The sequence below is a fragment of the Diceros bicornis genome, chromosome 16, assembly GCF_020826845.1.
Source record: "Diceros bicornis minor isolate mBicDic1 chromosome 16, mDicBic1.mat.cur, whole genome shotgun sequence".
Lineage (NCBI taxonomy): Eukaryota > Metazoa > Chordata > Mammalia > Perissodactyla > Rhinocerotidae > Diceros > Diceros bicornis.
The window spans coordinates 53,953,893-54,025,981 of NC_080755.1; the positions used below are offsets into that span (position 1 = coordinate 53,953,893).

Genomic DNA, 72,089 nt, shown 5'->3' on the forward strand with positions numbered 1-72,089 from the left:
CCAGAGGAGTGATCCCCAAAACTCAGAACACTCGAAGAGCTATATGAAAAAGATCATCTTTTCTGAGGGTGAGGCTCAAAGGACTTTCTTCTCAACCAAATTTAGGAAGCATTGGTTACACCCACCCCCTTCTGGGTCTTGAATTTCACTATATATTCTAATTATCTGGGGAAGTTGTTAAAAATGGAGATCTGGGGGCTCCTCCTAGAAATTCTGACTCAGTAGGCAGAGGGTGGGGCCCTGCCCTGGAATTCTCATTTTACAGCCAACCCTGGTGATTCTGTTGAAACTGATTCCTAGATCACAATTGAGAATGGCTCCTACCCAGTGATTCGCTGGCCTGGTTACTGTTACTATTACCCTGGAGCTCTTTAACAATATTGATTGCCTGGGCCACACCCCAGATCTATTACATCAGAATCTCTGAGGGGAGAGCTTGGGAATGGTTTTTGTTAGATGGTCCCAGGTAATTCTATCAAGTAGGTTGAGCGAGGAGGATCCTTGCTAGACAACCCAATGTCTAGGGGAAAGTTAGCATTTGATTGCATACATGGAGGGAATGGCGTTTCTTACAATTTAAGGTGTTTATTTAAACCTAACAACAATTCTGTGAGTTTGGAATAATTAACCGCATTTTGTAGATGAAAAAAACCGAGGCTCAGAAAAGTTATACAATTAATCTGAGGACATATATCTTATGAGTGCTGGAACAAGCATTGGATTCTGGGGCCAAAGAGCTCCTCTAATCTATCTTGCTGCCTCCTTCCACGGAGAGATGCCATGGAAAAATGACAACAAGTTTGTTTGATTCAATTTTAGAATTTTGAAATTCAATTTGGATGATCAAAATGCCTTTATAGAAGGCGTATATAATGTTTTATAAGCTTAGGAAGGTCATGTTCATGTAATGTGATGAATGATTAACCAATTGGACACAATCGTGTCAGTTGCTGATTTACCGGAACCTTGGTCATGTGAAAGAGGGCGAGGTCTAGTCTCCCCCATATCCACCAGTGATTCCCCTCACTGCCGCTGGAGATCTCTTCCACGAGAGCCGATCAGTTCCTCCTAGGCTGGGGCTGCCTAGAACAATTGCTTCTTGTCTCTCTCAGTTCAATACTTGTTTTGAATTTCAGTGGAACATTAACTCATGTATAAAAATGGAAAGAGCATACTTAATCCCTCATCCCCTGGTTTGCAGTGTTTCACATCTGATGTGACACCACTTCTATGGAGGGGTGTGACCACGGCAGTCACCCTTCCTCTGCCTGACCTGTGACGTCACTGGCAGGCAGACTGATGGGCTTGGCCTTGACTCTGGGTGGACTCATGCTTACTCACCAAGAGCTCCCAGTAGCCTGGGGCTGTTTGGACACTACCATTAACTGCCCCACGGCTCCATTAACTCACATATTAAGGAAAGGGTTCTCTGAATAGTGCTCCTTTCAATTAAATATAGAACTCATATATATTCTGCATTCAATGAGGTTTGATTAGGTGAATTTTTCTCAGATGATCACAACACAAAAACTTTGATTTTGAAGGTAGACTTTGAGTTTGAAAGAGGGACTAGGGTTATTGCTGGAGACTAAGAATATTCCAGATTTTAGATTTTTCAATAGTGCTCTGGAACAATAACTAGAGTGCTACTGCAAAGTTGTACTTTTGTATGATGTGTAATTGCGAAACAAGCCACTCCCTAATGTATCTATGCCCAGCACAAGTTTCTCTTTCCTCCTTCTCATGGTCTGAAATGACAGCTTCAACCTGAAGGCTGAATGGCTGCTCCTGCTGCTCACCCGCTCCATCTACTCCATCCTGTAGTGATTGTCTCAGCATCATCTTGTCTCATTTTTTATCTTCTCTCCAGAGCTTCTAAAACAGTCCCCGATTCTATCAAAGAGTGTCCAGCAAAGCATGATTTTCCTCTAACCTGCAACTGGCTTACTACTAGTATTTATGTGTCACTCTGACTTTCTCTATAGAATTCTTCTTTAAATAATAGCTTTATTGAGCTATGATTCACATACCAGAAAATTCACTCTTTTAAAGTGTACAATTCAGTGTTTTTTTGTTTTTAGTATATTCACAGAGTTGTGCAACCATCACCACTCCCTAATTTCAGACATTTTTATCACCCCTAAAAGAAACCTATACCCATTAACAGTCACTCCCCATTTCCCTCCAACTCCCCATCTCCTAGCCCTAGGCAACTACTAATCTACTTTCTGCCTCTATAGATTTGCTTATTCTGAGCATCTCACATAAACAGAATCATACAATATATGGTCTTTTGTGATTGACTTCTTTCACTTAGCATAACGTATTCAAGGTTCATCCATGTTGTGGCACAAATCAGTACTTCATTTCTTTTTATGGCTGAATAATATTCCACTATATGAATATACCATTTCTTAGTCATCCATTCATCCATTAATGGACATTTGAGTTGTTTTCATTTTTGGCTATTATGAATAATGATGCTGTGGACATTCATTTGCAAGTTTTTGTGCTCATATGTTTTCCTTTTGGTGGGGTATGTACCGAGGGATAGAATTGTTGGGTCATGTGTTTGGCATTTTGAGGAAATGCTAGACTCTTTTCCAAAGCAGCTGTACCATTTCACATTCCAACCAGAAATGTTTGAGGTTTCCAATTTCTCTACAACTTCAACATTTGTGATTTTCTGTCTTTTTGATTATAGCCATCTTAGTGGGTGTGAGGTAGTATCTCATGGTTTTTATTTGCATTTCCCTAATCACTAATAAGGTTGAGCATCTTTTCATGTGCTTATTGGCCATTAGTATATCTTTCTTGGAGAAATATCTTTTCAAACCTTTAGCCTATTTTAAAAAATTGGGTAGTTTGTCTTTTTGTTGTTGAGAGATAAGAATTCTTTATATATCCTGGATACAATTCCGTTATCTTATTTGCAAATGTTTACTCCCGTTCTTTGGAATAAATTTTTTTTGTCTTTTCACTTTCTTGATGGTGTCCTTTGCAGCACAAAAGTTCTAATTGTGATGAAGTCCAATTTATTTTTTTTCTTTTGTTGCTTGTGCTTTTGATGTCATATCTAAGAAACCATTGTTTAATCCAAGGTCACAAAGATTTATTCTTATGTTTTCTTCTAAGAGCTTAATATTTAGGTCAATGAGCCACCTTGAGTTAATTTTTGTATATGGTGTGAGGTAGGGGTCCATCTTTATTCTTTTGCATGTGGATATCCATCTCTCTCAGAACTATTTGTTGAAAAGACTATTCTTTCCCCCACTGAATTGTCTTAGTAGCTGTATTAGTCAGCTTGGGCTGCCATAACAAAACATCACAGACAGGGTGATTTAAACAACAGAAATGTATATTTCACAGTTCTGGAGGCTGGGAAGTCCAACATCAAGGTGCTGCTTGATTCAGTGAATTTGTGAAACAAGACAAGTTATGCACTTCTAAAATATAATGGTGGAACAAGCATAGGATAGACATTCCCGTTCCAAAAGAGAGAAATAGGAAAGAAGAAAAGGTGATGGATCCCAAGTAAGTCCAAAACCTAGTAAGGAGAATTACATCAGATTTTAAGGCTTATAAACAATAGAAATTTATTTTTCATAGTTCTGGAGGCTGGAAGTCCAAGATCAAGGGATCTGCAGATTCGGTGTCTAGTGAGAGGGACTGCTTTCTGGTTCATAGATGGCTGTCTTTTCACTGTGTCCTCACATGGTGGATGCAGCTAGGGAGCTCTGTGGGATCTCTTTTATAAGAGCACTAATCCCTTTCATGAAAGTTCCACACCTATAACCTAAGCACCTCCCAAAGGCCCTACTTCCTAATACCATGGCATTGGGCATTAGGTTAGGTTTCAATATATGAATTTTGGGAGCACATAACTATTCAGTTCATAGCAACTAATTAACTCAAGTGCTTCCCTGTGTGATAGACAATTCTGATACACACACACACAAACATATATATATATATATATTTACATCAGATATATATAATCACATCACATCACATCAGATATATGTGTATATCACATGTATATAATGTTTCTCTTCATCATTCTAGAATTTTCTTTCACACTTAAACATTTTCTAGTACTATGAATTGCTATACATTTTGGCTATAGGTAAGATTATCCAAAGGCATGACACACCTTATGTGAAAATCACAGCTTACACAAATGGGATTTTAGGTGTTGACAGAAGTATTGTAGGTCAGCAGAGATACTGAGAATCATGAGTAATCACGGTGGCTGCCTACTCCTTTCCTTACACATGCTTAGAATACCACTGACTTATGACATCCATAGCTCTTTCATAACTGTTAAGAATTCTAACTAAAGCACTGTAAAAGATGAGACCTAGCTTTTGTCTCCCTTATGTGTTCAACCGAATATGTAATCATTTGTATTTGTCTCAGAGAATTCTGAAAAAACTTATTTTCATATGCATAAAGGATTCCTGTATGTGTTCTAGCTTTGCATGATTTTTTTCATTTTTATAACACATCTAGGCATTATTTTGACTAAAATCATAATTGGTAATTATAATACATATGTTTTTATCTAAAATATCTTGTTGAAAGGCAAAAGTGTTGGTTTCTCTTATTGTCACTGTGCTGTGGGGTCTTAAAAAATTACAAAACTGTATATGTTAATTGAAGTGCATTTGGAATACTATAGGAAAAGGAAGAGAAAAAGAGAAATATTCTATAAAGAGTGGATACTCTTGACCTTCCTAAAATTACATTTCTTTGGTTACTGCCATCTTTATCATCACAGCCAGGTTCCTGAGCTTCTGTGGGTAAGGAAAAGAGGGATGGGGAATGAGAAGTTGGAGAAGAGGGCTTGATTTTCTCAGAGCTGGACTTTGGATGGAAACGACTGGCCCCTGAATTTGCGTCACCCCACTCTTTTTCGTTGGAGGGAACAGTTCTTCAGACCCTGAACAATGGACCGCCTTGCTTTCTTCTTGACTAGGTGGGACCTCTAATTCTTTCCATGACAGTTCTGGGGCTCTGCTTATTTGAATGTTCTATCTCAGGTTCAAAATATTTGATATGATGTTCCCAATTCAATTGCATTACTGCATAAGTGAAATAAAGTCATGACTAAAGTTTTAAAATTCCACATGCTCTAAAGTTGCTCAAATTGTTTTTTAACTTTTCAGACTTGTGGAAAAATTGCAATAATACAGAGAATTCTCTTATATTCTTCACCCCAATTCTCCAAATGTTACCATTTTACCTGATTGCTTTATTATTCTCTCTCTTTCTCTCCCACTTGAGAATAATTGCAGACGTGTTGCCCCATTACCTCTAAATATTTCAATGGATATTTCCTCAAAACAAGAACATTTTCTTATATATCCATAGTAAGAGTATCAAAATCAAGGAATTGCCACTGATATAGATTGTTATCTAATCCACAGACCTCATTCAAATTTTTCCAGTTGCCCCAATGTCTCAATAATGTCCTAGAGAGCTAAAGAAGAAAATATATTTCCTCCCTCTCTTCTTTCTTCCTTCCTTCCTTTTTTTCTTTACTATATTCCTTCCTTCTTTTTTTCTGGTTCAGGATCCAATACAGAATCACACATTCATTTAGTTAGCTAATTGGATTTGTATAAATCAATTTTATTGAGGTATAACATACATATAATAAAATGTACTCACTTCAAGTGTATCGTTCAATAAGTTTTGAATGCTTGCTTCCATGTATCCACCACTACAGTAAAGATATAAATATTTCTGTCACCCCAAAAGATTCTCTTTGCCCCTTCTCAGTAAATCCTCCCTCCTGGTCCCAGGCAACCATTGATCTCTTTCTGTCATTATAGATTAGATTTATCTTTTCTATCATTTTGTGCAAATGAAATTATACAGTAGGTACTCTTTTGTGTCCACTTCTTTGGCTTAATATGTTTTGAGATTAATCCATGTTGCTGCATGTTTTCAATGTTGATTTGAAAAAATTACTTAGTAGGATTCCATTGTATGGATATTCTAAAATTTGTTTATTTATCTGTTGATGGACATTTGGGTTGTTTCTGCTATTACAAATAAAGCTGTTATGAATATTTTTGTACAATTCTTTGTGTGGACGTATGTTTTAATTTCTCTTGGGCAGAATTTCTGGATCCTATGCTAAGTATATATTTTTCTGGATAAGAAATAGCCAAATTGCTTTCCAAAGTAATTACACCATTTTGCCTTGCCATCAGCAGTGTATGAGAGGTCCAGTTCCTCCACATCCTTGTCAACATTGAAGCCCCGGTTGTTTTAAGTTTAGCCATTCTAAGAGTGTACAGTGGTATCTCATGGTGGTTTAAATTTATATGTCCCTGATAATCAATGATGTTGAGCATCTGCTGATAAGATTTCAAAACCTATAAATAATAATAACTTTTATCATTTAGGTAAAATATGCTAGGCTATGTTTGAGCACATTACTTGGCATTAATTCGTTTCACCCTCATAACCACACTATGAGGTAGGTACTACTATCATTCTGTCTTATAGAGGAAACTGAGGCACAGAGAGATTAAGCAATTGGCCCAAGCTCACGCATCTTAGTAAGCGAGAAGCCAGTATTTAAACCTGAGACCAGACCTGGGCTCTCAACTGCTGTATAATACTTGATCCAAGAGTGTTGTCTACTTGGAGTCTGATGCTCTCAATTAACTGCTTCTCTTGAATTTGGGTTCTCTTTGTCCTCCTTTCCCTCTGCTTAGTTCTGATCACTGACGCTGCTTGCCCCTGAAATCCTTCTTGAACTGGTAAAATGGTCTGTCTTCAAAATTAACTCATTATATCTAACAGACTCCCCTGTTTCTTGTATCCAGAAGCTGTATACTTCATTCTCTTTTTAATTTTTAAATTCTCTCTCTCTCCTTTTCAACTTTTGTAACGGAAAATTTTAAATGTATTCAAAAGTAGAGAAAACACTATAATGAGCTCTCATTTCTTTTTTTGTTTTTTGCTGAGGAAGATTTGCCCTGAGATAACATCTGTTGTCAATCTTCCTCTTTTTGCTTGAGGAAGATTCACTCTGAGCTAACATCTGTTGCCAATCTTCCTCTATTTTGTATGTAGGTCACCGCCACAGCATGGCCACTGATGAGTGGTGTAGGTCCACATCCAGGAACCAGACCCAGGCTGCTGAAGTGGAGCAGGCTGAACTTAACAAGTAGGCCACCAGGGCTGGCCCAAAGAATCTTAATTTTTATCTGTAAAAATATTAGTAGGTATCTCTAATTGAGGAGAATTTAAAAAATTATAACCCTGATATCAGAATCACACCTGAAAAAAATGACATCTGTTTCCTAATATCATCAATATCCATTTAGTGTTCAAATCTCCTCAGTTTTCTAATCATTATTATTATTTTTTACAGTTTGTGTGAAGCATGATCCAAATACTTGTGATTATTTGATATCTCATAAATTTCTTTGAATTTATAGGTTTCTCTTCTAACTCTTTTTGGCCTTGTAGTTTAACTACTGAAAAAAACTGGCTATATGCTTGTAGAGTTTCCTGTAGTCTGGATTTTGCTGATGGAGTCTCTACAGAATAGTTAAGTTCTCCTCTATTCCTTATATTTCCTGAAATTTATAGTTAAATCTGGAAGCTTGATCATATTCAGGTCCAATTTGTTTTGGTTAGACTACTTCAAAGGTGATGCTGTGAACTTCCATCAAGAAGTACACAATGTCTGATTGTGTCTCTTTTTGTGATGATATCAGCCGTTGATGATCCTAGCCTAGGTGTGTTAACTCATTAGAGGTTATAAAAATGATTTTCTAATCCTATCATTTCTTCTTAATCATTAGCTGCAATACATCTATAAAGAGAAAACCTGTTTAACTATTTGGTTATCTTAGATTTGCATAGGACAGGCAAAACAAATGTTTTTTTTTCTCTTTTATGTTCATTTTCAAAACAGTAAGTTGGTTAGGAGAGTGCACTCTTTAAGACAGTAGAAAAATGCAACAATAGACTATGTTAATTTGCCGAGAATTAACCATACGGACTCTTTTAGTACAGTCTCATCTTTGGTTTTCCTAAAGAGCAAGCCAATACAAATGGAAAATGCAGCGTCTTATGCCAGACGATGAGCACAAAGAGTAATGTGGCACTTTGCATCTTCAAAGCTTTTCGGGGCTAATTATTTCTCCCATCTCCCCAAGAAGTAGGTGTTATTAACCTCACTTTAAAGAGAAGAAAGTGGAGACTTGAAGAAGATGTGAAAGCAACTTGCCCCAAGCTTACAGGGTGTTACCATGAAAGATGAGAATATAATTTGTGTATGGCTTAGTTTTAAATTTCATGCTGAGGAAAAGAGATAGAGGGAGAGGCAGAGACAAGGGGAGCTGGAGACCACTGCCTCAGTTCTGACACCAGAAATTGTGCAGTGTGCAGAAATTTGAGGGCACCCTGGGCTATGGGGATTATCAACGAAGCCTTTGACATTGTGATGCCTGACACAGGCAAATGTTTGTCAGATGACTAAAAACAAATAATTTGCCACATTTTGCCACTGTGGATATCCCTATAGTGTGACAAGGATGGAAAACTCTGCTAGATTCAGACTCCTCAATAATTGTACACCAGGCAGTTGGAAGATGACAGTTGTTTTTTCTCTAAGTTAGAACTATTTATTGTATGCTGATTAATTCTTGTATAAAGCAAAGATAGTATTTGTACTAGACTTTGAACATGCTTAGTTTATGCTGACAGATCACATGGAATTGTGAGCCTGGATCAAACAAGAGATGATGTAATTTTGGGGAATTTTCTTCTCAATACCAGGGTTGGCACTCGGATTTTTCATTGTAGAGATGCTGAAGTTAAAATAATCCCAAACTTTGGAGCTGGAACATACAAAACTTGTGTTCGTCACTCAAACTAATGTTCCCAATAGGCTATAATTGCTTAGACCTGGGGTAAGCTCGCCTCATCAGCACAAACGCCCCTGTCAGTGGTACAGAGTGAGGGGAAAAGCAAGTCAACATGAGGCGGTTTTCAAAAGGGAGAAGCCCACAAGTCTTTCTCTGACATTAGATTTGTCTTCTTAGTCACCTGACAACACCTCCCAACCTAAAACCTGTCTGGTGACGTTTATGATGACTTGGTAATTTATCTCCTTGAAAGGAACTGCTAATACCTTCCATGTACTGCAGACGTCTAATTCAGGAATCAAATGCTACATGTCTGACTTATTGGGTGGGAAATCTCTGTTTAATTTGCACTTCATGTTTCTACTATTTAATTCTCAATGCATGTGCCAATAAATCTATGTATTGATTTTCTTTTTTTAGGGACTGCATTCCTTCTCAGCTCTTCTTCTCTCACTTAAAGCCAGCTTTGATGTTATGGCAGCTCAGCTACGTGTAATCTCTCGGACAGAGGAGGAAGGAGGAGGGACCCTGCTCCTCTCACAAGGCCGCCTCCTCCTCCTCCTCCAGATCTACTCAAGGAGCTGCTCTGCTTTCCTCAGGCTCCTCCGTCTCTGGCTGCTGATAGCTTCCTGTGAAGTCATGACTGGTAACAGTAGGGAAACGCGAGTTTGCGCATCCACTCCTGGAACACCAAGAGCTTGAAGAAAGGAGGTTGAAGATTAATATCAAGGACACATTCTTTTACACAAGGGGAGTGAATACATCATCTTTGTAATACTAACAAGTGGGAGAGCCAACAACGTAATTCAGTTTGGGGGTGTGCAAAAATCATGGCTTCATAACAGAGGGACGTAGGGGAGACACCTATCATGGAGAGCAGCCATGACTCCGGCCAAGAATGGCGCATGGCACAGGGGGCAGGGCGGAGCTTGATTCTACCCAAGTGGGTCAGGATGGTGGCTGGGCTTTGTGGTGAGTCTTTGGGCTGCCCCTTCAAAATCTCCTTTGGAAAGAAAATTTATAATAAATGTATAGGGAATTATCTTTGATGCATTTATTTTCTTCCACTCCTGAGCTATATTTAGGACTCCATATTATTTTTTAAAGCAGTGGAGGGGGGTGTGGGATGTGTACAGCCTCAGGGTTAGGAGTCTGAGTTCTGGGTGTGAACTTGACTCCCTCTCTTCCCAACAATTACTTAAATTTCTAATATCACTTTCCTCATTTATAAAATTGGAATCATAATACATAACTGACTTTGAAAGAGGTAAAAATATACCTAGAATTTCTTTGGGGAAAAGAATGGCTATGCAATAAAAACTTATAAACTACAAAGCATCATAATATAAATTGTCATGGTGATAGTAGTGATAAATATCTGTTATTTAATACAAAATATTAAAGATAGACTCCTCTCTTCAAAGTCTTAATCCTCCTCACTTACTACTAGTAAATTCCACTTTTATTTTCGTTTTGTATATTTAGTCTTTTGCTGTTGCTCTTTGCTGTTTATAAGATATCCAGACCTAAAAGTAGAAAGTGGAAATTTCACATAAATTGTGTCTATATGTATGTGTGCAAATGTGTGTGTGTGTGCATGCATGTGATATAGACAACGAATCTTATTTCCTCTCAAACTTTAAAGAATATCAATTAAAAAAAAATCTACTCTTTATTTCTCTGTATCTACTATATGAGCAAAAATAATCTCTCTGAGATTTGTAGCTTCACTACAGTATTTAGAGAGTAAAAATCATGATAGTTAAGACTTATGAGACAGTTATTGGTGGCAGGCACTATACTAAGGACTTTATGTATGTTAAACCATTTAGTCCTCATTCCAACCCTATGAGGACATGCCAAAATGTCACCCCCATTTTACAGATGAGCTGACTGAGGCTGAGTGAGATTTAGTGATTTGTTAAAGGCCATGGAGTCAGTAAATGGCAGAGCTGGGAACCAGCTAGTCACATGTCAGCGCTAACCATTGGATGGCCTGTGTCCAGTGTGGAACCTGCCAGAAGCCTGTGATTTTGAAAGTGGGATCAATGGACAACCAGTTCTGAACCACTAGAAGGATTTCTGATTCCAGGGCCCAGATCTATTGCATCACAATCCCTGCGGATTTGGGTCTGGGAACATGCCATTTGATTGTACTTCCTCTCTTGCTCCCCCGGCCCCAGCCCTGGCATGATTCTGATGTACAATGGTGTTGAAGAACCAGTAACATAAACATTTTGATCTAATTGGATAAAAAAAGACAATTTTGATTTACTCACTATAATTTTTAATTCTTTATGTTCCAAAATATTAAAATAGCAACTCTCTTTCTTGGAAGTGGACACCATTTCCTTTCATAACAATCATTGTGTGCACCACGTCATTGTTACAAATAAGTCACTGCTTTCTACTGCTAGGTATCAATTCACGTGTCCTTTCACAAATTCAAGATATGTTTAATGTTTAGTGTGCAAAGCACTGTGTAGGGATATACAGATGAATGAAATGTGGTCCTGCTCTCCATGTGGCTTAGGGTCTAGGGAGGGACCATAATATGTGCGTGTGAATGAAGGGGTACAAGCACAGAATGGAGCTCAGTGAAGAAATGTCTGGTCTCACGGGCCGTCCCCGTGGCTTAGGGGTTAAGTGCGTGCGCTCCGCTGCTGGCCGCCTGGGTTCGGATCCCGGGCGCGCACCAACGCACTGCTTGTCTGGCCATGCTGAGGCCGAGTCCCACATACGGCAACTAGAAGGATGTGCAGCTATGACATACAACTATCTACTGGGGCTTTGGGGGAAAAAAATAAATAAATAAAATTCAAAAAAGAAATGTCTGGTCTCAAGTTTCTACATTGGAAGGACTTGGAGCTACAACCAGCAAATCTCAGAGTCCTTCAGATCTGGGGCAAATGAGGACACTGGGTAGAAGGAATCACACTTAAATCCCATCTTAGGAGGCAGAGACCAGGACTTTAGAGCTCTCATCTGAAGAGTCTACCACGGTGCCTTACATACATAGTGTAAATTGCTTCATACATTTCTCCCTCTTCCTCTAAATTCCTTGGAAGCCTCCTTGAAAATTTCCTCCCTTTCCAAGTGAAGCCAGTTGACTTCATGTTCCTGAGATGTGCAAATTCGTACATCGTCTCTCTCATTTAATTGGTCCCATCATCACGTAGAACTAGTGCTTATTAGAGGAAGGAGTAGTTCTTATATTCCATACAATATATTCCATATTCCACATGAAATGAGTACATTTAATCTCAGATTAAACACAAGAGTGTGATGTTTAACACAAGCATATAGTGTATTTGTTAAGAGCACCACTTGGATTTAAATCTGGTTCCACCACTTACTAATGTTGTGACCTAGAGGAAGTGACTCACTAGCCCTGTGCCTCTGTAGCTTTTTCCTTTTCATTTATAAAATAGAATAAAAATAGTGCTTAAGTAAAATGCTATGTTAAAATGTTTGAAGGTGTGTAGTAAAAAGTCTTACTCACATCACTTAAAATGCACACACAACGCATCGTGGGCTTAAGTTTCACATTTGGAAACAAGGGGTTTGGACTTGGTGAGGGCCAAGTTTCCTTTAGAGCTAAGCGTCGGCTTCTCCTCGCCGTGCTTTATTGTATCATGCAGCAAGGCAGAGATCACGGTCTGCGGCTGAGTCAGCAGTTGACGGATGCTGCAGAGGAGGAGCATGGAGGAGAGAGACAGAGGGTCAGGCGTGTTCCCACTTGCACTCCCCTCCCAGAGCGGGGATCCTCCTGGAGGTGCTCCTGCAACAGCTTCTCCCTGGCTCCTGTCCTCCTCGGCCTGGCTCATCTTGGGAGGAGTTGGGGTTGGTTACTGGTCTTGGGTGAGACACCAGCTTCTGCTGGGCTGCTGAGCGGTTCTAGGCCTCACCTAAGGGAAACTCAGGAATTTCTACTTCTTGAGAAACATAACTTTTGTTTTTGAGTTGTGTAACCTTTTATTAGCAACTAAAATAGAAGATATTTGTTGAACAACACAGTAGTAATTGACTATAACTGGAGATTTATTATGCAAAGGCCCAGTGTGGCAGACAGCTTTGTGAAAGTAACTTGTCAAGAAACATCACTTTTTATTTTTCTTATTTTTTTTGAGGAAGATCGGCCTTGAGCTAACATCTGCCAATCCTCCTCTTTTTGCTGAGGAAGACTGGCCCTGGGCTAACATCTGTGCCCATCTTCCTCTATTTTATATGGGACGCCACCACAGCATGGCTTGACAAGCGGTGCGTCAGTGCGCGCCCGGGATCTGAACCGGCAAACCCCGGGCCACCACAGCAGAGCACGTGCACTTAACCGCTTGCGCCACGGGGCCGGCCCTGAAACATCACTTTTTAATCCCGGCCCTGAAACATCACTTTTTTTTTTTTTTTTTTTTTTTTTGTGAGGAGATCAGCCCTGAGCTAACATCCGCCAATCCTCCTCTTTTTTTTTTTTTTTGCTGAGGAAGACAGCCCTGGGCTAACATCGGTGCCCATCTTCCTCCACTTTATATGGGACGCCGCCACAGCATGGCTTACCAAGCAGTGCGTCGGTGCGCGCCCGGGATCCGAACCAGCGAACCCCGGGCCGCCGCAGCGGAGCGCGCGCACTTAACCGCTTGCGCCACCGGGCCGGCCCCAGAAACATCACTTTTTAATCGTAAGAAGTGATATATGATGACTGCAGAAAATTTGGAAGATACAGGCAACTATAAAAAGAAAATAAAAATCACCTTTAATTTCACCAGCCAGAAATAACTACTGTTAAAATTATTTTATGTATTTTCTTTGCCTTCTAAGTACATACGCACACACACTTAATTTCTTAATCAAGCAACCTTTAAGTACATTACAGCAAGAAACAAAGGTCTCCATATATATATATTTTTAACGTACTATTATGAAACTTAATCTCGTGAGCATTACTCTTTGCAAATATACATTTAATTATTTCCGTATTGGTGGACATTCAGCTGGTAATTTTTCTATTATAAATAATATTACCATGGACATTTCTGTACGTTAATCATTGACTTGATCTGTAATTATTTCCTTAAGAAAGATTTCTAAAAGCTGTATTATTGGGTCAAAGGCGATGCATATTAAAAAGATAACATAGGGGCTGACCCGTGGCCTAGTGGTTAAGTTTGACGTGCTCTGCTTTGGCGGCCCAGGTTCATGGGTTTGGATCCTGGGTGAGGACCTACACCACTCATCAGCCATGCTGGGCCAGGGACCAACATACAAAATAGAGGAACACTGGCATGGATGTTAGCTCATGGCGAATCTTCCTCTGCAAAAAAATGAAAAATAAAAAAATAAAAAAATAAAAAGTAATATAGTGCCAAATTATTTCCCAGAAGAGTTGACTAATTTACATTCCTACCAGCTGTATTGAAATTCTTATTTCCACTGGATATTTTGGAAAGATTGTATTTTCATTCTTGTATTTGTTCCTTTTGTCCTGTAAGAATTACATATGAAAAGAAAATTATAAAGTCTTCTCCGTATACAAATATTTGAACAAATGAATATGAAGACACCGAATCCCATAGCTCTATTATACAAAGAATTAAAATCCAGCCATTGATGAACTAATATGTTTAATTTTTATTTCATTTTTATGTCACATCCAAATGCATTCCATACTATTTCTTTTCAAGACTAATTGAGCTCTTTTTGGATAGGTAAAGGCAGGCTTTCATTCTTTGACCTTTACATTAAAAGGAATATAAGGACAATGGGTCCAATCCCCCTCCTTTATTACTTTGCACGATTCCAAGGCCCAGAGAAGTTATGTTTCTTGCTGATGATTAATACCTACTGAGCAGCAGAGTATGGCTCAGAATCGACTCCAACGTGAATTGTTTTGTTCCACACTGTCACCTCCCTTCTCTCTACATCCATCAACCAAATCTAAGTGATTTCATATTGAATTTTCTGCTCGGATATGCCTTTACACACAGTATTAACAATTTGAAGGCAAATCATGCCACTTATCTGGTTGTCTGTGGTTTAACTCGAGTCATGCTTTTACTCTTTATTTTTTTCACTGTCTTAGTTGGGAATTTTTTTTTTGGTTGTCAATTTTTTTTTTCACTTAAGTTTGCTTCTTAGTAGGAAATTTAATGTAAATTGTTTTCCATAACAGGTCATCATTTGAGATAAAATTTCTTCTAGACAGAATTTTAAGCTTCTCAAACAGAAGTTGATAAGACAAAAAGCATGAAAGCATGTTAGCTATTGGATTTTTGAAGTGGACATAGGGTAAAGGATTATAAATCTGACGTTTTGAAAATATATATTTTTTTGTCTCAGTCAGAATCTCTAAGGCGAAGTTGCCTTATCTTTCCTGACTCAGTTTCTCCACATGTGAAAAGGAGATAATAGTCCTTGGCGACTAGGTGGAAGCCTTTATTGTACAATTTCTGTGAATTGCTGGAAATGTGCAGGGTTCTCATTATTCCTCTGTTCTGTGGGAAACCTGTCACACACATCAGTGGGAATCATACTTATCAGTGGGAAAAAAGACACTTGATTATTTGTAGGTATCTGGAGAGAGTGTTTAAGAATTTGTGGCTGAAATTTATCCTCTTGGAAAAGAAGAGAGAAAGAGAGAGAGAGAGAATGATTCTAAACATGCTGTAACAAAGCTCCTTTGAGTGGTTCCTGGGAGTGGCTGGGTGTGCCAAGCCATCCCTCAGCCAGAACGCTGAGTAATCAAGTCATGATGTTTGCAATGTTTCAGCCTATAGGTAAGAAAGAGCACCACCAAACAGTCTCCTAGGTTATAAAATATTTGAGCTGATGATTACTTTTGTTGAACTAGAGGAAATTATTGTTTGATAAAACTGTATGATGAATGAATGAATAATTCATTCTTTAAGATGTATTTCTTCCCTCCAAAATAAATCTACTCTTTTTAATATATGGTCAATAACATGGTTTTTGTGGCAAATAAAAGAGAGAGACGAAAATTATAGATTATTTTTGGGATTATAGAGAAAATGCTTCTTCCTACAAACAGGTGTATCATTTCGCACTAAATACTTTTAAAGAAACATTTATTTCAAACAGTCAGAATTATGTTCCAGCTTCCTTGGGTGTTGCTGAATTCCTGTTGTTGGAAGTGTTTCTGTCCAGGTTAGATAAGCACTGAACAGGAGTGTTGTAGAGGGAATTTGAACAGCAAAAGAGAGAATGGACCATGTTCTCTGATTTAAGTGCAAGTCTCTTAAAATCTTTGGGTCACAGTAACAAGCATGCAGCAGGTGTTCAATAAGTGACTGTAGTAAATTAGATGTGAACATTCTGCACCAGCCTTTTGACCATCATGATAATTCCCTAAGCTTGTGCCTGCCTGAGAAATAGGCAAAGTGGTAATAACCACCACCATTCGGGAGAAATGTTGTGTGCCAGACACTTTATATGTATAGTCTCTTCATGTATCTATGTGTCTCATTTTACAGATGAGGAAACTGAGACTGGAGAGATTAAGTACTTTGTCTAGGACATCTCAAGCAATGAGTGGGAGAGTCAGTTTCCAAATCTATGACTCTGCCCCTAAACCCACATTCCCCACTGCAGCTGGAGAGTGTAATTTTTGAGAGGTATCCTGTCCACATCACCGTCTTATGACCTTCTTGCCTCCACTTGCTCCACTGATGCCTGAAATTCTACTTTCGGAGTTCCACTCATTTAGTTTATGACTTTGATCCTGGTTAATAATAAAACACCCAGGGCGTGGGGAAGGGAAGCTATCAGTCAACCTTAGTTTAGCAAAATGAGTTGTTCTCATTCATTTAGTTGACAAGCATTTATTGACTGTGTACCGTCTGTCAAGTCCATACTAAGTGTTGGCGTTACAGAAATGAATGAGGCTTGGTCCTTACCTTTAAGCTTCTCATAGTCAGATAGAGACTGTAAAGTAAATAGGTCATAAAGAAACAATGCGGTAAATGAACAATAGGGGATATTGGGTGGACACAGCAGATAAGCATTTGGCTCAGTTTCAGGTCTTTTCCTGAGAACGGATTCCATGGGAAGGGAGTAGGTCTCACCAAATGAAGGAGCTGCAGGAAGGCAGGAAAACTGGCACATGTAAAGGGGTTTTAGAACAAAGCTATATAAGCCTAATCACTGAATGTTGGGAACTCCATCAAACAATTTCTTCTGTTAATTTGTTATTACATATTTTGCTAAGTATAAATTATTTAATTTGTACATCCTCTTCTTTGTTTTGTGATTGACTTTCTGTTTAATCCATAGCTACCTCTGGTATCTAGCAGAATGAGCTACTGCAGTTTATCTAGAAAGGATGGAGGTTAGAATGCTTTTTGTTGCACCACCATATTTGAGAAGTATGAATTATTACAACCATCACATATTCCTTCTATTTCATATAATATTTCTCCTTCTGGTCCCACGTGGGCTACTAGGGTTGCCCTTATTTATGTATGTATGGATGGATTTAGCCCAAGGCAGGATCCACCAACAAGCCCTTCCTGCCTGAGCTTGTCGGAGGCCTTTAGAAGCTGTGCAGACGACAGCAACTTCAGCCTGAATCATTTTTTTTCAATCATGGACAAGCCGCCAAGAGGTGTGAGTAAGAGTGGAGAGTGCAGAAGTGGGAGGGACAGAGAGAGTGCAGATTGGGAGCGGTCACAGCGGGAGGGGCCCGGTGTTCAGGTGAGCCAGCAGGCTGCGTCTGCCCCACAGAGCTCCTTCCACTCAAGGTCCTTCTGTGCCTCGTTTTCCTTTTCCCTTGCTGTGCGTTTTCCAGGAGAACCATAACTCCAGGTAAGCAAAGTGGGGGTGGCAGGGCTGGTGGTTTCCCTCTTTTCGGCAATTCTTAAAACAAAGTAGTTGTTTGAGCTGATTGGAGGTGGTGAACAAAGTCGACATGATGAGTCGTTTTCAAGGATAGGCTGTTGGTTTCGGGACTGTCACCCATCACCCCCCACGTGGGCAGCATCTCCAGCTCTCAGCCCTTTGGGAACCGGGAATGCCATGTAGGGAGTGAAATCATTTAACCATACGAGGTAAGAATATGAAGAAATAACGTGGCTAGGAGGTGTTGTTGTTGTTGTTGGTGGGGTGGGGGCACAACAGTGATTCGTGGAGGAGAAAGTATTTCTGGGGACACTTTTGGCCAGCCCTTGGATTTCAGAGTGAATTTGCAGTGTTAGTTTCAGGAAGGGTGTGGTGCTCAAACCTGGAGAAGGTGGAAAAGTCTTTGAGCGACTGGCTCGCCTTCTGCTTGGCAGTGTGGGGTTGAGATCCAGACTTCGGAACTGTTCTTCTTTTTTTGGCATTTTTAACCATCCAGTCAGTGTTCAGTTATTTGCAACTACATTCTTTGAGGCAGAAAGTATTCTCCCTCCCTATTTCTGGGTTTCAGGATACTTGAAACAAGTTACAGATTTCAAATGCGTATTCTTGGGCAACCTTCCAAATCAGTTGCCTCATAGTTTTCTTCCTCATAGACACTACTGTTTTTATGGCTTTATTTAAGCGTGTCATACTAGAGATCAACTTAGCATGTCAGGCTGTTCCATAGACTTGTAATCGGGTTAGGCTCAGATTCGCAGAGCTGAGGGGCCTTAGACATATTGCGGCTCAGTCCCTCATTTTGTAGATGAGGAGTGGGGGTTCACAGAGGCAAAGGTCTTACAGCTTACAATTACATGGCAAGATGCAGTAGAATCCAAGCCTTCGAACTCACAGCTCACGGACTTTTCCATGAGACCTTGGGGACTCTTAACAGCTTTTTCACCCACTACATCACTCAAGAGGTTTTGGATAGAATCAGTTGAATCCCAAACCTCAGTCCCCACCAGTACCGGCAAGTGTTTGATGGGTTCCTTGGTGGGTGGAGAGATGGAAGCCTGTCTGAAGAAAAGATTCTCCATGTGACTCAGCAGGTTTATATCTTTGCTTCCTAACGCCTTGAATTCTGCCACTTCAGTCCCTTTGGGCTGTGGGTTGACTTTGAAGGTATGCAGTCTCAGCAATTTTGGTCATTCTGGGGTGGCCAGTCTGGTTCTAGTTTACTGTTAGGCAGCAGTGGGATGGCTCAGTGGTCAAGATCAGGCTTCTAAACAAATGGGAGCAGATATGACCTCAGAATATATGAGCAAGGCAGAGGATCCCCTGCCATCGGAAATTAAGCAATTGACCTTATTGCTAATAGTTACGTTGTCCTTTCCTGCTAACAAAGCACTTTTCATATACATTTACTCATTTCATCACTTCATAATTCTCATGGTATTTTTTCACACTGCAGAAGCTGCAAGATCTCCTATTTTCTTAATCTAGCTCTGACTTTTCTCCATATGAGGTTAGAATGTGGACAGTAGAGGCTGGGTTTTTAGGCATTTCATTATAGCTATTATAGTAGGCAAGGTTCCTCAAGGCCTTGCCTAAGGACCCTCTACATGAAATACTTTTTTAACCACATTTCTCATTTAAAAAATTTTTTTTTTTGTGAGGAAGATCAGCCCTGAGCGAACATCCATTCTAATCCTCCTCTTTTTGCTGAGGAAGACCAGCTCTGAGCTAACATCTATTGCCAATTCTCCTCCTTTTTTTTCCCCCAAAGCCCCAGTAGACAGTTGTATGTCATAGTTGCACATCCTTTTTGTTGCTGTATGTGGGACGCGGCCTCAGCAGGGCTTGAGAAGCGGTGCGTCGGTGCGCACCCGGGATCCGAACCCAGGCCACCAGTAGTGGAGCGCGTGCACTTAACCACTAAGCCATGGGGCTAGCCCCTTAACCACATTTCTCTTAATCTGTAAAATGAGGCCGGCTAGACTAAATAATATCCAAAATAACCTGACACAGTGAAAAATTAGTTTTTAAGGAAAGAAAAAACTATGCACATAGCTGTATGTGTATGTGTGTGCACGAGCACATGTACATAGAAGACTTGATAGGGGTGATCTATAGGTAGGGTGAACATACCTTGTTCAAAACACTGCATGTTTGAGGGTGAAAGGGGTACTGCTGATAATGCCAAGATGACAGGCATAAACCAGGACTGTCCCAGACAAAGGGAGACATGCGGTCAACCTATCCATAGGGGCTTTATCTCACCCAAATGGTCTACAGATGAAAAGTTTGAGGACCATTGTCTTAGATGTGTTAAAAACTTTAGAAGTCTTTATGCAGGGCCGGTGAGAAGCTGCAAGTCTAGAGAAGTGAGCCCTTCTGGCCTCCTCCCATCCTCGTGCGTGCGTCTCCATTCCCTTGGGACTACCTGCAGTCTCTGAGTTGTGTTAGTTCCCTCTGGCACTCATTTGCATGGCTCACTCCTACTTGTCCTTTAGGACTCACCTTTAGTGTGACTGACTTAGATGTCACTGTCTCTGGGGAGACCTCACCGAGATTTCTACTCCGAGTGAGCTGTCTCCCCTAAGTGATCCCATGGACACTTGTGCCCTCCCTCAAAGCACTCATCACACCTGTCACACATACCATGACACTAGGCTGACAGCCCCCTATGTTGTGTTCACCTTTGATTTCTTAATGTCTAGCTCAGTGCCTGATATGCATTAGGTACTAAGTTAATACTCACTAAGTAGTAGCAATATAAGATTAAGAGTTTGCAACATAAATGGTAGAAAGAAAGAAGGAGATTCTTTAAGTGGGAAAATCAGAAAAAATAGTATTGTGTTGATTAAAAAACATGCAAGGTATCTTGGTATCTCTAAAGGGGTAATTCAGGACAGGTGGACTTTGGGGAACTCTAAAGACTTCTGAGAGAACTGATGCCAGCAACGACACAATTACCGTGCAGGAAGGTGGTAAGGTGTGGTCCGGAAGGAGCAGGCTGGGAGCTAGAAGTGAACGCCGGGTCTGGTTTTACCACTCTCTCTCCCTGCGTGGGTGGCCTGGGAGAATCACTTCATCTTTGTCTGCCTCACTTTCCTCATCTGTAAAACGAAAAGGTGGGGCCAGACTAGATCCATTCCAAGATACTGTTCCACCTTAAAAGTTTATGATTTTTGGACATATTGCAAAAAACAGGCAGTTTTGCAATAAATTCTTACAACTTTTTGTTGTTTGTTGCATTTGTATTACTACTTAAACTTCCATTTCACTTTTCCCTGGCTAAAATAAAAGTGCCCTTTAAACTTTTAAGTGACTAAAAGAGATAGTGTTTTCTACATTGGAACTGTAATCAAAATTCTCTTGATTTGTTATAATTGTTAGGTTTTCATAAAAACCAAAGAAGTTATCTTTGTAACAAAGTGATAATAAAATGAAAAAGATCTGCAGTGAAATTAGCACTCTGAACACAAGTCATTAGACATGTAGATTTACTATATAGAAATTGCTAATCTCTACTCTTGTACCCATAATTTTTGTAGCATTTGCTCATGCAAAATGGCCCATATAGGAACCTGATGCATTTTCCTGGGTGTGTATTGCTAATGTTGCTAAGATTTGTTTAAATGCTTTGATTGTCTTGTAGCCACAGTGAGGTGGCAATAGGCTGTGGCCAGTCATCCTTTGAACTACCTCAGAACGGTGTTTTTAGGTCACTTGGGACTAATCACTGAGCAACTGATCAGATTTACCCTGCAATATCTGATTGATTACCTAATTGGTGATTGTTTGCCCCTACAACAATTTCCATGTACAGCCCTTTGCTGATATCTTTGTACCAAACATTGTTGTCACCAAGACCTCAGGTATTAAGGGCTGCTTGACCTTCCCCAACCTGAAGGAGAATTTTCTGAGAAAGGAGCTAGTCAGCACGTGAACAGGAAGGCAGACCTGTTTGGACTCGTGCACTGAGGACTCATGAAAAAGAAGGGACTCGCTGAAAGAGAGGGTCCACCACCAATGGTGAAGCCCCGGCTGTCAGGTGTGTGATGATTTGCATTCTCCTACAGGGACCTGAATCTAAGGCTTGAATTGCAACACAGTGTTAATTACGTTGTGTAATTAACTGTAGTAAAAGCCACTATGATCTGGTACTCACATAGAGTCATTTAGACTAAATGTATCTCAAAATGTTATAATGAATGAATGAATAATACTTCAGTGGAACAAAATGGTAACACGAACATTTCCTTCTCCTTTGATCCACTTCTAGGGTCCATTTCTAGGAGTTTACAGTCAAACTCCCTCAGCAGGTTACTCCAAGTTCTTACACACAGTTTTTCTACACAAAAGAAATCAAATTTTAAAAGTAAGTTTGTTGTTGACTGTGCAAAATTATTTTAATTTCTCTTTTTGGAGGATAGGAAATACATGCTGGGAAGAACTACTTGTGTTTGTTAAAGCACAGTTTGTATGTTTTCATATTATTATTAATGTGATTAGGTCTCAAGTTGTTGAAGCTTTGATAGGTTCACAGGGATCCGGGTTTAGGCTTCTTTATTTGGTGAAGAAACAGCTCATTCGGGCTTCTCTATTTGGTGGAGAAATAGCCCATGTTGGATTTTAGTTGTAGACGAACCTAGCATTATCAATGTTAAATTTGCTGCTGGAGAAAGCCTGACTTCTAGTCCTAAAATCTGCAACACGGATTCCCCAAACCTTTTGTGAAGTTTCTTTTAATTTCCCTGTGGTGGACATACTGGTTGAAACACTCCACACAATTCCATTTCTGTCTCATTGCCCTCTGCATACCCATGCTGGTCTGCTTCAACTGGGGTGTGATGTTGTCCCATGTCCTGGCCTTACCCCAGAGGAGAGAGGACAAGGTAATGGACCTTAAAGAAATGTGAGATGCCCACCTGACTGCAGGTTACCTTGTAATAAGTTTGTAATGAGAAGATGACCTGAGTACACTTAGCTATGCTTATCAGGGATATAACGTGAAGGAGGAGGAAGACACTGGAGATGACCAGAGAGCATGAATGGGTCAACAAAACATTTTTTTGCTGATGAATTTGCTTTTACAGATTCGGAGATACATTATAATCTTTTCGAGTCCATCCTACACACAGGCTACATTTCCCATAAAAGGGAGAATTCTGAAGAAATATTCGAAGCCCAGGGGCCTCTTCCTTGATCCTACTCTCACATCTTCACATTTTGAATTTCTGTTCAGCTGTAGGTTGCAGAATTGAGATCTTATTCATGCATTTGACTCTGCCACATCCTTGGGTCCTGGTTGAAGGAAGCCCTCTGTCTTGAGTGGTGATGCTTTGACGCTAGGGATTATGTCCTACCTGATGACCTTCAATGTCATGTTTGTTCTTCACATCTGTGTGCATGATGGCACAGTGCCTGACTGTTTGGGGGAATGCTTCAAGCCTTGATCTATGCACTAGTCATCCAGGGATAGTAATATGAATCCATGTCCCTTAGAAACACACTATCCTGGGAATAGGCGGAGCCCTGAGAGTCCATGGAGCTCAGTTTGGTTTCTAGAAAGGGTTATGCCCTAACTGCTCCCTTTACCCAGGTACCTTCAGATCTGATCAGTAACTACTGGACTAGATAGATAGGTAGATCTTTCATTAGAACAGCAGCTCTCAAACTTTTTAATCTTAAGACCCCTTTACACTCTTAAAAATTACTGAGGATCCCAAAGAGCTATCTCTTTTTAACTGTCGATTATATCTATTGGTATTCACCAAATTAGAAATTAAAATTGGAAAAATTTTGCAATATTTATTTACAAATTTATTAAAAACAACAATAATATAACCATAATGTAATAGCCTCTGGAAAACTCCACTGTACATGTGGGAGAGATTGAGAGTGAAAAGGCAAATAAAGTCTAAGTATTATGAAAATGGTTTTGACCTCATGGACCCACTGAAAGGGTCTTAGGGACTGCCAGGGGTCTAGGACAGCACTGAGAGAATCTCCGAGTTAAAATAAGAGAGTTCTCAGACAAGACATACACCCACTCACTGCTGTCTCCACTTTACCAGGCTCCATGATTTTAGCTGAAGCTGCCCTCTCTTTTTTTTAATTCCCATGTTACTTGTTACACCACTCACATGGCATGGACAGCCCTGCATTCTGCTTATTTGTCTACATATCTGCCAGAAGAGATTGCAAACTCAGAGTAGGAGGGGCTCAGTTGATCCTTATAATACTTTGTGTAGTGTCTTCCACATAGTAGGTATGTACTAACACAAAAACAATAACAGCTGCTGTTTATTAAATATTGCTGTATGTTGGGTGCCCTACGAAGGCATTACTGACTGTATTAGTCTCCTAGGGCTACCACAAATTAGATGGCTTAAAACAATAGAAATTTATTCTCCCACACTTCTGGAGGCCAGAAGTCTGAAATCCAGGTGTCAGTGGGGCCATGCTCTCTCTGCAAACTCTAGGGGAGAATCCCTTCCATGCCTTTCTCGTAGCTTCTGGTGTTGCCAGCGATCCTTGGTGTTTCTTGGCTTGTAGAAGCATCACTCCATTATCTGCCTCTGTTGTCACATGGCCTTCTCCCTGTGTGTCTTCACATCATCTTTCCTTTGGGCATGTCTGTCTCTGTGTCCTTCCTCCTGTTCTAATAAGGACACTAATCATATTGGATTAGGGCCACCCTAATGACCTCAACTTGATTAAATCCACAAGGACCCAAAGACCCTATTTCCAAATAAGGTTACATTCACAGGTACCCAGGATGGGACTTCAACATATCTTTTTAGGGGACACAATTCAACCGATAACACTTATTAAATATTAAATTGAACCACACAAAACTGTGATATGACAGTTTTTGATCTGCAAAATTTTAAATTTTGTATGGTTTAACCTAAATCCTGATTTAAACAATATGGATAAATAAAACCAACTGATTTTGATCAGTGATGTCAACTGTTCTGATCACTTGCTGAGGAAGAGGCATGACCACTGGGCTCCTGACAATGGCCATTGTGGCCAAGTAGGCCTGGATTTGGAGATTCTGGGCAGAGCTGTACACAAACAGGACCTCACATGCTGGACTGGTCAGGCCTTAGAACACTTGCCCAGAGGTTTCTTCACCACTGGCTTTTAAATTGCATTTACTAAAAGTTCCTTCCTCTCTTCTATCCAAGACCATTACTTTGTTTGAATAAAATCCTGATTGTGTTGGCAGAATGCAGTTGAGAACACCTGAAAGACATGTTAGAAATAGCCTCACCCTTGTCCTTTGTTCCAGGCCCACAATGGACGCCCTGCGACTGGCAAATTCGGCTTTTGCAGTCGACCTGTTCAAACAACTATGCGAGAAGGAGCCAGCAGGCAACGTCCTCTTCTCTCCCATCTGTCTCTCCACCTCTCTGTCACTTGCTCAAGTGGGCGCTAAAGGTGAAACAGCAAATGAAATTGGACAGGTAAACCCCACACCGTGTGTCTGCTTTGAGTGGGAACAAAGTTGTTAGAACACATAGGCGGTGCCTGGGAAAAATGAATGGGCGCTCTGTGGTCACAATTGCTCAGGATGGAGAGTTGTGCCATTTCTAGTACTCTCTTGATTTATTTTTATATGTGGAAGCACATTTATCTGTCATGCAACCCACATTTAGAACAAGCACCATGTCATGGTGGAGAACCTGGGGATCTTCTAGGTAATCACAAGTTTTCCACTGATGAGTGGCCTTTAGCATGTCACCTGACATCTTTCTATCTGTTATGTTGTGAGGATCAATCAAGATGGCATTTATTAACTGTTCCACTGCAAATACTCTGACCAGAAAGAGTGTAAATCCACACCCTCTGTGTTATGCACAAAACTTACAGCATCAGGCTTTATTTTAGGATGCAGTTTCAACTGCATTCTCCTCTATAATATATTCTACCCTATAATATAGTCATGCTTGTTTCAATATAGAAATAACATTTTAAATTATCTACTTTCAAGTGGCAGGCATAAATAAGAAGATGGATTGTGCTTACTTACGTTTTAGAATACTCCCTGGGGCTTGAGTATCCCATTTCAGAAGAATAAACTAAGACTATGTTACACACACACACATATATGTATATAGGTATATGAATGTATATGTATGTACATATATAAAAATTTTTTTAGAGTTTCTTTTTGGCTATGGTTGACTATCTAGCTTCCTAAAATTATTATTATTATTATTATTATTATTTTTTGTGAGGAAGATCAGCGCTGAGCTAACATCCATGCCAATCCTCCTATTTTTGCTGAGGAAGACCAGCTCTGAGCTAACGTCTATTGCCAATCCTCCTCCTTTTTTTTTTTCCCCAAAGCCCCAGTAGATAGTTGTATGTCATAGTTGCACATCCTTCTAGTTGCTGTATGTGGGACTCCGCCTCAGCATGGCTGGAGAAGCGGTGCATCGGTGCGCGCCCGGGATCCGAACCCCGGGCAGCCAGTAGTGGAGTGCGTGCACTTAACCACTAAGCCACAGGGCCAGCCCCTCATAAAATTCTTAGACCTTCAAATGAGATGATTCCCATTTTCTTTCTTTTAAATTATTATTTTTTCTTTTTTGTTGAGGAAGATTCACCCTGAGCTAACATCTGTTGCCAACCCTCCTCTTTTTTCGCTTGAGGAAGATTCGCCCTGAGCTAACATCTGCGCCAGTCTTCCTCTATTTTATATGTGGGTCACCACCACAGCATGGCTAAGTGGTGTAGGTCCACACCCAGGATCTGAACCTTGGAACCTGGGCCGCCAAAGCAGAGCACGCCAAACCCAACTGCTATGCCACAGGGCCGGCCCCTTTAAATTATTTTTTTAAATTGAGGTATAATTAACCTAACATTATATTAGTTTCAGGTGTACAATATAATGAATCAATACTTCTATATGTCGTGAAATAATCACCACAAGAAGTTTAGTTAACATCCGTCACCATACATAGTTAGAAAATTTTTTTTTCTTGTAATGAGAACTTGTAAGATCTACTTTCTTAGCAACTTTCAAATATGCAATACAATATTATTAACTATAGTCGCCATGCTGTATGTTACATTCCCAGGACTTATTTATTTTATAACTGGAAGTTTTTACCTTTTGACCCCTTCACCCATTTCTCCCACCCCCTCATTTGCTTTTAGACAGTAGGTGAAGGCTCTTCCAATTCCATTCCATTATTATTCTTCTGTTGATCATTCTAGGTTCAACAGGATCTTTCTTTCCTTGAGCTCATTGGCATTTAAAAATGGAACATCTTCTTATATCCATAAATCCCCAGAAAGTATGACCCACAAAATGTTGTTTGGGTCAGGATGAAGAATTTGTACTTGAAATTGAATGGGAATTGAAAAGGAGACTCCAGTTGTGGGAAGAGGAGCTATGTCTTCTCATCTGTCCCCCTCTCTCAACTCCCCCATCTCCCATTCCTCATTTCTCATCTCCCGTTAGAGAAGGGACAGAAAAGAGAACTTCCTGGTAATGAATCTGTTCCTCAGTAATAATAATAAAGGTCTTTTCAGTACATGTGATTGTTCCCCCAAGTTCTTTAATTTTCTGGTCTTTTTACCTGTCATTAGGCATGAGAGTTATGCACTGCCTCGGACCAGCCAATTCGACCCTGCAGTGCTGAGGCTGTGTGACTCATTGACGCAATGTGCCCATTTAGTGACGTTACCTGAGGTGTGGCATCAGGGCATGGTTATTAGGAATTAGGGGTGAGGAGAGAATCACCTTATACTGACATCGTGTTTTGTGGCACCGTGAAGCAGAGGGGATGCTGGGCAATTGGTTGGAACAAAAGAAAGGTTAGGAACGAAATAAAAGGATTTAAGTCCTCCAGAGATAGCATCCTGGTTTTAAGTGGCTTAGAATATTACTATAAGAATAATTATTAACATTTTGAATCCATATAATCTATTTTTTTTTTATGAGGAGGATCGGCCCTGAGCTAACATCTGCCAATCCTCCTCTTTTTGCTGAGGAAGATTGGCCCTGGGCTAACATCCATGCCCATCTTCCTCCACCTTATGTGGGATGCCGCCACAGCATGGCTTGACAAGCAGTGCTTCGGTGCACGCCTGGGATCCGAACCGGCAAACCCTGGGCCGCCACAGCGGAATGCGTGCACTTAACCGCTTGTGCCACAGGGCCGGCCCCTCCGTGTAACATTAAGTGCTTTATATATAATATCCATAATCCTCATAGCAACTCAGAAAAGTAGGTATTCTCAGTTCATTATACAGATGGGAAAGTGAAGCTCTGAAGAGTAGGGCAAGATGGGTAGGTACAGGTACATTTCTGGTGGGTACAGGCTGGGATTCAAAGGCAGGGCTGTCTGGCTCTAGCCCACCCAGGGCAGCCCACCATTGATGGTATCTGCTGACCATAAATCATGCATCAGCCCATTTGGCAATTGTTAGAGCAACTGAAGGGACTCAATAGAGCCTGGCTAGAGATACCTCTGTCCTGGAATCTGATACCTGCCTAATGATTGTCTCCCCTGGTATTAGTCTCTCTCTTCTTGTCTCTAAATTGGATGGAAATTATAACCCAGCTTCACTCTTTTCCAAGTTTGGAAAGCCTCTGTATGAGCATTAGAGGCATCATTTTGAAGAAAGGGAAAATTTTCCCTATAGTTAAGTCAAGAGAAGAGTATCTTTATGGCAGTGTTTCTCAACTGGAGATAATTTTGCCCCCACTCTCCCCTCGGGGACATTGGCAATGTCTGGAGACGTTTTTGGTTGTCACAAATGGAGGAAGGAGTGCTACTGGTAGCCAGTAGGTCAGGGGTGCTGCTAAGCATCCTGCAGTACTCAAGACAGCCAACCTCCTGCCTGCAACAAAGAATTATGTCGATAGCGCTAAGGTTGAGAAGCTTTGCTTTATGGGAACAATTGAGCAGGGTGATACTGTATATCCAAGGAGGTGGACCACTTTCATGTATCCACCGCAGTGGGAGGAGACGATGCTTCCTGGCTAATGGATTTTTTCTCGTCACAGGTCCTTCATTTTGAGAATGTCAAAGATGTGCCCTTTGGATTTCAAACAGTAACATCAGATGTAAACAAACTTAGTTCCTTTTACTCACTGAAACTAATCAAACGGCTCTATGTGGACAAATCTCTGAATCCTTCTACAGTAAGTGGTTTAAAGCAATTAGCAAGATTTTACTTTTTCCCAGGAGTGGCATTTTCACATGGTTTTTTTTTTTTTTTTTCACTGAAATTCACTTCTAGGATGCTCAGTTACAATTTGAGGCTTATTAAAATAAAACAGTCCTAGTGGAGAGATTGAATGTAGGGGAATCAGTTGCAGTCACACCTTCAAGCTCAAAATATACAGAAGCTTGTAAACTTCCCTTTTCCCTCTCAAACACTCATAGATCCCACCCTTCCTCTTAGCTTCCTCACTGAGAGAAATAGAGAATGGAGTTATTGTCTCTCTAATAAAGGTATCTCCATAGGTGCAAGTCAGCTCATGATTTAAATCTCTTTCTCCTTAAACAGGAGGGCATATGGCCTGGGACAACATTTTAAGTTCTCCACCTCACTTGTTTATGCACACAGTGTTCTCCTGATGTTTCTCAAATCAATAAGAAAAATAATAATGGTATGAATTAACAGTTTTCATCAGTCACAAAGCGGTTTTGTTTGTTTTACTAGGCTGGTCATGTGGGTGTCTCTATAACGTAGCTTTGGTAATTCAGTCATTTCTTGAAAGAATCATGTAAAGAACAATGTGGTGTCCTTAAATTTGGCCCCAGAGTACATAATATTTAAAAAATCTATATTTGAAACGCATAGCCAACATCCCAGACTACATAGAGGTTCATTCTCTAGTTTAGTCATATAGAGTCGATTCAGTTGTGTTTGGAGGGTCAAAATTTCAAGCTCTGCAAATCTAAAAGGTAGACTACCAGTTAAATAGTTTTCCATAGTTTTACCATTCTCAGCAGTAGCTCTTTGTTTTTCTGGTTGAGAACTTTTGAGGACATGGATCACCAGATATTGTTGTGAGTGTACTCTTATTGTTTAAAGACACATATACACAGCCATTTTTCTTCAACAATCACTCGGTGAATTAAGAAAAAAATATTGAGATGTGTTTTGAGGCCTGGGCATGGGAAAATTTTAAAAGCTTCCTAGGCAGTCCTTAAAGAGATGCTTAATACATTTTGTTGCTGGCAGTGAGGACAGTGGAGGTCCTGCATCCTGCCGAGGCTCTCTGATGTTCATAGGGGGCCCTAGCTCTCTCAGTAAATGGCAACACCCAGTCCCAAGGTTGGGTTACAATGAACAGAATCAAGTTGGCTAAGGCTATAGCTGCTCTAAAGAAATTCAAGGAGCCCTGTGCTTAGGACATTTAATCAGCTATGTTTAGTTTGGTTGAACTTCCACTCAATATTTTGAACTATTTCAACCAAACTGGAAGTTGCATTGCTCCTGTTGATTGTGTATTATCTGCAAACTTGCTGGTAATAGTGCAAACAAGTGTGGTCCGAGGAGGGACCCCTGCATCAGAGCTACCTGGGTGTTGGTTAAAAGTGCAAATTCCTGGCCTCAGATCACTTGAATCAAGATCAATAGGGATGGGATTTAGAGTTTTGCATTTTATTATTATTATTTTTTTTGCTGAGAAAGATTTGCGCTGAGCTAACAGCTGTTGCCAATCTTCCTCTCTTTTTTTTCCCTCCCCCAAACCCCAGTACATAGTTGTATATTCTAGTTGTAAGTCGTTCTAGTTCTTCTATGTGAGCTGCTGCCACAGCATGGCAAGTGACGGACGAGTGGTGTGGTTCCGCGTCCAGGAACAGAACCTGGGCCACCGAAGAAGAGTGTGCAGAACTTTAAGCACTAGGCCATCAGGGCTGGCGCAGATTTTGCATTTTTAACAAGCACTAGAATTAGAATTGCTGCTATGTTCTACATAGCACTGTATTTCAAACTTTACTGTGCATTTGAATCATCCAGGAATCTTGTTAAAATGCACATTCTGATTCAGTAGATCTGGGACGGGGCCTGAGATTCTGCATTTCTAACAAGATCCCAGGTGATGCCGCAGTTCTTAGTCCTTGGACCACACTCTGAGTAGCAAGAGTCTATAGAATCTTTATTTATTTCAGTGAGGATAAGAGCTTTCTGCTCATAGAGTTTTCTGTACATTTCTTCTGTTCTAAGATATATACACATATAGTTACATGTTAGTGTTCCTGAAATTGGAATCCATATTATAATTAATTGTTGTATACGTTTAGCACCGTGTTTCTTTCTTTCTTTTTTTTTTTTTTGCTGAGGAAGATTAGCCCTGAGCTAACATCTCTTCCAATCTTCCTCTACTTAATATGTGCGTTGCTGCCACAGCATGGCTGACGAGTGGTGTGGGTCTGCGCCCGGGATCCAAACCTGTGAACCCAGTCCGCCGGAGCAGAATGTGCCGAACTTAACCACAATGCCGGGGCCGGCTGACCGTTCGTCGTGTTTCTTTTTTCCCCAAAGCTGATACTAGATTGATGGAGGCATTTAATAATTGATATTGTCTTAGAATTGAAGAAATGAAACACTTCGTACAAAGAAAATTCATTGATTTCTACATGAGGTTTCAGTTTATATAGTGTTACAGAGTTCAAAAGTATATTTACAGCAATAGATATTGAAAAATCCTTTTGTTAGAACCATGTAACAATGCGATGGTTTGACTACAGACTTTGAGGACTCTGATTTTGTGGACTGGATGTTTTTCAGGAGTTCATCAGCTCTACAAAGAGACCCTACGCACAGGAAATGGAAACTGTTGACTTCAAAGATAAACTAGAAGAAACAAAAGTTCAGATCAACAACTCAATTAAGGATCTCTCAGATGGCAAGTATCCTTTACTGATTCTGCTATAAATTGCTATGAAAACAGATCCTGCCTTCACATGAGTCCTTATGCTAAGCATAAAATTGAACAGCTGGAGGATTCCTTGGATGTTTTAGTACAGAAGCTATTTGCCATTTCAGCCACTTGGATTTCTGGGCATTTCCTGCATCATCTCATCACTTGGCAGAAATTTCTGGTGCTTGGATTTTAGTTTCCTTGCGTGCCCTCTAGCGAGCTGCCACACGCCCTCCTGGAGCTTCAGCCACCATACTTGGTTTGGGAAAGTCACCAGCCAGTTTTTCAGTCTGGAAATGAAGGGCTTGGACTATAACTTGATGATTTTTGAGGCCACTTTCAGCTAAAAAATTATACAAATTTATGAAGGAAAAAAAGACCAAAGGTCTTAGGCAATCAAATACACATATAGAAAACACAAAACAAGACAAACCTCAGTGGAGACTTGTCCTCAGTCCCACGACTCCCGTCCCAGTCAGCCTCTGAGAGCCCCAGATCTCTTCCGCAGCATCTACCTGGTCCTGCCCTTTGCTAGGTGCTTCCCTCAGGCCTCTCCCTCCCCTGACTTCTCCCTCCATTAAAATTCTCTGTGAGTTGTCCTCCTTGCTAGAAAGGAATTGGAGCTGAGATGTGATTGAGTGCAAATAAGTGTCCATGTCCTCCTTCCCAGGGGACATATTTGTATGTGTATAGGGAGGGACCTGTTGGGACACAGCACCTAATTGTGAAAGAGTGAACTGTACTGATGGATCTTTCAGGTGCCACTGCAGTCACCATAGTCTAGGGAGGGACACACTTCTGGGGCAAGAGACACATCCCATGAGAAGGGCCAGAGCGGCCCTCTCGCTGCCCTGACTCAGGAATGACAGAGTCCATGCTATAACTGCAGAGTGAGGACATGGGAAGAACATGGTCTTGGAGTCAGTCAAGACCTAGATTCAAATCCAGACACTGACACTTATTAACTGAGGTATTTGGGCATGGAGCCTCTGTTTACTGAACTGTAAAATGGGGCATATGGTATCTAATTTAATTTTTCCATGGTTGTCATGAGGATCAAATTAGATATTACACGTTAACAAATAATATATGATAGCCAAGATGATATATGATAGCCATAGATACGTGTGCACACACACAAATGTACAAATACATATATATTTGTTCTTGAAATGAAGTTTCTTTGGCTTCATATGTAAAGTAAAAACTGCTATAAGTAACACCAGTTTAAGCAGAATTTTAAAATTTCTAAGTAAAAAGCAGGTCCTGTTTAAATTGCTGTGTAAAGAGTTATGTTTTTAGAATTGCTAAATTATTGTATTTTTTCTCCAAGGGGCTTTGTTTTAAAATCTTCATAAATTTAAGGTTTTTACTGGAGAAAACACCTCTGAACTTGGAATCAGAAGCTTGAGATTTAAGTCGAAGCTCTGCCACTCTGTAGCTCCCTTACTTCTCGCGTCTCCAAGTTTCTTCAGTAACATTATTATGTATATAACACATCATATAGCATCGTCGGGACCGGTTATATCATTTGTAGGTCCCAGCGCAAAATGAAAATGCAGGACCTTTATTAAAAAAAAGTATTAAGAATGTTAGGGTGGTGACAGCAGAGCATTCAACCAGTGCAGGGCCCCTCCTTCACACACAGGTCACAGGCCCATGAAGTGGGCCCTGAGCAGTGGCGTGAAGATCTGAGAGATTACGAAATGAAAAATTCTTTGCAAAAAATGTCAGTGCTATTCAACTGTGAGGACTTTGTTTTATTAAGGGATTATCGCCATTGCACTGTTTCGGCTGTCGGGGCTCTGAGCTCTGTAGTGATTACAGTTGTGAGTGAGTCCGTGGTGGGGATTACAGCTGACCTTGATGCAAACAGGCTGTCTGCCACAGTGCAGTGTGTGGGGGGCGGTGGCTCTAGCAAGTGTAAATAGTCAGTGAGTGGACATGCGTGTGAGCATCAGATGTGGTTTGGAAGCATAACCCTGTGCAATTTGTGGTTTCCTAAAATCGTTTGCAGGCCGCTTCGAGAACATTTTAACTGACAGCAGTGTAAATGACCAGACCAAAATCCTTGTGGTTAATGCCGCCTACTTTGTTGGAAAGTGGATGAAGAAATTTCCTGAATTAGAAACCAAAGAATGCCTTTTCAGAGTCAACAAGGTATGTGGGGCCTTGTGTCAAAGGATCTCAACTAAGATCTGAAAAATTATAGCAATAGAAGGGACTGTAGGAATTCACTCCAATGAGGAAAATGAAGGCACGGGAGGTAGCATATCTTTCTTGAGATGAACAGCTGGGAGGTAAGTGGGAGAAAAGAACCATAATCCAGAGACTCTCACTCTTTTCCAGAAAGTCCTCAGGGTCTGAGCTGAGTGAGATCTTATAGAACCTGTAACCCAGTGGGTAGAGCGAAATCGCCAACTGGAAAATAGCTACAAATATTTGGGATCATAGCAAGAAAGGATAAGAAAAGAAAGAAACCAAACCCCAACATCAGAGGCCTTTGGATCATCATGAAAAGTTGACCATTTGAGAATATTGTTCCAGATTAATTAGCTCCTCTGTAATCTCATTTCTCACCTGTTAATAGTGAAGTAAATAGTTCTGATACTATAATTTATAAGATGCTTTGAAGTACTTATTGGCCGTGAAGGAAAAAGTATAGCTTACTCATCTGCCGCACTGGGAGTCATTATGGGGAAGAAGTAGAAGCCTGTTTTGCAGGGAAGTCTCTTGAGGTGAATAACAAAGCCATATCCCATGTCAAAAATAATTCATATAAGTAGGTAAAGTACCTCTTCTATAAATAAAACCAAAGAACTGAGACTAGAAAAGTGACTCCTTTCATTAGAGGACCTAGGAAATCCCAGGAATCTATACGATGATGTGATTTGCTCTCCTTTGATGAGACCTGACTTGTGTTAAGAACACAGACTCCAACCAATTCTTCGTTTAGCACAATACCTGAAGGTAGCTTATTTACCTTGGAGCTCCTACGCGGCTATTCTAGTTTTCAAGTTTCTCCCAGCATCTAGAGTACCTAGCATTAATCACTTTTGTTTTTGCTAAATATTATAATAGCACCTTCTTAATGCTAGAACTCAAGAGGAAAAGACCTTCAAGATGCTCTGTACCTGAGTTAGCTGGGCTGGCTTCCATTACTTTTTCTTTGTACTCATAGTGTTTTTATTTTTACTTCCCCTACCCCACGCCCCAAGTGTGCTTTCCACAGTGAAATCGAATTATTTGTTAATCTAGATCCCTCACTACTGCGTGGGCTTTTTAAGGGCAGGGATAATGCCTTATTGATTTCTATAATTATAGTTTCTATAATTCCTGGCCCAGTCCCTGACACATTAGTAGGTGCTCAGCAAATATTTGTTGAATGAATGACCAATCTCTAAGGGTCGGTTTGAATAAACAGTCAATAGCAGACAAAACCTGGGACCAGCCTGGGTCCCTACACAAGATCCTTGGGCATTTACACTGGGAGAGGACAGCAACCATTGAGAGTGCTCTTTACCTACTCAAAATACCCGTGGGTCCTCAGGAGGGAGCCAGGTCCTCCTTCCACTTCCTCTTCCTCAGTTTAGCCTCCTGGATTACAGTGGTCTTCTCAAAGCTGCCTTCCAGGAGCATGTCTGCACACAGGGGTGTGTCTCAGATACCAGGCACAAAACATTAGACTTTTTATTTTTTATTTTTATTATTTTTTAATTTAATTTAATTTTTTTTTGTGTGAGGAAGATCAGCCCTGAGCTAACATCCATGCTAATCCTCCTCTTTTTGCTGAGGAAGCCCGGCTCTGAGCTAACATCTATTGCCAATCCTCCTCCTTTTTTTCCTCCCCAAAGCCCCAGTAGATAGTTGTATGTCATAGTTGCACATCCTTGCAGTTGCTGTATGTGGGACGTGGCCTCAGCATGGCCGGAGAAATGGTGCGTCTGTGCGCGCCCAGGATCCGAACCCGGGCCACCAGTAGCGGAGCGCGCGCACTCAACCGCTAAGCCACGGGCCGGCCCAACATTAGACTTTTTAGACTCTGATTTTTCACATACGGGTCCTTGGGTTTCAAACACGGCTTTGTGACTTTCTTAGTGTTGAGTTTTATTTGGAGCTGAAGTGGACCATGACTGTACATGGCCTCTGCTATGAGTAGGGGAGGAGTGTTGGCTCCAGTGACCTTGACACAGAGTGTCCCTCCCCGAGTGTTTGGCTGGTCGCTGGTGGTTCTCCTTCCTGGGAAGGGCTGACAAGAGGGGCCCTAAGTATGTTTAAATGAAACTTGAAACATGTTGATGATGGTACCTCTCATAAGGGCTACAGGGCCAGCCCAGAACATCATCAAAACCTTGTCATGGCCGGGGAGTACAGCAAGGACTTTTGTGCTCACCACCCTCAGATTTATAGTTTTTACATTTTTTTTTTTTGAGGATGATTGACCCTGAGCTAACATCCATTCCTCTTTTTCTTTTTTTCTCCCCAAAGCCCCAGTACATAGTTGTATATCCTAGTTGTAGGTCCTTCTGCTTCTTCTATATGGGACGCCGCCTCAGCATGGCTTGATGAGCGGTGAGTAGGTCGGCACCCAGGATCTGAACTTGTGAACCCCGGGCCACCGAAGCTGAACGTGCGAACTTAACCGCTATGCCACTGGGCTGGCCCCTGTTGTTTTTACATTTAAGAAAGTGTTAATGGGTGTCTTTTGAGAGGGGAGGAAGAATGTGTGCTCTTCCTTTATTCTTGTTATAAGTCATAAAAGTAGGTCATATCAGATCCTGGAAACTCAGACTCTAGGAAGAGAATTAATTAGGGTTTGAAATGTCATTGATCTCTCAGTGTTTCATCTAACAAACCAATAAAACTCTGCTCAAGGCTGCGTGGGGAGACGCCCTCCTTTTGAAAGCAGAGGCCATTACTTGTCCTCTGTTTGATTGAATGGCTTCTGTCAGCCCCTGACTTTTTTCAGTGATGTTACTAAACCTTTCTCCTGCCCTGTGGTGTCCCCTTTAAGGGCTAGACTAAACTGATGAAGTTATATCATTAACAGTTTAGCATGGTGCCTATTCCAAGAAAGGTGGACACACACACACCCACACACACACACACACACACACCCACATTTAGGTATATAAATCTTGTATTTTCTGAGATAGTCTTTATTTAATCCTGTTTTCAGAATATACGTCTCGATTTATGGTTCAGAAAATGGGATTATTGTATCCATATTCAGTGCTGATAAATGAAATAGATGACAGTTTTTGGAGGTCACAACTGTATGCAAATTCAGAAAGTATTAGCAGTCTAACTTGATGGGGATTTTTAGACAAATCAATATCTTCTTTAAGAGAAATCAATGGAAAAATTACCAAATTAATTTCAAAAGTAGTATGTTTTTCCATCATAATTCTGTTTCTGGTTATGTGTCAAGTCGAAGTCTTCAATTATTTATCAACCAAATCTTTAGTGAGCAACTACTCTGTGCTGGGATAAACCAATAATGAGACATGGTTTCTGCTTTGACTATAGTGTGGTTGGGTGGGGGTGGAAAGACAGTCACACAAATAGATATTTCTAACAATGTGACAAGTGTTAAAATAGAGGTACGTACAAAAAATAAAATAAGTAAGGTCTAACTCTGAGAGTGTTGTTGGGTAAGATTCAGTTTACTGTTTGAAGATCCCAGATAAAAATTTTACTGCAATATTATCCCTGCAGGCCTGAGACGAAGTTTGAAATCTCCCCTAAAAGAGATTCAGTTAACAGGCAAATATCCCATGGCGGGTATAGGTCAAGATAATAAGTTACACTAAATTACTATCAGTCTTTTACTCCTTAGTATGAATTAATTTTCCTTCAGAAAATCAATCACCTCTGTATCAGATATACAAGGTCAGTTATTAATGGGGACAGAGAGGAGAAAAGGCCTGGAGTGCTGCCCAGAGAGAAAGGCCTGAGGACAAGACTCTTTCATGGGCTCCCTGCATGAGGGGTGTGGGGTGTGTTGGAGCTGGAGGGACTTAGAAATGATTTTTTTTAATGTTCTCATTTTTTTTTTTTTGGTGAGGAAGATTAGCCTTGAGCCAACATCTGTTGCCAATCCTCCTCTCTTTGCTGAGGAGAATTGGCACTGAGCTAACATTTGTGCCCATCTTCCTCCATTTTATGTGGGACACCTGCCACAGCATGGCTTGATAAGAGGTGCATAGGTCCGTGCCTGGGATCCGAACCTGTCAACCCCGGGCCACCGAAGCGGAGCGCGTGAACTTAACCACTATGCCACCGGGCCAGCCCCTTAATGTTCTCATTTTTTAAAAATCATAAAATATTTCAAGTATACAGAAAATTATGGAGAATAATAAAACAAACACCAATGTATCCCACAACCACCTTTGTAAAATCTTTATATTTTGCCTTATTTATTTCAGATATTTTAAAGAAAAAATATAGCAACAGTTGCATTCCCCGTATAGCCCCCTCCCCCCATCTCCCTCTCCTCCTTTCCTCTCCAGAGGTAACGGTCATTCTGAAATTTCCGATTCCCTCATTCCACTGACAAGGAGACTGAGGCCCAGAGAGGTTGAGTGACTTGCTCAAGGTTACAACATCTGTTTATGTCACATTTGAGACTAAAACCCAAGGTTCTTATCTCGAATCCAGACTCCTCATCTGCTCAGATTGCAGTAGGTGGCAGTGCGGAGAGGAGGGGACTGAGGGAGAGGTGACCAAAACCAAAGGTGACAGAGGACAAAATCGGCGTGATTTTGTCCTGCTAGATGCTAAGTTTTCTTTATCAGGTGTTTTATTAGGAAAAGCTGTATAAATGACATGAAGGTTTGTACTAGAATTTACTTTCAAGTCAGCTCCGCCAGGAACGGTTTAAAGACCTTGTCATTATGGGCATCTACAAAGACTAAGTTAAAATTTGCTTATATGTTCAGTCATACTGTCTTATTTTTAATGTTTTATATAAGCAAATATATATTTGCTTATATATTAAATATTATATTAGGTATAGTTCCTGTAATATATAAAATGTGGAATTATAAAGTATGTGAATAACTTTTCAAAGGAAGTCATAAGCTCTTCACAGGACAGTCTCTGATGGTTTGGGTACAGTACAGTTTGGATCCCAGTGATGGATCATTAAGCCATAATGATCTGAAACTATAACAAAAGCACATTTATGTATATATGTGTGTGTGTGTACATAGATGTGTATGAATATATATGTGTTTGTAGTATATATGTGTGTGTATATATACGTGTGTATATGTATATATATGTGTGTGTATATGTATATATGTGTGTACGAGTGTATATATGTGTATATGTATGTGTGTGTGTATATGTATATGTGTGTGTGTATGTATATGTGTAAACTGAAAAGCACGCAGACCGTATTTCTGCTTTTACAGACGGACACCAAACCAGTACAAATGATGAGTATGGAGGCCACGTTCTGTATGGGCAACATTGACGGTATTAATTGTAAGATCATCGAGCTTCCTTTTCAAAACAAGCACCTCAGCATGCTCATCCTGCTACCCAAGGACGTGGAGGATGAGTCCACGGGCCTGGAGAAGGTGAGGAGGGAGGCGGGTGTTCAGCATGAAGGTGCTGCCTGCGTGGCAAGGAGATGTGTGGACGGTGCTGTGTGGGGCTGTGCAAAGGGGGCCGGAGCAGTTCTGCCTTACACTTCACTTGCTTCATCGTCTCCAAGCATTTCATGGTCCTTTCTGGGCCTTCCTCCATAATATTAAAATGGTCAACATTTGTTTGGCACTTACAATGTGCCAGGAACTGTAAGTTCCCTAGGTGTACCATCTCACTTAATTCTCACAACAGTCCTATGAGTTAGCAACTGTTACCATACTCTTGTTTACCAATAAGGGAACTGAGGCACAGAAGGGCAGGTAACTGGCCCATGGTCATATAACTAGTCAATGGTATGTAGAATTGGGATTTGAGCCCAGAAAGTTGGAATCTGTGTTCTTAACTCTAGTCTCGGGCACCTGGTATGAGCGTCTTGCATTAGTGTGGTACATGTGTTACAATCGATGAGCCAGTATTGATGCGTGATTCACTAAAGTCCACAGTTGATATTAGGGTTCACTCTGTCTTGTACATTCTATGGGTTTTGAAAAGTTGTTTTATGTAAACACACATATGAGATTTTATTATGCTTCATCTTTTACACAGGTTATTAGAGCCACAATATTGAATACCAGTAGAGGTTTTATCCACTTGTGAGTGAGATTTTAGCTTCCCCTTGGCTCCGTTAGCCCTGTCCAGCCACCCATGGCCCGCCTGTTCCGCCTCAGCCCTCCCCTCCATCTTCCTAACTCCCCTCCACCTGGCCCTCAGCCCTTGGCAGAAGAAGGAGGGCTACTTCAGGAAGCCAGGGATCACCTGCTTTATTTCCAATCCCACCTCAGCTACCCCCTGGCTTTCTAGGTGATGGTCTACCTTCATCCCCATCCTACCTGCTGCTTTAGTTGTCATTATGTTTTATCCATCACTTGATTGACTTAATTATAATTCTTATCTTTATTCTTCTTTTATTAACTGTTCTCTCTCTTTTACACTCCACTTTATGCCTTGGTCTCCTTTTCTCTTGCAGCTTTATCTTACTTAAAATACTCTTATACCAAGTTTTTTCTTATTAAAGTACAGAGTGAAAGAAAATGATCTTTGGAGTCTCAGAAAGGGATATTCAAGAATACATATTGTATTGGTTTCTGGGGTTGCCATAATAAAGTACCACAGACTACGTGAGTTAAACAACAGAAATGTATTTTCTCGCAGTTCTGGAGGCTGGGAAACCGGAGATCAAACCGATGGCAAGTTGGCTCCTTCAGAAGGCTATGAGGGAGAACTGTTCCATGTCTCTCTCCTAGCTTTTGGTGCTTTGCTGGCAACCTTTGGCATTCCTGGGCTTGTAGACACATCACTTCAGTCTCTGTCTTCATCTTCACATGGCATTCTCCCTGTGTATGTGTGTCTGTGTCTGTGTCCAAATTTTCCCTTTTCATAAGGACACCAGCCATATTGAATTAGGGCCCACCCTAATGACCTCATCTTAACTACAGTCGTGCACTGCATAATGATGTCTCAGTCAACACTGGACCACATATAGGACAGTGGTCCCAAAGGATGAATACTATATAGCCTAGGTGTGTAGTAGGCTATACCATCTAGGTTTGTGTAAGTACACTCTATGGTGTTTGCACAACCACGAAATTCCCGAACGACCCATTTCTCAGACAGCATCCTCGTAGTTAAGCCATGTGTGGCTGTAACTACGCCTGGAAGGACCCTATTTCCTAGTAAGGTCACATTCTAAGCACTGCAGGTTAGGACTTCAACATATGAATTTTGGGGGGATGCAATTTGACCCATAACACACGATGGAGAAAAAAGCTTTTTTCCTTCTAAATGATCTTTTTGAGTTATGGAGGTATTTTCTCCTCTCTTCTCACTCCCAGGTAGTAAATAGGCAAGAGGATACACCTCTTGGTTCAAAAATTCTTGTTCCTTATGACAATCTTTTGGTTCTAATAATTTGTCCTAAATGAAAGTATCCATTGAAAAGATAATTATCATACATTAGCAAGAGAATCCAATAGTTCCCACTTCCATTAACAAACAAACAAACAAACTTGCGACCAGCCTGTGACTTGCCATCTCCCTGATTTCCATAGGTTTCACATGAGAAACTTCAGTGCAGGACTGACCCTTGATAGTAACAGTCAAGGTATTATGATTCTCTGCTGTACACGTTTCTCCTCAAGCCAGTGGGGATATTGGAAGGGCAAGGAGCAATTTAAGATTTGCTCGATGAAGAATTTTATGACTAAACTATTTTATGCTTCATTGCATATCTCTCATTTTAAAAATAGCCAACTGAAATGGATGCATTCATCACCTATGATCTTAAAGAATGATCATAGACAGTTTAAATTCTCATTTTAAAGAGGAACTTAAGTTTTAATTTGAGTTATCAAATTTGATGCCATGCCTAGTACATGAATATTCTGGATTTCCTAGCAGAGAAATTAAAATAAGCATTCAAGAAATGTATGAAAACTCTTCTAATTTTATATTTATTTCACTATTATTTATGCAACATCATAATCCATGCATTCATTTCCATAGAGCTACTCTATAAAAAAGAAATGCCCTCATAAATTTCAGTGCAAAGTGACAATTCTTGTAGGGTGGGGTGGAGGAAAACAATGTTAGGTGGTTAGGTGAGTTTTTTATAAGAGAAATTAGTCACATACCAAAACCACAGGGCTGATTCCATCTTTGATGGTCCATCTGTACCATTTTGAAACTGAGCTCACAGTGACACTTTATGTTTTTAATCAAGCAGGGTCTTTTACAATTGGAATAAAAACATAATTTCTTCTCCTTTTTATCCTTCAGATTGAAAAACAACTCAACTCAGAGGCGCTTTTGCAGTGGACCAATCCCAGCATCATGGCCAATGCCAAAGTGAAACTCTCCATTCCAAAATTTAAAGTGGAAAAGATTATTGACCCCAAGCCTAGTCTGGAAAACCTAGGGCTGAAAAATATCTTTAATGAGAATACATCTGATTTCTCTGGAATGTCGGAGACCAAGGGAGTGGCCCTCTCAAATGTTATTCACAGAGTGTGCTTAGAAATAACTGAGGATGGTGGGGATTCTATAGAGGTGCCAGGATCACGAATCCTACAACACAAGGATGAATTCAATGCTGACCACCCATTTATTTACATCATCAGGCACAACAAAACTCGAAACATCATTTTCTTTGGCAAGTTCTGTTCTCCTTAAGTGGCAGAGCCCAGGATAAGTCCCATCTGACTTTTCCGTAAACTCTGCATCTAGAGAATCACTTTCTAAATATAATAAATTGTTAATATTGCTGGATCAGAAAGCAGTTGGTACTTGTCATATGTAGCCCTCACACTAATAGGCCCTTCTTTTCCAGTCCTTTCTTTTGTCCCCCCCCCCCCCCCAAAGACAATGCTTTTAAGGAAAAGGAATCACCTTAGAGGAAAAATACGTATTCATTATTTGTCAAACTGTCTAAGGTTATTGGCGGGAATACAATCTTTCACAAAGAAAATTCCTATAAGGAAGGTCTGGGGGATTTTGTTCTCAGAGCTTTGCCTTCCTTCACTGGGATACAGAATGCTCCAGACATTCTCACTTCCCTGAAAGACTACAGAAACTGTGGTGTGTGGGATCCGCAAAACTGTCCTGGCTCAAGTGAGACTTGGGCACATGTTCAGGCTACTGTAGGTCCACAGCACCTCGTGCTAAACCCTGGGGACAAATGTTTTCTTCAAACTGATTTCTTGGATTTTAGAAAGATAATATGTTGCATATACTGTATGTTATGGATCTCCATTGATGGAGTCTGGGAACAGTACCCTATAAATCAACACCTTAATATTTCTGCCACGAAATGTAGAATATTGACACAAAATGGATAAATAAAGACTCTACGTAGCCCATAAGAGTCAGGTTTTGCTGCCAAATGAGTGTGCCACCAGCTTAGGAAAAAACTTTGTTTTCAGAACTTTTTGCAAGTTTGGAATATTGAATAAGGAGTTGCAGACCTATAGCAGCTGAAGTGCAGCACCTCAAGGGGAAGTTCGGGTCTTATTAAACATTCACTTGCATTTTTGAGAGAAGGCCCACCTGGTCCTTTGGTTGGCAATAGATGACAGGCAGGGGATTCTCACTGACTCCACAAGGTTTTGGATGTCTGACAAGCAGGAATTTAAAAGGCACAGGGACTGTCACAGTAGCTAATAAAGGAATTTGATGAGTGTTAAGGGAACTTGTCTCTTTGTAATAATGGGAGAGGAAAAGGAACGTAATCCTTTAGAAAATAGCACTAAAGCTATTGAAGTGCTCACGCTACCTTGACATGTATTTTTTCAGTCTATGGGTTACTTACATTAATAGTAATTCTTAAAGTTGGTCTGATAAGTTATCTACGTCACAAGTTCGTGTATTAATTTGCTACCAAAAGAGCACATTTACTGAAGATTTCGTGACATTCCTTGCCTCACCTCTTCTCTGTCATTCATTGGAAATAGGTTCAACTTTCTCCTTGCTCTGAAGGTTCAATATTGAATTTCTTTTATACTATTGACAATAAAATGTTATTGAACTACGTCTTGTTTTTTCCCGTGAAGTTAGATTTACTATTTTGAAATAGAACCAAGCCATTTATTTACAAAAGTGTTCCCATACATGAATGCTTTTTTGGGGGAGACGGATGCAGAACAGAAAGGAATGAGAATAGTTTCTGCCCCTATTCCCTTTCTTCCTGCCACCAGCTCTTGCTTCCTCCTCCCCTTCCCTTTCATCCAGGGAGAGAAGGACCAGGCGAGTGCTAGAATGGCTTTCAATGACATAAACATCTATAATGAAATGAGAAGCCTTGCAGGAGGACATGGAACTTTCTTCCAGCCTTTTTCACTTTGGGCCCAGCCTCAAAATGTAATTTTATCAAGTAAGCTGTATATGCTTAAAATGTTTTCTTTTCTTACTAAGTACGTTTTTCTCAATGTCCTGCACATTTGTTTTAAATTAATTGCGGTGTCTCTGAACCTAATACTCAACACAGCCCTTTTCCTGTCCCTATGGTATGCTCAAATAGAAGGTGTCCCCTCTTGTAATAAATGTTGAGTACAAAGAGTGACAAATGCCCCCACACACTAAAAAGAGAAGACCAGTTGGGCAGGATTGCTGGGGGTGCCCCAAACCAGGTTTCCCCACTCTTGGCTAGTTATCCCTCTTTGCTAGGCTATGAAATAGAATGTACAGGATGACTGTGAAAAAGCTTAGTGAGTATTCAGAGGAGGGCAGAGATTAGTGCCTCTTAAAGTCAGGTGTTCAGGGAGCTTAAAGTGTCTCCTGGAATTTAGAAAGCACTGAAAATTTTGATTAGCTCTTGCCTGAAGTAGTCTAATCCAGTAATTTTCAACCAAGGGCAATCCTGCCCCCTAGGGGACATTTGGTAATGTCTGGGGACATTTTTGTTGTCACAACTAGGGGGAGGTGTGCTACTGGCATCCAGTGGGTAGAGCCCAAGAGTGCTGCTAAACATCCTACAATGCCCAGAACAGGCCCCCACAGCAAAGAGTAGTCACACAGTGCCAAGGCTGAGAAACCTTGACCTCTAACTACAGGGCAGATGCTGCCTGGAGGAGTCCCTAAGGCAGAGCAAGGAGAAAGAGCAGGAGCGGAAGGGAGGTACCTGCTTGCTGTCAGCTACAGTGACGCGTGCAGGTGGCCAGGCTTGATTATTTTGAGACTCTGCTCAAAAGATCTGCCCAGTGAGCGTGTGGGGTCTCCAAAGTACCCACAAGAGCACCCTGTGACAAAGAGATAACATTTGGCACCTCTCATACCGAAAGTAGATTACAACTGCACTTTAAGGTCTTTCTGCTCCTCCCCTCTCCCTCCTTCCCTTGCCCCACACGTCAGTGTTGTAGGAGGGGCAGAAGAGTATGGTGGGTAAATGGTGACAAAGCCCACCTCTGCTTCCTTTCCCCTGTGCGCTAGTGAGCCCAAACCTGACCCCAGCTGCAGTGGATGGAGAAGCTTTAAATCAAAAGAGAGATTGAAGTTCTCAGAAGAATTCTGGGCTTTTTCATTTCTGAAAATGTCTTTATTACGTGAAAGTGACTGGAGAAGCGTTAGTCTAAGGCATTTAGTTTAGGGGATTAGGTCTAGGGGATGGGAAGGAAGATGCAATTGATTGGGCTTGCAAGGGCACTGGGAAGAAAGAATTAAGTTGCATTTTCCTAGCACCTGCCCAGTCCAGTTCACCAATAAACTGGTCACAGGTATATTGTCTCATTTAATCATCACAACAAACGTGTGAGGAGGAAATCCCATCTCATAAAGGAAGATACTGAGACACAGAATAGATTTACGATCAGTTCAAGGTCACAGAGCTGATGAAATCCGATGGCTGGATTTGAACTTATGCAGACTGAATTCAGAGCTAGGGTTCCTAATCTTTGTACCTGATGCCACCATCCTCCAACTGGCACTAACACTTGACAAATGGACACTGAATACAGCTGGAAGAATTCCTCTCTCCTCTATACCTTCTCTATTTTGGAGTTCCCTAATATTTATCTTATCCTGGCAGTCAACCCAAACATCCCTAGATGCAACCGGCCCAATTAGGCCCATGTATAGAGCATCTTTTGTGGGCCAGGTGTTACATGTGAAGGTGCTTTATGGATGTTACTCCATTTGCTCACTCTCCCAATAACCCCCGAGTTAGGGGCTATGCCCATCTATTTCACGAGGAACATCGGCTCAAAGAATTCGGTAAAGCGTCCAGGTTGGTAAGCAGCAGGGTTTGGCTCCAGCTCTGTCTGACCCCAAAGCCCACACTCCTTCCACTGCGGCTCGTGGCCTTTGGATCACTCACTGGGGCAGGCGCCCTCTGGATGGCTTTGCTTTGACTTGTGCATCACATGGGACCTCTGGCCACTCGATGTTGCCAAAGCAATCCGTCTATCCCTGTCCTTCAGGAAAACAAAACAAAACAAAACACAGCTTCTTGGCCAGACCCTGTGCTGGTCCCCACCAGGACACCAGGAGCAGAAGGACCTCTTTCCCGCCCTGTGGGAGTGCACAGCCTACCTTGTGTTCACTGGCCGATGACTGTACGTCTGCCTGAGGTGGCCCAGACAGCATTGGGAGCGAACTGCGATTTTATACGGGCCTGGAGCCTCAGTTAGATGTGGAAAGACAGAGAGGTGGCAGGGAATCCTACAGTGGAGAAGCACGTGCCCACTGGTCATGGAAGGAAAAACGAAGCGACGCGTGGGGGCCTCAGAGTCGTTGTGGAACCTGAAGGAAAAGGCAGGAGCTCAGGCTGAAACTGTGGCTGTGCAGCGGGCGTCCAGATGGCCTCACGACAGCAGTGCCCCCGGCTGCAGTATTAACGCCAGAGCTGCTTGTGAAGGCCACGTATAAAACGGGGATATAAAAATATAACATCTACATATCTATACACACCCAGGCACATACATACTAGGGAATGGGATTACTGAGCCATAGATGATGCAAATATTTAGCTTTGGTAGATACTGCCAAACAGTTTTTGAAGTGTTTCTCCCAGTGTCTCTCTATCTTTTATTATTATTATTAAATAATTACTATTAATGATTACTTTTTCCAACTATGACTCTTATCAACTCATTGCCTTATTTGGAGTAATTACAAGCCGGGCACTGTGCTAAGCATGACATATATTATAATTCAGCTTCCACAACAATCTCATGAGGACCTGTTTGAGGTGAAAGGAACTGAGGTTCAGAGACACGAAGAAACATGCTGAGCACACGTAGCTAGTAGGTTGTGGGCTTGGGATTTAAACCCCAGCTTTCTGACTCCAGAGCCTACACTTTTAATCCCTATGCATTTGATTACATTAAAATATTTTTACTTGGTGAATTAAACCACCTAACTTCAAGAGCAGATTTTCTTCTGTTTACATTAGAAATGAAATATTATGCTAAATAGAAGACAAATGAATATAGATAGAGATAAATGTTACCTAAATATTTAAATAATAAGCCAACCTTCTGGAATGCTTACTTTTCAAACATTTCTGGTTAAATGTAATACATTTTTTGAAAATTCTGAGCTTTTTCCTCAGGGGTCATATTCAGTCAACCCTATGCCATTTGCTATTCACACCAGATTTAAAAGGCTTCCCTTTTCTAGTTTTAGCTCTTAGAGCTGACACCGCTTCCACAACATTCTTGTTCTCAACCCCATCGCCGTCACAGAAGATGTAGTAGCTGGGCGTTTCCCCGTTCAATGGCTTCTGAGCCTGTCACCGTCCTCCACCGTGACAATAATAGCCGCTCCAGTTTGTGAGGGCTTTCAAGTGGGGGGATCAAAATGTTTTACTAACAGTAAACGACTATTTCTGACCCAATTCCTGGAACGGAAAAAGAAGATGGTGTTATTTTCCATTAGACGTGAGATAGATCCAGATGTGTCCCGGGAACTGCTCAACGTCTTCCAGGAGCCTTGTCAGACTCCTGTGGCCTGAGCTCACGAACTGAGCCCTCCCTGTCTCTACCGTAGACTCCCTTGTGCCTCCCACAAATAATAAATATCAATTCATAATTTTGATTGATGGGAAAAGAGCATCTGATCGGGCAGGTAATCCATGTATTTGAGTTGTCTTGGTTGTCTCTTGGATCTAACAAAAGCTTCTTTGCTGACTTAAACAAAAAATTCAGTATTTCTGAAAGTGTGTCTAGAGGAATGGTAGTTCTGTAGGGCTGAGAAGCTGCTATGAAATAGGAGTCCATGGTTAAAGAGTCTTGAAAAGGTTGTGTGGAACAAAGTCAAACAGGTTCTGCAGTACCTTCTAAGCTCTTGAGAAGTCAATGTGCTTTGTGACTCTGGGGGAGGGTGTGGGGCTTTGTTTCTTGAATTTATATGACCTCTAAATCTGCTAGTCACACTGCATCTTGGAGGACTATTGCTTCATGGAGCAAGTTTTGGGAAAAGTAAACTTAGCTGGGAAATCAACTTGAGGAGAAAAATCCAGATTTGTCTAGTTGCCAAGTGGGTGCTGTGGAAAGAATGCTGGCGTGGGAGGCGCAAAGCCTGGATTCAGCATCTAAGCCACTCTCAGGGGCACAGGTTCTACTTAATACAAGGGATGCCTTTATCTCAGTCATCTCTGAGACTCCTCTCGACGCCAATAGTCCCCCGAGTAAAGACAAATCTTCTCTACCTGAGCCTGTCCTACTCATCCATCTACACGGAGCCAATCGCCACCTCCATCTCCAAAAGTATGGTCAAAGGTCTGACTGAGCCCTGTGACATTGGGAACCAAGGTTGGCCTCCCCAAGTGAAGAGGCATGATTGCTGTGGCCCCTACTTTGGCAGAAGGACGGAAACACCTGAGGCAGAGACTCTCCTGTGCCAATTCTAGGACCTTGCATTAGTGGTGAAATGACTCGTCCTCCAGCAATCCCAGGAAGAAGGCTACGGAGGAAGGTGGGAAGTGTCAATGCAATAAAACCAGCTTCTTCTCCCCGACATCATATAGTGTTTTTTCTGTCTAATCATAAACACAGACCTGGCTCTTTTCCTGCAGGCTATCCAGTTTTTCACTCTTTATTTGGGTTTCTCCCTGCACGAGCACCACTGCATACGGTTATGTAGGTTGATCACTGCACAAGGGCACCCTACTGAGAGGGTAAGAGGCATTCCATTCACACAGCAGCATACCAGGGTGTGGGGCTTTGTCTGTCTGAGGAAGGGTCACCTCTTTTGAAATTCACACAAAGCTGCTGTATAGGCTAAAAATGGTCCTGTTCTGAACTCAGTAAAATTTGCAAAAGAAATAAAGGCATAATCACACCATCATTATTACTACTATTAATAATTACTATTGCTAATATCATCATCATCGACTCCATATTTTACTTTGTTAAGATAATGATCCTTATGTAAAATTAGGCCAATTGGAAGTACATAGATTTTCCCTTATGCACTGTTGGTGGGAATGTAAAATGGTGCAGCCACTATGGAAAACAGTATGGAGGTTGCTCAAAAAATAAAAAATAGGGCCGGCGTCATGGCTGAGTGGTTGAGGTTCCACGCACTCCGCTTCAGCGGCCTGGGTTCCCGGGTTTGGATCCCAGGCATGGACACACTCCACTCATCAGCCACACTGTGGAGGCATCCCACATACAAAGTGGGGGAAGACTGGCATGGATGTTAGCTCAAGGTTGGTCTTCCTCAAGCGAAAAAAAAAAAAAAGAGAAAAATTGCCAGTGGATGTTAGCTCAGGGTTAATCTTCCTCACCCCCTGCCTCCAAAAAACTAGAACTACCAAATGATCCAGCAGCAATCCTACTGCTGGGTATATATACAAGAGAAGTGAAATCAAGATCTTGAAGAGATATTCACACTCCTATGTTCATTGCAGCACTATTTACAATAGCCAAGAGATGGAAACAACCTAAATGTTCATTAATGGTTCAACGGATAAAGAAAATGTGATATATACAAACAGTGGAATATTATTCATCCCTAAAAAGGAAGGAAATCCTGGCATCCATGACAACAGGGATAAATCTTGAGGACATTATGCTGAGTGAAATAAGCCAGTCACAGAAGGAAAAATACTGCATGATTCCGCTTACATGAGATATCTATAATAGTCAAACTCATAGGAGCAGAGAGTAGAATGGTGGTTGCCAGGGGCTGAGGGGAGGGGGAAATGGAGAATTGTTCAATGGGTGTAAAGTTTCATTTATGCAAGATGAGTAAGTTCTAGAGATCTGCTGTACAACATCGTGGCTATAGTTAACATTACCGTATTGTGCACTTTAAAATTTAAGAGGGTAGATCTCATCTTAAGAGTTCTTACCACAATTAAATAAAAAGAAGTAGATAGATTTAAGAGCAAATAAGCTGATGAGAAATAGGCCAGCTTATGAGAACGTAACTACCCAGGGGGAGAGGGCCAGTGAGGAGCAGGGGAATCTCTGCGTGTATATTGAGCACTGGTACAGCCGGGACTGCTGCAGCGAGCATCCTACAACACAGTGTGATGCACTGTGATCTCAGCTGAGATCTGACTCGACTCCTTGGTTTCATTCTTGCCTCCTCCTCAGTCAACCTGTGGTTCAAAAGGGGTCATTACCATCACGATGTCTAGTTCTATCACTCCTTAGGGAGGACACGTGGATAAAGAGAGCTTTAAGCCAAAGGACCAAAGCTTGGGCACTTGGTGCACTCCACCCAGATAAACAGGCCTTCTTTCCTTTATCAAGAGCCTGGCGTTGATTGCTAAGTGGGATCAAACACGGAAGGCAGGTTATGGGGAGCTGGGAGGAGCTCTTTTCTCCCGCCCTTAATCTTTGCTGACTTAGGGGAAAGCAGAGAGTAAATGGGTGGAGTAATTAGGTCAATGGCTTTCCAGGTAGAGAACAGGTTTTCCCTTCCTCGGGGAGGCATCATTGCGAGGTTGCTGGCAGGAGAGTCAGCCTGCCAGAGCTGTGAGACCATCCTGAGTGTCGTTCTCTTTGCCATAAAATTCATCCCAGTGGGAAGACAGGTACCAATAACAGAGTTACAATAGGGAGTGAATGAGCTTTACACCTCTGTTTTCAATAATTTTAAGCACATCAGTCTCAATAATGAATTTATTTCTTCATTAAATAGAATTATATTGAACATCCAAAAGGCAAAGCTGTTTGCCCACCTAATTACGAAACTACTTAATTAGACCATCATTTCCTATCTCCATCTTGTCCACAAAGTTATCAAGAAAATTTTCATCAACTTGATCATTCATTTATTCATTAACTCATTGGATAAACATTTATTGTGTTAGACACCAGCCAAAACGTGGCGGATGAAAAACATGAATAAGACACAGAGGCCATAGTCCTATGGAAGATGAGTGGCAATCCTCCAGGATCTGAACTGAGTCTTAAAAAGCGAGCAGGCATTAATTAGGTGAAGAAAACAAGGGAGGGAACAGCATATGCAAAGCAGAGAGGCATGGGGTTAGGCATGGTTGTTGGGTGGAATGTATGTGAGAGACGCATGAGAGTGGAAGCTGTTTATTTCACTTAGTGTAATGCCCTCAAGGTCCATCCATATTGTCACAAAAGGCAGGATTTTCTTCTTTTTTATGGCTGAATAATATTCCATTATATATACACCATATGTTTTGTGTGTGTGTGTGTGTGTATGTATATATACTATACAATGTATATACTATCTATATACCATATATGGTATATGCCATACATTGTGTGTACATATATATGTATACCACATTGAGGAAGGCACTCTGGGTAGTGTCATTTTCCATTTAGATTATGTGACTATTTTTCTAAATTAACTCATTTTCAATTCCAAGTTTTTTGTGCATAGAGGTCAAGTGAAGCAATAGCTGTAGATGTGTTGGTTCCTTTAGAAGAAGAATGCCTCAAACAGTTAAATGATGGCACCTTTACAACAGTGTCCCTAGCTGTTTCAAATGGGCAATCACTTATGTCAATTTCAACAATGGTTCCCTTTGTCTTTTGTCTGGTTTTTAAAGCTTTTGGAATTTCAGCCTATCAAATGAAAAACATTTGACATTATTATGAATTCAATCGGAAATTGAGTTAAAAGGTTCAATAGTAAAGATAAAATTATTTATTTTCATAGTGATAACATAAATAGAAACTTTAGTGACCTTAATGTTATAATGAAAACAATTTTCTTTCCCAAATTAAAAAAACCCTTGCGAAACAGCAATAGACTTAGAATTGCTTGTGGTGCTCACAACATTCGTAATTGTGTCCAAATATGCTGTGTCACTCTATACCAGAATAGAAGTTGCAGTTGTAAAAATTTATAAAGTTTTAAATGTAGACTCAGAGGAACTACAGAATTTTTGAGTAGCCGTCATCAGTTGTGTTTTAGAAATGCTTGAATCTTTGAAGAACTATGTTGTAAACCAACTTCTGTCCTACAATAGTCTTAAGGTTTTGTTCTTGTTTTTGGCAAATGCATCCTTTATTTTTTGGCTGTATTTTGTTCACTATCAGTTGAAGTCTCAAATCAAAGCATTTAAAGAACAGAGCCCCCCAAAACCTCAGCTTCTGGTGCTTTTAGCTAATTGCTATTACTGAAAACAAAACTCTCAGACAGGAAGACATTTAAATTAATTACTGGAAAAGAAAGGGAGGAACTGAATAAATTTAAGAACAGGAGTTGCTGAAATGTGTACGAGATTTAATTTTGAAATTCTGTAATTGCACTTCAGAATATCTCAACTTGTGGGAAGAATCTTTTGATAGAACTTGGTTTTTTTTCAATTGGATACATTTATATTTCTTACCAGAATAGAATAAAACCCAGGCCCTCAATTTTGCGTAATATAAATTTAATGAAATGTTCAAAAGACTCATAAATAGAGATAACTTATTTGACACATTTTGGCTTGTTGAAGAAATGTTGGAGCTGGATTATCTAAGTGTTGAAATGTGGAAAGCTTGAATTGAGAATATCCTTCATGCAGCAGAATTTGCTCTGAGCTTACCAAGTACTTCAGCACCTTTGAGAGATTATTTTCTCAATAAATTCAATTTTACTAATCATAAAATACAACCTTGGGGGTCGGCCCCGTGGCGTAGTGGTTAAATTCGCACATTCCGCTTCAGTGGCCCAGAGTACGCTGGTTGGGATCCTGGGCACAGACCTACTCATCGCCCATCAAGCCATGCTGAGGTGGCGTCCCTTATAGAGGAGCTACAACTCTACAACTATGATACAAAACTATGTACTGGGGCTTGGGGGAGAAAAAATAAAAAAAGGAAGATTGGCAACAGATGTTAGCACAGGGCCAATCTTATTAAAAAAAAAAAAGAAACAGCCCCAAGAAGTAGAATTGAAGATGGAATTTACAGGAGGAAGATTCTGGAATCAGACATGTCAGGGAATTCATATACATCTCGGGAAGGCATTGGACATTCTGCAGGGCAGGGAATGAGGATTTGATGCAAACCTCGTGCAGGTCCTGAGGAGCAGGGAGACCCCAGGGCACCTGGGTCCCAGTTGGTCCAGGCTTGAGTGCTTTCTGTGACCTACAACCTCTGGAGGCAGTGCAGTATAACGAGAGTACTGGCTTGAGAACTGACAAGCCAGGTACTAGTCCTAGGTCTCTCACTGGAGAACTGGCATAACTTGTGGGGGAATTAAGCTTAGTCCTTGTAGCCTACCCTTCCTCTATAAAGTACTATGGCTGAGGTTCATTCCAACTCCAGCTTGCTGTGACTGTCAACAATCAAGAAAATCGCTCTTCTCCGTCTGTTCATCTTACCTTCCACTAGATGGCGGTGTTCGCCACACTATCACTGCTGCTCTCCGTCGCCAACAAATCAGGTGCAGTAGCTTTTCTTTAATGCACATCAACTCCGTTACGTCAATACTGTTACAGCAAGATTTGGAGAGAGGTGGAGAGGTTCAAGAAAATCTTGGGGAAGGTAGCATTTGAGATGGGCGCTGAAGTTTTTAACAGGTGTAGATGGGCAGCCAACGGCCTTTACACGCCACACTATCACTGCTGCTCTCCGTCGCCAACAAATCAGGTGCAGTAGCTTTTCTTTAATGCACATCAACTCCGTTACGTCAATACTGTTACAGCAAGATTTGGAGAGAGGTGGAGAGGTTCAAGAAAATCTTGGGGAAGGTAGCATTTGAGATGGGCGCTGAAGTTTTTAACAGGTGTAGATGGGCAGCCAACGGCCTTTACACATCCAAAAAGTCAAAAGCCCTGGGTTTGCACAGCAGGTGTCCCGGGAGGGTGAACAGTGGTAAGAGTGGAAAGTGTTTGAAGCCCAAACACGCCGTGGTGGTGGCTGCATTACTGCATCGGACAGCAGCGGATGAACGGAAGTGTAACTTAATGTGATCTGAATGCCGCCTGTTACGTGCCAGGCTCAGCGCTGGGTGTTTCTCCAAATAGACCACCTGCCTCGGTGCTCGTACTGGTGCTTCTCCGCTCCGTCTTCCACTCATTCAAGGGCCACCTGGGACTGCATTTAAAAATTGAGCTTTGAACTCATGTGTGTTTCTGAGTTCTGTCGTTTGTAATCTGTAGGTGCAGGTAGTATTTTTTTAAGTAAAAGGAAGTTCCAAAAGACCTCAAGTCACAGGTCCAACTTTCTTAATGTGATGTGTTAATATAATATCACGCAGCTTAATGCACTGTGGTAGGATTATAATGCTAGTGATGTGCGTTAGCTTCATTTTCAATGATGTTTAACAAGCCCAACCAAGTTAAAAAAAAAAAAGATGCATCAACTCCGGCAGTGCCTTAGACCTCCTGCCCCTGCTTCTCTCGGACGTTTTTGAAGAGCTTTCTTCCCCTTGCTGCCAAGACACAACACTGCAGCTCTCCCTCTGCCTGCCCCTTAAATGTTAACATTCCTTTAAGTTTTATTCTGGGGCCGCCTTTTGCTACTGATACAATTCCCTGGCTTCAGTTCTAGCCCTGTGTTGACTGCTCTCGAACCTTTATCTCCCAGGTCTTCCCGCTGAGTTCCAGCCACATATCCAGCTGCCCGGTGAACACCTACGTGTGACACAGACACCCGAGCTGAATTCACCTCCTCTTTTCCTGTTCGCTTTCTTTCATGTGGCCACACCATCAACCCAGAGGTCCAAACTGGACTCAGATCATTTTCCACAAGTTTCCCTCCTTCACTCCACACAATCATCACTACTTCCTGACATCTCTCAAATTCACCCACTTCTCTGCTGCTCCTATCCTGATCCAAACGCCATGGTCTCTCCTCTGGATAACAGAAACAGCCTCCTAAACTGGCTCCTGTCTTTCTTTTCCTCCATCCATTCTCCACACTGCAGCCACACACAGATACACATGTGTACACACACACACACGCACACAGCTATATGTATACATATCTGCATATGTGTTTATATATATTCTTGTATGAAGAGATATTTATAAAGAAATGTATATAAATATATATATTTATTTATATGTTATCTTCTCCTCACCCCAGTGTAAGGAGGGCAGCGATCTCGTCCATTTTGTTGTGTGCTGTATCCCCAGTGCCTGCAACAGTGCCTGATACATAGAAAGTGCTCAATAAGTATGTGTTGAATGGACAAATTCCCTGCTGATCCAATAATTGTGGCCAGGGCAATGCTGTACATTGGTTGTCTTAGATATTGGTCAGATATGCTACTTATAAAACTGGGGGTGCTCTGAGAGACATCGTCGAATACTGTTTCCACCCTCCTCATTTTGATAATAAATATGAAGCCAGTTCTCTTCAATGACAAAGGATCCACCACATTGGGTTGCTAATCTTATGTGTGGGTCAGTTAGGCACTCATCTATCTCAGGAGAGATCCAGTGGGCAGGGCCCTCCAACTGAGGTAACTTGAAGACACTCAGGTCTTTTTATCCTCCTAATGTCTTTCTGGCACTGTGCCTTGAATTCCAATAATGGTGCCACTCCTCAAGGGAGTTTTGTAATGTAAAATTATTTTAAAACATTATCTAATGGGAGAGGCAACTCATTAGCTAGAAAGTACATAAGCACGAGGTGGTTTATCTGATCATTTCATTATCATCCTCTGATATCTTGAAGACGCTAGTTTGGATGAGGGTGTGTGTATAATAAACTTGAATAGGCTGGAGGCAGTGTGAGGAGGCTAGGCATTTGGAAACTTGGCAGAGGATCCTTGAAAACAAGACAGGCATTTCCAAGAATAGATGAGACAGAGAAGAAAAACTTTCATTTTGTAATTTTGCTTAGGTCTGTTTCTGCTGACAAGGCTGTGCTTTCAGAATCTGTGGATTCATGTATCTCATGAGTTATGGGAATTTCTCAGCCACTGTCTCTTCAAATTTGCCTCTCATTCATTTTCTGTGTTTTCTGTTTCTGGGACTCAAAATAGACATATAACTTCTTATTCTGTCTTCCATATCTATTAATCTTCCTTTTATATTTTCCATCTCCTTACATCTTTACACTTTATTCTTGGTTACTTCCTTATATCTGTCTTTTATTTCACTAATTCTTTCTTTTGCTGTGTCTAATTTGTTTAACTCTCTATTCAGTTTTATTTCAATACTTATATATATTTCACTTCTAAAATTTCTTTTGGTTCCTTTTTAAATATGCCTGGTCATATATGATGGTCTTAGTACTTGTTCATTTTTGGGATTCTAACTTTTGTGCTTTTTAAAAACATTTCACACATGGTTATTTTATATTCTGTATATGATAATTCTGATAGCTGAAAATCTTGGATGTCTCAATCTGTTGTTTTAGTTTCTGCTGACCTTCCTTCATCGTGGCTTATTTCCTTGTATGTTTGGTGATTTTGTTATAAAACCATAGTTGGTTGATGTTCATTTGTGGGAATCCTGGAGGCCTAAATTGATGATGCTTTTGTCCTCAAATGATTTGCATGTTCCTTTTCTGAGATCCACTGTTTTGTGATTGATCTAGCATCCTTTCAGAGTCCAGAGTTTAATGTGGGAGTCTAGGGATCACATTTCCCACTTTTTTGAGTTTCCTTATCCTTTAAAGCTCAGATTTCAGTCACAAGCTTTTTTTTGTTTGTTTTGTTTCTTTTTTTTTTAGATTCTGGAACTGTGCTCTCTAAAATGATAGCCACTAGTCATATGTGGTTATTAAAATGAAGTAAAATTAAAAATATAGTTTCTCAATCACAATGGCCACATTTCCAGAGATCAATAGCCACATGTAAGTGGAAACTGCATTGGACAGCAGAGGTATGGAACATTACCATCACTGCAGACATTTCTACTGGACAGTGCTGTTCTTGAACATCACTTTTACATGATGGGAGCCCAACAATGCATTAAAAAGTGTGCTTTATAGGAGCAAGCTGTTTTGTAGAGGGAGGGACCTTCAGAGTACACAGTATTCCACACCACCAGAGGTATAATACAAAGATCATCTTACGCATTTTTGTCTGGATGCCAGTGCAGTAAACAATGTAAAGAAAATAGTAGAGATTTTTAGCAGGAGATAGGGTATGATCATCTTGTTTATTAAGAAAAATCACTAACATAGCTCTGTAGCAAATGTATCAGAGGGGAGCAAGATTAGAAGCAGGAAATACAGCCAGGAGGATATTGCAGTATTCTAGCTGAGAAATCTTGAGGACGTGAACTAAGTCAGTGACAATGGAAGTAGGGAGGAGAAAGAGACATAACATTTAATAAGGGTTAACACTGACAGGATATTTCGGATAGAAGAGAAAAAGGAAGAGAAGAGGGGAATACGATTCAGATTTCTGATTGGGTCACAGTAGCCAGATGGTGATGCCATTAGCCAGAAAAGGCAATACTAGAGAAGGAACAAGTTTAGGGGAGAAGATACGTTCAGCTTGGGACATTTTGTGTTCAAGGTGCTCAGCCCAGTACAGTGGTGTTTGGAAGCACTTTTGCATCACTTAGAAAGACCTACAAATCACCCTGTGCTAGGCCAAAGGGAGCCCCAGCCAACAGGTCATGCACACCATGAGGGATGTGAAAACCTATTCTGACCCTCCTCCTGTCATATTTGAGCCACTTGGCACCAAGGAGAGCTGGAAGACAGCTCCAGGACCCATTCTGTGATGAGCGCCATCATCTTTTGCCTTCTGTGTACATCCCTTTTTGATTTTGCAGCTTCTTTACTTTCAGTCTTTCTGGCCCTCATCTTGCATCCTGTTTTACTCTGATTTACCTCCACAATTCAGGGTGAGGAGACCAGAATATTTGGTAGAGTGGCTTGCAGAGGCCAGTGGCACTGGGCCTTAATGAGTAGGAGCAATGCTCTGCCCAAGAGCCTGCCCCTCTGCATGAGTATTCATCTACAGGCGAGACCAGTGAACTCAGGCCCACTTGCCTGACGCAGCTCCATGAGCACCAGATATGTGGGGCTGGGGATGATGCCCATCTGGTTTTGCTTCCTTTGAACCTTCTCCAGGCTCAGCAAAACGCACATGAAAGGAAAACCCAGTGGAAACAATGCTGGGGCTGTTGACATCTGTTGGGAATGTGCTCTGTACCAGACATGTGCCAGATGCTTTCTATGCATGACTGCCTTTATTCGTAGCACAAAAACCCTATCGGGCAGGGACTGGTACCTTGATCCTCACTTTGTATTTTGATCTCTTGCTAATCGGCCTTTGCTTCCTCCTTGACACACCAATGATTGCCTTCCCAGCTTTGTTCCCTAGATTCCAGTACCATTTGGTGCATTATCGCAATTCACTGATGAAAATAACGAGTCCTTTTATGTCAGGGAACTGGGTTTCCTGGGCAGCATCCGGAGTGGAAGGCTGGGTGTTGGTGGGCTTGTCTTATTTCGCTTGCTGTCATGAGATGTCCTATTGCTCATTCCAGGAGTTCTAGAAGTTTTGTGTGCATCAGAATCTCCTAAGAGCCTTGTTAAAATGCAGGTTCTGAGGCCCCATTCCTGTAGGTTCTGGTTTACTATCTAAGGTGGGGCTCAAGAATGAGTATTTTGAAACAAGCCTCACAAGTGATTCTGAAGCAGTTTTCGAGGATGGCGTGTCGAGAAGCTGTGTTAGCCCCGTGGGGCTGGTGCATCCTCACAGACACCTTGCTTCCTAGCTCCCTGCCCTGCTCTATGAGAGGTACTCCACGTCAAGCTGACCATCAGGGGGCTGGGTCTTAGCCCTGGGGGACTTTCTGTCATCCAGACCAATGTCTTCCCTCTTAGCTCTGCTTTCAGAGGGATGTCATGAGTAACTTCATCCTTTGGGTGAGACTCATCCCCTATACGTGACGGAGGGCATGGCCTCACCCATGGTGTGGGTGCAGTAGTGACAGAACGCCTTAATTGTGGAGCAAGCACAGGACCAGAGTTACCAGGATGGAAAATGATGACCGAAGCGGTGCTCCCTCCCAGCCCAGGAGGATGAGGAGTAGTTCTCAGGCAGGATAAAGGTGGGGTGGAAGCTACTTCTGGCAGAAGAATGCAAGAATAGTGAAAGGGCAAGGTGTTTTTGGGGAGCATGGGAGAGGCCTGTGTGGTGAGTGTGCACGTGTGTGGGAAGGGTGGGGAATGAGGTCACCGATGCGAGGTGGCACCTGGATGGGAAGGGCCTGGACAGAAGCCTATCCTTCCCGCTGGCTATGGGGGTGAGCAGGTGTGCACTTGCAGACGAACATGCTGAGGAAAAGGGGGAGACTGAGTGAATGAGGGGGAGTCAGGAGGAGACAGGGAAGCTGATTGGAGGCTGTCGCCACAGTACAGACTACAGATAATGAAGGCTTGAGCCAGGACAGTGCTGGAAGGAGCAGAGAGCAAGGGAGAGAATGCAGGGAAATTTGGCAGGCAGGAGCAAAGGCTGTTGATGCCCAGTTGAAGGTGGGGGTGGGTAAAACAGAGGGAGAATTAACAAAACCTCCAAGATATTAGACTTCAGTGAATGAACAGACAGTGAGGCCGTTCTATAAGATAAGACACATACGAGGAAAGCCAGTTTGGAGGAAATAGATTGGATTCAGCTTTGGATGTTGAATTTGATGTGTTGACAGTTTTCTACTGGCTCAAACATCAGCGCTTCAAAATACAATCATATATTAGAATATTCTTTCATAAGAGCATAGATGATGGAGTGCTGTGCGTGTGTGGGGGGAGGGGAGGGTGGCTTGCTGTGGGAGGAGGAGTCCAAGTCAGTGAAAACACAACTATGCCAATTTAAAAATAAAATAATTTATCATTCAAAAATATCAATTTGGGGCACAAAATTAGGTTACCTTTTTTTAAAAACTCTATTCAAATTAAAAGACTCTGTTATTAGTCATCTTACTTATTACAGGAATGTCTTTCTTCCCTTTTTCACGTACTCCCTCCCATAATAATTTTAAAACCTGCAGCATGCTTACTTCAAGGAGTCATTTCTGGTTACTGTACCACTGAGGAAAGAGAATAAGAAAGCCATCTAAGTCTGTAGAGGAGTCCCATTCTGTCACCATGGTCACTGTCCCTGCTGAAATACAGGCATCCTGGGTGCCATTACTTCACCCATCACCAAATGATCTAGGGGGCCTGGGCATGTAAAGCACCAACCAGGTTACCTTAAAGTGGTAGGTCACCCCTGTCCACTGAAGCAAAGCTTTTTGATGGCCTAAGGCTGCAGCTACCATTGCTGGTGTGACAGTGTTTTGGGCATGGGTTGGGAGAAGCCTTTGCCCCCATTACTCTTCTCGGTTGTGAAGACCACAGCACCACTGGTCTGGACTCTCTTCAGTTACACTGCCATTTTGTGGCTGTCCTTATTGTTTGTTAATTTATACACACTCACAGCCATTTGAGGATGTCATAGGATGGCCAGGTTTGGAGCTACCCTTCTCCCCAAACTTCCATGTCTCAGCCTTTGAAGAAGATGATCCCCCTTCCCTCGGATTCAGGTCTTGCTTCCATTTCTTGTCCTAGGATGAATGATATTCTCTACTCAACTTGTTAGATTTCAATCAGAACAATATTAGTGAAATCAGAAATTGCTGTCATGCTGCTGCCCTCAAAATATGTCTTACCTCCAAAGAGTTGCCCTCAATGCCTGACATCAAGTTACATCTGTCAACATAATCAGTCAGCAAGTACTTATCAGATTCCCACAGATTACATAACACATCGCTCTTATAGGCTCAGGCCCTCCCTCAAGGATATACAGGGACAAGTGTATAATTAAGTGTGTGTCCAAAGAGGACAATAATTATAACAGTATCTTTAAATGGGAGAGGTGGGTTAGAGAGGGGGAGAATGAGATGGTAAAGCCTTATGGAGGTGGTAGACTCTGACCAGTTCAGAAACTCAAATTATATTTAATAAACATGTACTGGTTAGCTACTAAAAGTGCGAGGCATTTCCACATACATTATTTTTGTAACAAGAAATGGAATTCATGCTTAGGTACATGCTGCATGTCAGGGAGAAACAATAATTCTTTAAAATCATTAGGGTTCCCCAAGGAACTATAGACCTAGATCTTTTATTATGAAATTGTAGCCTGAAGGGCATAGCATGCTGGCCCAAATGTGCAGGTCTGCCAGGGCTGGCAGCTGGGGTTTGCCTAACCCCCAATACTTGGGAGAGTTCAGTCGGTGTTTGTTGGTAATAATGCATCCATGCACACAAATAGATTGAGTGTTCTCTTTAATCTTCTCTCACCTTACTGATCCTGGGCTCTTTAAGCTTGAATTGCTGAAGTCTTTCTTAAATTCTAGTCAATATATTGATTAGTAATTTGTGCCAACTTCACAGGGAGGGAAGAAAAACTGCCAAAGATATGGGCCAAGTCGATGGTTTTTAAACTTGTTCAGGGATGGACCACCACGCAATTTCACTATTAAACTCAAATAACATTCTTTATTGGATGCAAAATCCAGGCATATAGTTTTTGAGGCAACACAGATTTCAGAGTAAGAAAGGTGTGGGTTTGAATCACACTATTTAGAGTTCAGTGACCTTGGGCAAGTCACTTAACCTCTCTAAGTTTCCATTTCCTAATCTGAAACAGAGAGATAATATGTCCTATCTCCTATTCAGGGTTAAATGAGATAAACTAATAAAATACCTAGGTTAGTGCCTGGTGATGGTAAACATTCAACAAGTATTTGTTACTTCTGCTTTTTCTAGTCCCTAAATTAAATACTGTCTCATACCTATTTCTAATATAAATAACTTGCAACAAATGCCAAAGGTTTAAGAAATCATTTAATTTTTTTTTATTTTGCTGGGAAAGATTTGCCCTGAGCTAACATTTGTTGTCAATTTTCCTGTTTTTTTCCTTCCCCTCCCCAAAGCTCCAGTACATAGTTGTATATTCTAGTTGTAGGTCCTTCTAGTTCTTCTATGTGAGCTGCCACCACAGCATGGCTACTGACAGCAAGTGGTGTGGTACCACACCCAGGAACCAGATCTGGGCCACCAAAGTGGAGCGTGCTGGACTTTAACCACTATACCATCAGAGCTGGCTCAGAAATTGTTTAAATTTAAACAATTATATCTATTAGTATTTCATTTCTGTGAACTGGGGAAACATTGTTATTTAATTGTAGTCGAGGAATATTTTGATCCAAATATGGCATCAAGGACGTTGTGGGAGCACAGCTCGAGAACCTCCAGCCAGTGTGATTTGAGAATGGTGCCCTTCCATATGATGTGGTAACCATGTAATCACATAATACCCACTGGTTTAAAAAGTTATTTTCGAGATCTTGGGAATAGTATCTTTGTAATTAATACAAACCCATCAGATGGTTCTCAAGGTTCTCTAACCTCCACTTTTACCTCCTTGTTCCTTATATTTTACCTGGTAAGACTGAAGACACCCTTTTGGTGGCAGACACCCTACACAGATATAGGACTCAATCACACATTTTAATTCAAGACACTCAGGGCTTGCTTATCGCCAGCTTTTACTTACAAGTTTGCCGGAGCCCTGACATCCTCTTTCACAGGTTTCAAAATACTCCCATTGATATATTAATAGCTGTCCATCAAAGCCAGGCTATCTAGAGAAGGTCACATATATTATAGGAAAGGTTCCACTTAGCACTAGTTTATCAACTAGCTAGTTGACACATCTTCCTTTTCAAAGGGAGTGATGGAAAGGTCAGTTTCCGGTTGAGGCCTGAATGCTGGGGGTTTGGGATACGGCAGGAGAAAGCTGAGTAAAGGAATGGGTGTGACCTGGTGGAGTCCTGGGCTGAGTGTCCCCAGGAGCAGTGGGGAGTTTGGAGGTGGAGATGAAAGCCTTGGATGAAGTTTGCCTAGTCTACAGTGTTGTCTTTCAGCCCACCCTGTACTGATCCTCAAGCCCAGGGTTGCTTGAGATGCAGGAGATTGTCTCCGTGGTAGATGCAAATGATTCCTGAAGCTCAGTGTGAAAGAGTTTGCTAAAGGGTTGCTATTATGAACAAGACTGTGCTGCCTCTAACGGTGTGTCTACAAATCAAGTGGTACAAATTCTGGCTGCTGGGTGATGTTTGAAAATGAGGATGATGAAAAATAAGGAAAACAACAATGGCGACACCACCAATAACAGCAGCAACAGCAAACCCCATCACCATTCTTGCTTTTTAGGGACCAGGATATGTTTGTAGTGTGTCCCTAAACCTTCCTGAGCCCAAAAAAGTTGACCTTGGGAGCAACAGAAACTCCTTATGACATAAATTCTTGGTGTATAGTAAGCACTCATACATGTTTATTAAATAAATGAATGAAAAGCTAAGGTCCTGAGGTTGAGGTTTGCAAGGTGGTTGACTCATGAATATGGCATTTAATGAGGTCTTTCAACTTTGATATCTTGGTATGATCACCAGTCAATCCAGTCATTGTCCTCCTATTCAATTATCCTATGAACAAATATGGCACCCTATTGTACCTTACGCCAAGTCTGAAATTACGAAATGTCAGAGCTGATAGTTCCCTTTGTCCAACCCTTTAATTTTACAGAAAATGAAAGAGAGGCATAGTTTTAATCCTTTTGAAAACATATTACTCCAGAGTTCCTCACGACTGTAATGAATAGGTGCTAATGTTCATTGCTGACCCAGAGCTGGGGTTTTAAAGATTAGTTTGCACAACTCCATCTATAATGACATATTTGTCACTTTGGCAGCCTCTCCCCTCACCTTCCAGTGCACCCTCCCAATTCTTGGATTTCCATGGCCAAAAGAACATATCTACAAGGATAAAATTATAGCAATCTGCACAGATCCATGGGAAATGTACATATTTGGAGGAGGGGGGCTATTTTTTCCTCCCCAATGTCTTTCTACATCTAAATTTTTACGGCCTCTTGAAATTTTTGGGCTATACAATAGGCTTAGATAAAGAGAATAGTGGCTGAATGAGAATGGATTGAATTCTTCAGTAATTTCTCCACTGTGTATATCACCTCTAGAGAAAAAGTCTGTGAGGTTAGGTGGTCTTAAGATGTGCAGGGAGACCGCTGCGTTCAGAGCTTGGAATCACAGTGACACAGGCTGTCGCTTCTAGTTTTCCTCATCAGGGACTTTGTCCCATTTTTCCTTTTCTGAGTGATATTTTAAGTTGATACTTTGATCGCTAAATTCATGCGCCTTCTTGAAAAATTCTTCAACAGTATTTTCAACTTAATGTGTCTTCACCAACATTCTCAGTATCTAAATGAAGAACAAAACCCAAAAAAATGGCCCGATTATGTTTCATCAAACTATATGTTAAAAAATTGGGCTTACTTTAGCCACTAAATCAGTTATTTATTTATTGAGCACATTAAAATGTATTCTTTGATGGAAATACTTCTCCAGCCTCTTTTTGACCCTCAAGTGGATTTGACCACATCTTCAGCTCAGGGCCTACCACGGTTTTTTCAATCATATATATGAGTTTCACCTTCCAGTTGATTTTGAACCTGACCTTGAGGGAATCTCCAAGTAGTCTTTCACTGCTCATTTGATGGTATTTTTTTATTGCATTTTTTTTCTAGCTAAGACTCATCTTCATTAAAAAAATTCTAAACACTTTCCTTCATAATGTGATGACTGAATTTTAAATGTCTTTGTAAGACTAGTGGTTTTATACATTTAAGGTACGTTTAAACACCATATGACATAGGGTATTTTTTCCACAAAAGAAACACCAAGGTTCACATTTCTTTGTATCTATATAATAAGAATTTAGTTTTAAAGATAAGCCTCTAAATGCAGTTTCAGATTTACCACTGTGCTTCCCTCTCACCTACTTGGTAGTCAGTTTCCACGTGGGGAAGTCCAGAGATTGCAATATATCAACCACAACCATTGATGATTTTGAGGTTCTTTTGAGTTATTGTGTTTTTATTTGTTTAAAGCTTACGCTTTAGGTCAAGCTTTTGCTTTAATTTCCATTTTTTTAACCATTCACCTAAATTCTGATTTGAAAATTTAAATTTCAAAACATTTATTTCCAAAAGCTATTTGAAAAATGATGCTAAAGTTGCAAAAGATACGTTTTTAAAAAATATTTTGATATAACTGAGAAACTCACTGTAGAAGGAAGAGACACTAGTCTGAAGATCTATTTGATTGAACATAATTTTGGTAGGAGGATGACCTGATTTATAGGAGCTCTTGGTTTTTTGTGTCATCAAAAGCAATTGTAAAATCCGTAGTTATTGATAATCTATTTTTGAAGGAGACAACTCATTAAGAAACAAAGCTATCTGTGGAGACCTGCAGGGACTTACTAAAGTGAGAAGGCTCTGAATTTTTCATACTGCGTCCTTCCTGCCTTAGAGTAGGATCAATTACACAAAAGGAACAGATTTTCCAAATTACTTACTACTCACTTGTTTTGTTTTGTGATCTTCCATGAACAAGCATGACGTTGGCCAGCACAGAAGAGCTAGACATTACTGATTTTGATGGCACACTTATATTCCGAGGATTAAATCTAATGGAACATGGAAAGAACTTGGAGTTTTTTTTTTTCCCTCTTTCTCCTAGCAGAAAGAATAGATGTTTAGGAGAAACCCAGCCAAGTAAAATCTCCAGTAATTTGTACTCATTCATATTCGAATATGATGTCTCTGTACCTTAGTTATCAGTACTTGTCTTGAGTTGCTTTTTCAGTATTGGTAAGACTACAACAGTGCTTTCGTCTTAATGGCTTCTCCTGCTATCACGACTGGGTGGCTGAGGAAGGTGAGTGCCTGCGATCAAACTTACTTGCAAATGAAAACTGCAAAACATGGACTCATTCACATCACATTAAGACCAATGAAGTAACGCAGACCAGAGTCACATAATCACGTGGGACATCCGTAGATTTTCTATTAACAGGGCCAATGTCCCCCAAAACGACATTCTTTTTCTTAAAAAATTTCGGATGAGAGGTTGAAAGCAAAATATAGATAAGCTATGCTCAATCAGAGTTTTTTCTAATGGTTAACTGATTTTAAGAATGGCTTCCTAGAATACCAACTAATAAATATAGATGGAATACTGATTAGAAAATCACTATTTTGAAATAGTTATTGTAACAATTGATCTAAGCAAGAATCATTAATGGGTGCTAAAATTTGAAAATGTTTGATGGAGGCAGAAATATTTACAGTCTCAAAATATTTCCCTTTTTCTTTTATAAAATAAAAAGGACATTGGTAACTTTAAAATGGATAAATCTAGACAACATCACCCAACCAAATGATCAAAGTTAAAATCAGTAGCAGTGGGACAAATGGACATCATGGGTCTCTGATGTGATACCCTGAGAAGGGCACAATATCACTTAGGTATTGTTCTTGCCAAAAAATGCATGACTTGAATCTAATCATGAGGAAACTTAAAAAAAAAAAAGAAAACCAACTTAAATTGAGAAACATTTTACAAAATAACTGGCTGGCACTCTTCAAAATGTCAATTCCACGCAAGTCAAAGAAAGGCAGAGGAACTGCTCCAGATTAGAAGACAAAAGAAACATAATTCTTCAATGCAGCATGTAATCCTGGATTGGATCTTGAACCAGGAAAAATTGCTATAAAGGACATTTTGGGGACAATTGGTGAAATTGGAATATGGATTATAGATTAAGTATTGTATCAATGTTAAATTTTCAGATTTCAATAATTGTACTGTGGTTATGTAAGAGAATGTAATTTTTCTTTGGAAACATATAACAAAATATTTTAGGGTAAAAGGGCATAATGTATGCAACTTATTCACCAATACCTCAGAATATATGTATGTGTGTATATATATTTACATATGAGAGAGAGAGAGAGGATTAGAAGGCAAATGAGACAAAATATTAGTGATTGGTAAATCTGGGCAAAAGGTACATAGTTACTCTTTGTTACATTCTTGCAATTTTTGCAAGTTTGAAATTAGTTCCAAATAACAGTTAAAAAAAAGAAAAAGTTTTCCTGGAAAAGTTATAAAGAAAAAGAGAGACTTGATATAATAAAAATTAAAAATGACTACACTCTGAAAGAAATAGCAATGAAATTTAAAGGTCAAATGACAGAAATGGAAAAAAAACAACAGATAGAGTTTATATATATATATATATATATATATATATAAATATAAAAAAGACCAAATGAGCATCTATAAATCAATAAGAAAATATAAATAACTCAAATTTTAAAAGTGTGATGGATGCAAAGATGCATTTAACAGAAAAAGAATACAAATTACAATAAATATGAATACATGCTTAATTTATAACTAATCAAAGAAATGCAAATTAAATTAAAACAAGGGTGATTCCATTTTTACCATTTTTGGCAAATTTATAAAAATAGGTAATGTTAGGAGAAATTGGGGGCTTCCTTTTTTCTACTCCCATGAAGGAAGCATAGATGGACTAAAACTTTCATCTCTTTCTACTCCCGACCCATTCCACTCAATGAGGATTGGTTAGATTGAACAGAACCTGATCTCCATTGGGCTAACCTAATCAATGTCTTTTGTTGAGAGCTCTTGTGCACTAGACACTATATGGAGTACATTATACACATACACTATTTCATTCAACCCTTAAAACAATTCTATAAAGTTGGTACTATTATTATTTGTATTTTATCAATGTTTTAGCTTTATCATATATTAAAACTAATTAGATGAAAAGAGAAGCAATTCCAATCAAAGGGGAAGGAGTTGGTAAGCCACCAGTTGTGCTGGGAACATTGGCTAGGTATTTAGGGAGAAAAATCAATTTAGATCACTACCCCGCATCATAGACCAAAATAAATTCTTAATGGACCAAAAAGAAAAAATTAAAAATAAAACCTACAGAACACCGTAGATGAATAATCACCTGTTCTCTGGAAGGGGAAAGACTTTATAAATATAAAATAACAAGAGATTATCAAGGAAAAGATCTATTTATCACATAAAGAAGCATGTTTATCTGGATCAACCAGTCCGTATCTATATCATGGACGGATCACCAACTATGATTTATTTGGAGAAAAGAGCTAAGGCTCTGTTGGAGAACTAGTGTGCAGAGATTTGCAGGTTGACACCCAATGCCCTCTGAGTCTCTCCTACTAAACTACCTGTTCCCCCAGGGAGGGACTGTGTTCTGCTCACCGTGTGTCCTTAGCATCTCGTACTGACCTGGTCCATCATACGCGTTCTGATCTCTGTTTTGATAGACCGAATAAACGAAGAAATGATGTTCAGGTGTGGCCAAAGGAGAATAACAGAAAGGCACAACAGGCATATTCTAGACTGATGACACAACGTGGGTAATGACAGAGCTGGAGGAGTTTAGTGCTTTAAAGATGATTTGCTTGACAGAGTTCTACACCCATATTTCTAAATTCATTAGGAATGTGGGTGAATTGTATGACTATTCTTTTGTGCCCCATAAATTGTTATTGGAAGCTTGGGAGACTAAAACAAATCAATAAAAGTCTGATTTTCTAGAAAGGCAACTGCAAGCAATCAATTTATAACATTATCTGAATTAAATATTATCATACGGAAACCCCCTTGTGCATGGTTAAAAAAACCCCAAGAAGATAGGTCACATGTATCAATTTACATTTAATGACTAGTCTTTAGAAATATTTTACTATTATTTAAAAATAGTATTACACTTGTGCACTTAGAGATGAGGTTTGGAGCACAAGGCGGCACATTTGGGTGAGTAGAAAGGGAACGAGATGGAGGCTATGGTTGATGCTTTTCTAATACATAATGGAATTCCATCAAATGTCAACTTTGGATCTGTCTTGCTTATTTCTAGAAGCATCCACCTTAGTGTATAATAGATGCTTGATGATTATTTGTTGAATGATACTTTAGTATAAAAGTAACTGGAAACAAAATACGGAAGAATGAAAGCACTTCAAGCACTTGGACTTGTGCTGGAAGTCTTGATCTGCTGAAAGCAACATGTCTAATATTTTTTTAAAAATAGCTTTGTTTTGAGATATACTTACATGTGGTCAAATTCACCCTTCTAAAGTATATGATTCAGTGGTTTTTAGCATACCCACAGAGTTTTGTAACCATCATCACAATCAGTTTTAGAAATTTTCATCACTCCCAAAAGACATTGTACATGAACAGTCAATCTCCATTCCCCCTGTCCCTCATTCTGGCAACTACTAATCTACCTTCTGTTTCTATGGATTTGCCTATCTTGGACATATGTAGTCTTGCTAGGTCGTATGGTAACTCTATGTATAGGATTTTGAGGAACTGCCAGATTGTTTTCCAAAGTAGCTGCATCATCTTTTATCCCCACCAGCTACATATAAGGGTTCCAATTTTTCCACATCTTCATAAATACTTGATATTGTCTGTCATTTTGATTATAACCATCCTAGTGGGCATGAAGTGGTATGTCACTGTGGTTTTGATTGCATTACCCTAATGACTAATGATGTTGGGCATCTTTTAATGTGCTTATTGGCCATTTGCACATCTCCTTAGGTCTTTGATCAATTTTAAGTTAATTTTAGTGTACGGTGTCAGGTAGGGTCCAACTTTATTGTTTGTGTAATCAAGACAATGAGGTATTGACATCAGGATAGACATATAGATCAATGGAGTAGAACTGAGACTCTAGAAATAAACTCTCACATTTGTGGTCAATTGATTTTTGACAAGAGTGCCAAGACAATTCAATGGAGAAAGAGTAGTTTTTCAACACATGGTGCTGGGACAGCTGATACATTTTTCATTGTCCTTAAGGATAAATTAATCTTTTAGGTGGATAAACTCTTTAAGGGACAAATATTCATGTTATCATTGGTGGGACATAGCAATGGCTTAATGTTAATATAATGAACAAAGGAATAAAAGAAGGAGAATCAATACTCTGGATTTAATTTTGACAAATAGGAAAAGATCTAATTGGTATGATGGAAGCCCTAGGAATGTGAGGACAAAAGTTAGAGTTCAAAGGTGAAGAATGCAAGGACTTTCTAAGCACATTTAAAAAAAAACAAAATTTACCGTTTATTCTGAGACGTTAGAAAGGATTATGACTCAAGAGCACTAAAAATAAAATTTTCACTTCATAATAACCAGGAAATCTGATGAAAGGAAAAAGAACATAATATTTAAAGAAACATGGGCAGCTACAAAAGAGCTTGCTGATCAGCTCAGATTTTAAAGTACCATGTGCAACAGACAAAAGGCAGCTTCTATAAGCCAAAGTGAGTGTTGTACCAACTTATAAGAAAAATCCCAAGAAGTCTAAAGCCAGAATGAAGTAAAGCTTGAAGAAATGAGAGAATGATAAGGCTGATGTGTATACCCAGAAAAAGTACAGAGAGATTATAAGGTAGCTTGCTTGCCTTTAGGAAAGAAAGTGGGTCATTGAGCCACCAAGAATCTTCTAAGAGCAAGTCAGGCCTAATAACTGATGAGGGCAGGAGGAAATTTTGGAGGTGATGGAGATGTTTAAGGCATAGATTGTTGTGATGGTTTCAAGGGTGTATGCTTACCTCCAAACTCAACCAGTTATATACCTTAAATTTGTACAGCTCTTTTGTATGTCAATCATATCTCAATAAAGAGGTTTAAAAATGAATAAATAGATAATTGTAGACTTGAAAAGTAAGAGAACAAGTCAGGCCATAAAGAATCTAATTTCTTATTGTGATTGGATTTCTTGAATTACAAGGACAAATACGTCTTGGCTTCGGCAAGGCAATCGTTCAAGGCTCTCGTTGTATCATGAAGGACCAAACAGAGATGTGGGGTTCCCTGGTCCCTGTCCCACCAACTTTGATTTGTTGCCCTCTCCTTTGCCACCCTAAATTCCACTGTTAGTGACCTTATTTTTGGTGGTGCCAAAATTTGGAGCTGACATATATTGTGTGTCTACTTTGTACATTCCTTTAACATCTGGCTTTGAAGAAATCAGAAGACTCAATAAATTTTGGTGAAGAAACAGACTCAATGAGATTTACTGACTAGGTCAATGTTACACAATGAGGCAGTGTGTCAGAAAATTTTCTGTAAATGTCTTGATCCTTCCCTTAAGTTTGAGCATAATTATTAGACTGAACTGATACACATATTTTCTGTTCTTGGGGTTTTATGCATAGCCCTGTGCCCTAGATTTACCGGATGTTGTCTGTGGACCTCACACTATCTGAAACAATGAAGTTCACGTGAGACAAAGAAAATGAGACAAATCCCCTGACTTGGCGCATAGCTCTTTACTCTTTTCTCAAAAGTTCAAGGTAACTGAAATGAATTCTCCTTGAGATTTTCCTCTTCATTTCTGGCCAATATTTAAACTATGGACACTCATTTAACTAAGATGGCTGGGACTCTCAGCCATTCTCTCTATGAGAAAAAGAGAACCAAGGTTCCACATTTACCAGAGTCATTTCCTCTCTCCTAGCATTGTTTACTCCTCACGACCATGGCTCTTCTCAAGGGCTCCTGTAATTGTCATCAGCAGCCACAGCCAAGGCCCTTCCAAAGGCGCAGTTAGAGCTGATAAGGAGGTGTGAAACCAGAAAGCACATTCTCTACATTTCCTGTGCAATTTTGCAGTAAACTTAAAAATGTTCTAAAAAAATAAAATCTATTTAAAAAAAAAAAGGAAAGAAAGCATGCACAAAATGTTCACACTTCTTCAACAAAGCCGAGTAAGCACTAGGAGGGGCTGCACAATGTTTTTATTGCTATTACCTTCAGAAAAGTGGAAAGAGAGGTTCTAGCACGTGGGAGAATAGAGGGCAGCAGAAAGGGACATGGGAGGATGCCAAAGACTTTGCTTTCTTGCTTGGCTGTGTCAAGGAATTAACGTCTGTCCTCTCCATCTTTTCCCTCCACTCACCAGGCCCCCTTCCCTCCACTTTCAAGTAAAACACAGGCAATGTCCTGTCATTCTGTTTGGGTACTCGCA

At 40.6% G+C, this 72,089-nt stretch overlaps 1 protein-coding gene across 1 annotated transcript; it reads left to right on the top strand.

Moving 5' to 3' along the window:
* The first annotated feature begins 17,640 nt into the window (after positions 1-17,640).
* Positions 17,641-43,484, top strand: SERPINB5 (serpin family B member 5). Its single transcript, XM_058556584.1, has 7 exons — positions 17,641-17,711; positions 25,033-25,207; positions 28,765-28,902; positions 31,506-31,623; positions 33,656-33,798; positions 39,057-39,224; positions 42,070-43,484. The coding sequence occupies exons 2-7, from the start codon at positions 25,040-25,042 to the stop codon at positions 42,460-42,462; spliced, it is 1,128 nt and encodes a 375-aa protein (XP_058412567.1). The 5' UTR covers positions 17,641-17,711; positions 25,033-25,039; the 3' UTR covers positions 42,463-43,484.
* The last annotated feature ends 28,605 nt before the right edge of the window (positions 43,485-72,089 follow it).

Excerpts from the sequence above, each read along its gene's own strand:
- SERPINB5 (XM_058556584.1), top strand. The coding sequence starts at position 25,040 with ATGGACGCCCTGCGACTGGCAAATTCGGCTTTTGCAGTCGACCTGTTC. Across the intron at positions 28,903-31,505 it reads AATCTCTGAATCCTTCTACA|GAGTTCATCAGCTCTACAAA; the intron begins GTAAGTGGTTTA and ends GATGTTTTTCAG. Across the intron at positions 31,624-33,655 it reads AATTAAGGATCTCTCAGATG|GCCGCTTCGAGAACATTTTA; the intron begins GCAAGTATCCTT and ends AATCGTTTGCAG.